Below are 72,089 nucleotides of genomic sequence, written 5' to 3'. Positions count from 1 at the left end.
TTACACGATAAATCGGCCAGATTATGAAAGAGAACCGAACAAAAGAAGACACGTGTATTGGCGTTTTGAAAGTTTACGTCGGGAAGTAACCTAAATAGGCGTGGAAAGTTCCGCCCATTTCTACAGGATTTGAATTATTCGGCATCAGATTCCTTAGAATACCCTCATGTGAGTCAATAAAGGGGTCTTTTTGGCCAAAAATCGAAAAAATATAACGAAAATCTGCATAAAAACGGTAGAATATGGTCCTAAATAATATATATAAAGCAAAAGCTTCGGGAGATGTTATAGCTACAAATTTTTTTTTGTTCACAGACTCATAATGAAATTTGATTTGGAACATTTCTTTTTTTGATACAATCCCCAAAAAGTGAAGCATTTTGGGAGATTTTGACTCAGTATGGAATAAATTTTAATTAAGAGTCTAAAAGTTTAACAAATAATTTCTACCTATAATATTTAATTTTGTAACGTCATTTTGTTAACAAAGTATTTTAGTTAGATATCTAGTTTGTTCAGGGACTTACAGTGAAATTTTGTGTAGAATATTTCTTCTTTTAACACCTTTCACCTGAAAATAAAGTTTCATGTTACATTCATGCATCGACTCGAAAAAAGAACAAAACAAATTTATTCGAAAAATATTTGGGTGTTTTGTTGATATATATTGCAAACATAAATTTCATTTATTCGGCGACTTATATTGAAATTTAATGGAGAATATTTTTGTCTTTGACGTCTTCTATCTAGAATGAAGTTTTGTGGGGCAAAACTTAATAAACTCAGGCAAAGTACAACATTAACCCTAAAACGTGATTTTACTTTCGGCATATTCCTGGCGTTTAGGTACGATCTAGAGTTTTGGCGTATTTGGGGACCTATAGTAAAATTTTATGATAAATAATTTTGTAGTATATTTTTTTCTGATACGATAACATTTTAAAGGAGCTTTTAAACGTTTTTGAAAGCATAGACCAAAAAGTCCCCTTTAGCGACTCGCATGAGGGTTAATTTTTTTCATAAAAAGATACACCGCATTGTTGTCAGTAATATTTGCCAAAGACACTTAACACCTAAAATGCAAGAATCCCAAGGAATTTGATGTCGAATATTTGAAAAACCTGTAGAAATGGGCGGAACTTGCCACGCCTATTTAGGTTACTTCCCGACGTAAACTTTCAAAATACCGATACACGTGTCTTCATTTTTTCGGTCCTCTTTCTTGGCCGAATTATCTTGTAATTATTTTTTGTGTTGTACAGTGTTATCGGCGTATGTTATCAGAAATTCTCCTTCAAGTGGCCCTGACATATCTCTGATAAACAGAGGAGTTATCGAATTATTCTTGACCGGTCGCAGTTCCGACATTGCATATTCAGCTCGTACACCGAAACTTCTATCTTTGAGTAAGCTTGCCACCGCCAGTCTTTAGGCTAATACATTTTGATACTACCAAAAATGTGCCCCATCGAAAGAGCGGGTTTAGATCCCATGTATGTTGGGACGAAATCTGTTTCAGACAATTTGGAGTCGATTTAGCCATGTCCGCCTTTGCGTCTGTCTGGCTGATTGATACGCCCGATAACTCTCAAACGAAGCAACAAATTGGGTCCAAAATTTGGCATTTGGTCCAAACTTAGTTTAAGTTCGAAGATGGCCATATCGGTCCACTCCTTCCGGTACTCCCCCCACAAAAGATCAAAATTGTTCGCAAAAATGGTGGGCACGATATCTCTCGAAGGGAATAACCGAATTAGTCATAACTTTGCATATGGTAATATTATTTCCAGGCATAAATCGGGTTCGAATACTGAGTGGAGTGGACCTTCGGGTATCTCCCACACACTTCGGAAAAAATGAAGTTAAAGAGCCTTCATCGGATCGTTTTGAAATTTATTCAGCAGATTGTCCTTGCGGCCTCCTTTACATATTTTCATTTTTTCGGGGGCAAGTCCATACTTCTGCAGATAATGGTATAAAAGCCACAAGAAACCTTGATGACATCAAATAAAATTGCAAATCCAAAGGAAGAAGATGAAAATGTTTTAAAAAATCAGAAGCAATAATGGGTTTAGTAACATCTGCTATAATAAAGGTCCAAGAAAAATTTCTGCGTAGTCCAAAATCTAAATGCATAATTTTCTGACCGAAAGTACGAATTGAAGAACCATTTGCAGCAAAAATTTTAATATCACAGTCTGACGTTTTTGAAGTCTTGAAGCTTGGAGGAATTACAGAAACATCGGCTCCGGTGTCAATTTAAAAATTTCTGTTGGAAAGCTTATCTTTAACAAAAAGGCGACACGTGATACCACTGTAATCTGGAATTGTCGCAACTTCCGAGTGGTCCTCTAGTTTTTTGAGAAAGAGCATGGGGACATGCATTTTGTTGCCTTTTCAGCAAACCGATTATGGTACCAACACCAGTCTCTGTGTCGTGACTTACTTCTTTTACGCGACTTGCTGTTATTACCTGTCTCTGAACGAGTCTGAGAGCGTTTTCTAGAAAAGTTGTTGAATTTCTTTTCTAAAGCTTCAATTTGACGGGATATTTTGGTCAGATCAATATTGCCAGCTGCAGCAGTTACTTCTTAAAGTTGTGGGGAACGTAGGCTCATGATCTTATCTGCTTGCAGAGTTAACGAAGACAAATCACTTACTTGACTTACTGTTAAAATAGACCGAACATCTTCTGCAAGTTGTTTGATCTCCTAATTGATTGATTGATTTTTCAGCAGTCTGCGGAGTTTTGATTCCTGAGATTCGGAAAATGTTTCCATAAGGCGATTTTTAACGGCAACAAATCAACCATCAGCAGGAGGGGATTCCAAAATATCACAGATGTGAGGAAGAAAATTCGAATCGATATTTGCTACAACGTATTGGAATTAGGTCTCACCGCGAGTGATACCAGAAATTGCAAAAATAGCTTCATCCTGCATAAACCATAGTTTTGGATTTTCTTTCCAGAATGGAGGCAGCTTGTGGACATTAGAAGCAGCAACATTACGGTCTTGAGAATGAAATACAAGAACTGAAAATTATAATTTCAAAAAGAAAAAAGTATTTTTCTGGCAATTTAAATTTCAAAGAAAAGGTGATGTAAGTTTACAAGTACAAACATTGTAAAGTATGACACCTTGTATTTTAACACATCGGTGTAAGGGGATCTCTTTTGAGATAAGATATGACTACCTGGATAAACTTTAGTCGTCGACAATTTTCTTAAATCAAAGCAATGCATTAGAAGTGCATTATTTAAAATAAAGAAAATAGGACCACACATGGTGCTAAGGTTGTTACCCCAGACGAGGGCCTATATGGGACAACTCAAGCCTCCCAACTTCAACCTTCACAAAAGTTAAACATTTTCGCCTAAGAGCTGTTCGAAAATAGTTTTGAAATTTTCATCGTAGGTAGTCGTGGGCAAGCAAGTCCATGCTGACGTTATGATCCAAGAGCTCTAAATTCTATGATGGTTCTAAAAAATTCTAACGATAGTTATCGAAAGGAATGACTCTCAAAATTTAATTAGATATTTAGGGTCACTTCATCATATGGTATGGAGAAAGTGAACAAAAATATTTAGAGTGTAAAAATTAAGCTAATGCGCCGATTACAGCTTTGTGATGCTGTTGTTTAAGTGTGCAGAGTGTTTTAAGAAACCACGAGCGTAACATTCTCCCCCCTTTCCCCTCTGGAGGGGGTATACGGTAAGAATTGTTTTATGCTGTTAATACAAAATGACATGAACAAAGGTCCCGATTATCTTATGATGCAAAAATAGGCTTGGGGAAACAAAACAATCTCCAAAACAAAATAAAATCCAACCAATTTAGCGGATTAAAAAAAATAACACATTTTTGTCTGAAAATTGGTAAAATCTTTAATATAGGTCTTATAGCGTTCTTCCTGGAGGCACGTACCGCCAACGTAAGACAAATTTGGAAGAAATTTTCTTCATCTTGCCACTGATGCCAATTATGTTAATGTACGTGGTCAGATAACAGAGTTAAATGCTAATGTATCCATAGGAACCCTATTCCAGGGCAGCTTTAGTCAGCTACCCACCATTTATAGTCTGGCACTAGATGGCAGCTGATTTTAATACTAAATAATCTTAAACCCATGACCTACTTTGAAAAATTATTCCCGAGGTGGGCACTGGTGGGCATCATGACTAAAACCTTAGGTCAAATTTAAGTATGTGATCGAATTGGCACTACAAAATACACTAAGAAAATATGCAGCTAACTAGAGTTCCACAACACGCTAAAACACTATTTTTTAATGAAAATTAAGCTATTACCTCCACCTTCAAAATCCACTATAATATTTTGCTATACGTGTAAGATTCGCGATATTTTGAATATATTTACTTGCACTTAAAATATAGGTTGTGCTCACAACAAAAAATAGTTCCGACTTTTGAAGATCGCATTCAAATGAAACAAAAACTAATATATCTTTTAAAAGGTCCATCTCTAGCTATCAGAGTTGCCAGATGTTGTACCAAAATTATGACACTCATTTTTTTTTTTATTTTTGGCCAATATGTGGATCCACTGTGCAACGTTTTTATTAGTCATTATTACAACTCTATAATTCCATTCTCTATTTTTTGTGTAGGCTGTGTTAATGCTGACTTCCCAAAAACAGTGGAGCTCTATGATGTATAAATAGTATTGTATGCATGTCAAAAATGTGCCATGTATCTTCCATGTCACTTCTAACTATCAAAGTAACAAATCATTCAATCCATCCTTCCTGAAGGAGGTTTTCATCACATCACCAATATATACGCATGTTTCTTTTATCACAAAGAGTTTTGATATACATATTTACGACAATATTCTGTTAAAATAGTTTCCAACAGTTGACAGACAGACAGATTGCCGGGTAGGCAGGTAGTAAGATTTCAAGTATTTGTAGTGGGAGTAAATACACCCAGAGAAAAAATGACACGATACGTGGTCAAACTGAGCACATCCGTTGTCGATACTCGTAGTGTAGCAATAACGTTTGTGCTCATTTGTGGTCAGATCGACACCACTCCGTGCTCAAATTTTCACCACTCTGGGGTCAAATTGACACTGTATTCGGTGTCATTATTTTTCTTATCCTTTCCTTTAGTAAAAACAATTAAAATCGATATTGTTTAAAGATATGTTTTATTAATTATTTAATTTATTTATGTTATATTTATTTATATAAATAAAATAATAAATTAATGTATATAAAATAAATTAAAGTAATATATACAGTGAGTGTCAAAAATATTCTGTTCTAAATTTTACCAATAATAACACCTCAGTGTTTTAGAAGTCCATACCCACTAAAGAAAAAACCAAATAAATATTTAAAAAAAAATTTTGGTGCTGTTAGAGAATAACAAATATCATCATAATGGTTTCGCTCCCGTACTTTTTAATAGTAAAACTCGTAAAAGAGAGAACTGCAAAAAATTTGTTCTCACACACAAGTTTTTTGAAATAGTTCGGGAACGGAAAAATGGAAAATACGTCAAAAAACTGGAATAAATGTCAAAGTTGGCGTATAAGCCAATCAGACGCCGGCAACCATGTTACTATTTTTTTATTTTTTCGTCCAAATTTGTCGAGTAAAAAGTTTTTAAAGAGAATGTCATTCAGCGGCATTTTTGTTTAAAGAGCAGTGAACATTTTATAACTTTTTTGTGTACGGGAACGCTTTTTCGGGTAAAATGTGTAAAAGTGGTAAAAATTGTAAAAACTTGTTAGTTCTGGAACAAAGCAAATATTACCATTGATCTCTACTAACTCAGCAATGATGTTTTGCTGCTTTTCTGTGCATTTTTCTTGTATATTTTCCATTTTTAATACATTTTATTTTGCAACGCGTCCTTTCACTTTCAGCAACACGAAAATAATAATAATAAAAGTGCATCCGCATACACTCGATTACGAATTGACCGCGAGAGCCGTGCTCGATTCGAGCTCATCAGTGCCCAAGTTGTCAATTTGTACACGTTTGTGCTCAATTTGAAACCGCCGTGGTCAAAAAAATTTACCCCGCGTGTTAAAAATTGACAACATACTTGGTCGATTTCGCAACGTGTTTTTCCCTCAGTGTACTTATTGAAGTTACTATAGTAACAACAATATGGTAACTAACTTCAATGCTGCATTTTTCAAAGATTATGTCAGCAGGTATTATTTTCCCTCTCTCTCTCTACTCCCGATAAAATGCACTTGGAATTCTATGCAATTGCTGCATAAAGATGTTTCATTGTTGTTAATGGCTGCTATGTCGCTAGTTGTTTCATAATCATAAAATTCCACAAAGGAATTCTTGTGAAATGCGATTATCGATTAGAGAGAAAAAACCATGGCACAATTACCCAGGTAGTGGCATCGTAAAATGTTGAATATGTTATGTCAAAACTTTCTTTATGTTGTTGGGGAAATTACAACAAAAATATTTTTTTTATAAAGGGATTTGACTTTTCATATTCGATCAGCTGGTGTGATACCACTACCTGGTAGTTCTGCCATGGAAAAAACATAAAAAGATGGTGATTGTGTGCATTACAGACAGACGTGGTGAAACAACGCAAAATAGGAATTTATAGGTTAATATTGATATTTAATATTACACCTGAATTAGTTGGGAATATGTCTGGTGACATAGTATGTAGGTGACAACTTCAAAATCATCACCCGTTACAATGGGCTATAATTAATGAAGTAGTCGTTTTTAGAGGCTATGATTTAAACGTTATTAATTTCCAAGGTCCAAACCCTAACACAGTCAGCCCAAGAAATGTAGATGAAATAAATTTGAAAATGTCTCTTCCAATTACAATAAGGCAAGATACAGTATCTTAGCAAAAATGACTTTTCGGAGGTCTTCAGAATTTTGGGCGTATAAACTTGCCGACAAGGATATGGATTAAGATAACATCTCGAAAGTTTTGCGGGGGATGTACCTTTGATAAAAATGCTTAAGGATTCTCGCATAGACCTTTAACAGCAGTTAAACAAAAGTGTTGATGATTTGTGTGAGTGGTACCCTAAGGAATTGACCGGGGCCCACTTTTAAACATAAACTTAGTTTGGACAAAATATTTCGAGATCCAAAGGTTGGACCAAATCGGTAGCTCCGTTTGCGCTTACAATTTTAGCGAATATTTTCGAACTTTTGTGGGTGAGGTACCGGAAGGAGTGGACCTATAAGCACTATCTTCGTATTTCATCTAATATTCGAAGAAATATTACGATATGCAAAGTGTGGACCAACGCAGTATTCGGTTCGGGAGTTGCAGTGCGCACCAGCCGTAGGGTTTTTTTTTACAGTTTTCCGGTCATTTTCTCAAGAAGTATGGACTTGCCACGGAAAAAACTTGAACCATCGTAATAGGGGCCTTGAGTGCAACCTGTTGCAAGAAAAATCTAAACGAGAGGAGGTCCTAAACTGTTTTTTTCCGAAATTTGGTGTGGTAGGTATCCGAAGGAGTTGACATATATAGTCCATATTCTAACCTGATCTATGTCTCCTAGAAATATTACAATGTCCATAGTATGGGCCAAATCGGTTGCTGCCTTCGAGTGTTATCGTGGGCACAATTTTAGCGAAAAGTTTTGAACTATTGTAGTGGAGGTATCCAAGGCAGTAACTTAACTTTGGGCAAAATATTACGATTGCGCGCTCCATCCACAATATATGGTGTCATAGCGGTTTTTTCAGCTTTCAGGCCATTTTCTTAGGAAGTATGAACATGCCCCTGAAAAAACTTGCATCGTCGTAATGGAGAAAGCGAATACAAGTTGTTACAAAAAAATCAAAAGGATTCGAGGGAAGGTCTTAAACTGCATTTTTCGGAAACTTTGTGTGGGAGGTACCCGAAGTAGTGAACCGATATAGTCCATATTCGAACTTAATCTATGCCTGGTAGAAATATTAAGATGTTAGTCCCTACGAGAGTTATCGTGCGCATAATTTTTTCTAAGTCAACATAAACATATCCGTCTGTCCGTCTGTTGAAATTAAGATACACCTGACAATTTTTAAGATAGAGCTTTGTAATTTGGGATAGAAGTTTATATTCCACCTAGGATGTTTGGTATTGAAAATGGGCTATATCGGTCCAAGTTTTGATATAACCCCCATATAACGGTACCCCCGATTTTCGATATTTTTAACGTTTTACCCTCATTGTCGCACCGAAATGGCTGAACTTTAGTTTGTAGTCTGCGTTGTGGTTATAAAACTTTTCACGTGAAATTTGTCGGTATAGGTGAACGTTTTCATATATACCCCATAGAACGGAACCCCCAATTTTTTGTATTTTGAAGGTTGTGGCCACAGTATCACTCCGAAATTTGGTATTTAGTCTTCGTTGGGATTATGAAAATTTCTACCTGAAATTTGTCGGTATAAGTCAGCGCTTTCATAAAAGCCCCATAGAACGGTACCTCCCGATTTTCGGCATTTTGAAGGTTGTGACCTCAATATTACACCGACATTTCTGAAATTTGATATTTAGTCTTCGTTGGAGGTATGCCTGAATTTTGTCGGTATAGGTCGACGCCTTCGTATAACCCCATATAACGGTACCCCCGATTTTCGTTATTTTGAAAGTTGAGGCCACAATATCACACCGAAATGGCTGAAATTTGGTATTTAGTCTTCGTTGGGTCTATAAAACTTTCCACCTGAAATTTGTCGGTATAGATCCACGCCTTCATATAACCCCCATAGAACGGTACCTCCCTTTTTTCGGAATTTTGAAGGTTGTGGCCTCAATATTACACTGACATATCTGAAATTTGATATTTAGTCTTCGTTGAAGGTATGCAACTGTACACCTGAGTTTTGATATAGCCCCCATATAACGGTACCCCCGATTTTCGATATTTTTAAGGTTTTAGCCTCATTGTCGCACCGAAATGGCTGAACTTTAGTTTGTAGTCTGAGTTGTGATTATAAAACTTTTCACGTGAAATTTGTAGGTATAGGTGAACGTTTTCATATATACCCCATAGAACGGAACCCCCAATTTTTTGTATTTTGAAGGTTGTGGCCACAGTATCACAACGAAATTTGGTATTTAGTCTTCGTTGGGGTTATGAAACTTTCTACCTGAAATTTGTCGGTATAAGTCAGCGCTTTCATATAGGTCACATAGAACGGTACCTCCCGATTTTCGGCATTTTGAAGGTTGTGGCCTCAATATTACACCGACATTTCTGAAATTTGATATTTAGTCTTCGTTGGAGGCATGGTACAATGAAGTAGAGGTAGGCCAGGTATGAAAATCACTGAGAAATGTTACCCTGCAGCCATGGCTTAAAACGTCAAATGGCATGGTAAAATAATAATGGTAGATGTACCTGCATAGCTATTCGTATTACAAAAACATATGAAACTTAGAGCTTCACTTTTTATATGTTAAAAGTGCCATATAGTGTAAAAACATTTCTTTAGCTAGGCTCCAGAATATTCTTGTTGGAAAAGTGTTCCAAAAATAGCAAAAGTTCTTCTCAAACTTATGACAATGAAAAAATGTCATTCACTTATTTTCTACTTGACAAGTTTGGCTAATCTGACATCGTGATTGCTGGCATCCGATTTGCTGATAAATGTCAGCAGAATTTTTACAAAAATTTAAATTTTTACATTCCCGTACTTTTGGAACAAATTTAAATTAATATCAATATTTGATAAATTGTTCATTCGTAAGTTTTGCTAAAAAATCAACAATTTTATTTTGCCACGCGAATACACATTATTTGTCCTTGTTGTCAATTTTAAAATATAGTGTTACAGCAGAATTTTTTTGTTGGAACAATTCAGCGATACATCTACCTTTATAATTGCATAATGTCAAAAACAGTACAAAATGACAACCCTGCTTTTGACAGATTAGGCCATAAAAAGAAAAAAATTGTAATCAGCTGTTAGCTGTGGCCTACCTTTACTTTATTCTACCATGGTTGGAGGTATGCCTGAATTTTGTCGGTATAGGTCGACGCCTTCGTATAACCCCATATAACGGTACCCCCGATTTTCGTTATTTTGAAAGTTGAGGCCACAATATCACACCGAAATGGCTGAAATTTGGTATTTAGTCTTCGTTGGGGCTATAAAACTTTCCACCTGAAATTTGTCGGTATAGATCCACGCCTTCATATAACCTCCATAGAACGGTACCTCCCTTTTTTCGGAATTTTGAAGGTTGTGGCCTCAATATTACACTGACATATCTGAAATTTGATATTTAGTCTTCGTTGAAGGTATGCAACTGTACACCTGAGTTTTGATATAGCCCCCATATAACGGTACCCCCGATTTTCGATATTTTTAAGGTTTTAGCCTCATTGTCGCACCGAAATGGCTGAACTTTAGTTTGTAGTCTGCGTTGTGATTATAAAACTTTTCACGTGAAATTTGTAGGTATAGGTGAACGTTTTCATATATACCCCATAGAACGGAACCCCCAATTTTTTGTATTTTGAAGGTTGTGGCCACAGTATCACAACGAAATTTGGTATTTAGTCTTCGTTGGGGTTATAAAACTTTCCACCTGAAATTTGTCGGTATAGTTCCACGCTTTCATATAACCCCCATAGAACGGTACCTCCCGATTTTCGGCATTTTGAAGGTTGTGGCCTCAATATTACGCCGACATTTCTGAAATTTTTTAGGGGGGTAGGGGTATAAAACTGTCCACCTGCAATTTGTCGGTATAAGTCGCCCTCTTCGTATAACCCCATAGAACGGTATCCCCGATTTTCGTTCCTTTGAAGGTTGTGGCCACAATATCACACCGAAATGGCTGAAATTTGGCATCTAGCCTTCGTTGGAGGTATGCAACTTTACACCTGAAGTTTGTCAGTATAGTTCCACGCCTTCATACAGCCCCCATAGAAGGGTGCCTCCCGATTTTCGTTATCTTGAAGGTTGTGGCCACAATGTCCCACCGAAACAGCTGACATTTTGTAGTTGGCCTTGGGTGGGGATATAAAACTGTCCACCTGCAATTTGTCGGTATAGGTCCATGTCTTCATGTAGCCCCTATAGAACAGTACCTCCCGATTTTCGGTATGTATTTTGAAGATTGTGACCTCAATATCCCACCTCTCCGAGGACCGCATTCATACGATAGTTGTTTATGGCATCTGCGACTGCATTCCGTCGGAATGTTATTTAAACCTGTTTGATAGACATGTGGATATAGAGGTTCTCTGTTGTAATGTCGAACCTCTCTTTGTAGATCATGAAGATCCCTTCTGACATGGCTGGGTAGGGGACCCCCGCAATATGGTGATTGGGATTGCTCTCATGGTAACAGCCGAGCAAGTATTGCAACGAAAGCATGTACTAAAAGAATCTGTGTCTCCTCATGTAGATGGTCCACTGAAGACATGAGGAGGCACCCTGTTGCAGTTCTCAGGGCGACATTCTGACAGGTTTGAATATATTTCCACCGCGTTTCACTTATATTCGCGGACCGTACTGGCGCCGCATAGATCGAACTATGCAACACTGAAAATGCAAACAACTTCTAGTATGGATTTTTTGAAAGTACATATTTAGACTACAAAAACCCTAGTTGGGTTTTGTCCTGTCAGATCCAGTTCGGATTTCATGGTCTCATCTAAACCGGGCTAAATCTACACTTTTTTGGATTTATCAGACCTTTATCTCTGTAACGAATAGGAATTTGGCCTTGCTGTCTTTAGCAATATTGTAGCCCTAAGCTAGTAGAACTTATCTTTTTAAGAAACCACATAAGAAAAACTCCATCTAGGGCTTCAAAATCTATAAAATATAGACAATTTTACATAATTGCTGAAATTCTGGTCAGTATCGGCTAAACTATTGGGAGTTGAACCAAGTAACCTTTTGCAAAAATCTTCCAAATAAAGTTCTCAGCAATTCTTTAGAACATTCTGAAACTCTAAAATGGTTACTTCATGTTGTTTCAGCGGTATTTTGCATCATATCTTTTACAACACGTATTTCAAACACAGTTCACACCAACAGTTTATTCTCGCATTTCGGATTTCACTACATTATTGACATTTTTATTAAATCGTCGTTGAAAAATGTACCGAAAACAACGGCATAGAGGCATTTTACAACAATGACATGTTCTGACGAGTTGTGTACTACATTCCAGGGAATATTTTTCTAAAACAAAATGTTCAGAAAAAATTAACGGTTTTGGAAATACGGTGCGAAATGTATAAAAATTGTGGAATTTTTGCATATATTCTGAAATTTGAGGCAATAAATGCAGTTTTTCGAGTTCATTATTTCTCCAAATATTTTATTCTTGTCCTTATCTACAAATTTGCTTCAGAGGTCAGAAGAAGATTCTCATTGGTTTCAGAGATATAGCCCCGAATTTCTTTAAAAACTCAATATTTTACCATGTTTAGATGGGGCCATAAAATCCAAGCTGGATCTGACACAACAAAACCCAACTAGGGTTTCTTGTCGTTTGGGTCTGTACTTTCAAAAAATCCTCAGTTCGAATTGTTTGCACAAATCACCTTAAAAATGTTGCACAGTGATATGGTCAACAAGTTTTCTTTATCTGCACCCCAAGTGCTGCCGGCTAGGTACTTTAGGACCTTGTTCCTACATCTCAGCTTGTCGCAGATAGATGTGGCATACGCGGACGACATGAATATGCTGTCGAATGTGACACCGACATAGGATAGATATAGATATTCAACTCTGTTCTCATTTCTGCCGTCAATGTGGTGAACAGAGTGGCCATAGATTCAGTGATGGGTATTTGTATATTCCTCGCGTCGGAAAAAGGTGGTAAGATCAGTAAAACAGAAGTTCAGCGTTTCACAAATGACATCGGAGAAGGTACCAGACGCCAAGATCCTGCAATCATCCGCATACGTTACGATCTCAATGCCGTCTGGAGGGGGCGGAATACAGGAGAGGGAACCAGAGGAACTCCCTGGACTTCTTGTTCCTGAGTTCCACGTACAGCTGGCGCCCACGTACATATGTGTATAATTGATTATCCAACGTTTCAAACTTGGCCGGAGAGTTGTCTGCTCGATGTCCTCAAACATCGTGGATTGTTTGACAGTATCAAAGCAAATTTTGATAAGTGAAGCGCCACCATCACTGTTCTATCATACGGCTTGCTTTGGTTGAGTCCTCGACTAAAATGTGTGGAGATAGCGGCGTGCTGTGTAGCTTACGGAACCCATGCTGATGATCGGCAACTAGATAGCTATTTCTGATGCTGGAGTGTACATAAGCCCAGGGTGTTCGCTACGGGCGACAAAAGCAAAATCGGTCTGTACGATTCACTTTTGCTGGCATCCTTGCCTAGCTTCAGTAGCGTGACCACTTTGTCCATTTTTCCTCACTTTGGGAACAATGTGGGTGGCTAGCGAAAGGTTAAGAACTTTAGTGAAATACTCGACTCCCGGCACATCCAGCTGTTTCAGCATTATCATGGATATCAGGGCCCAACGCTTTGGATGATTTGGCCTTAAACGTGGCCCACAATTCATTTATCCCGGATCCAATGTTGCAACTCCTCAAATAATTTAAGGCACTTGTTCTGCTTATGCTTACGACCAACTTGACTCTGGGTCACTGGTTTGGCAAGACGAAGCTCATCAATCTCATTTGCTAGTCCCGCCGCATCTGCTGTGAAGTTTGGTTTCACTTCGGATATTCAACCAGCAGGTATATGCCGTGCGGTCGTAGCAGTAATGATGTCTCGGTACGTCGTTTCTATCTGGCGAACTATAACACTCTCCGCATATTCTGGTAGGGGCGTCCTCATTGACCGTGTAAAATGTAGAGCTATCATTCTGCCCAGCATAATGCTGTCTGGTCGTTTCCGAGGAACGAATGTCACAACTCATGATGAACATTAAAGTCTCCCCATCCAACTCGCCTTGGCAGTTTCATATCTAACTGCTACCCCTATACAGTTCATTATAGTGCGGCTGCAGTTGGGGGGCTGTGGGGGAGTCGCATATTCTGACGACGATGACTCACCGGGGGCTGTGTTCACGCAGCATACCATAGCATAGTCCCTGTCGTAGTCCCTCGCAAGTACGAGTATAGAAAAAACCCTAAGATTCCCCCACTGCCGGCATCTTTGCAATTAACCGAGGTTTGAGTGTGGTGGATGCGGATGTCACAAACTGAGCACATATAAATTGGTCCTTGGTTTTCTCCATCCCGGCATGGACCAAAAGAATCCGGAGCAGGCATTCCATGATATGGCCGAATCCGAGGAGAACTAATTGGAAATAATTTAGAGAGAGGAATAAAGTCGTGGCTAATCTCTGGGCGAGCACTAGAAGGCCATATAACAAGGCCAAGCCTCTCCCTGGTTACGTCGGTGGTTAGAACTCATTACGAAAAAGGAGTTAAGACCTCAGGTTGTTGTATATGCGGTGGCAAGTGCTGTAACCAGGCAAAGCTGGATAGAACCTTCCTTCGATCATCATCGCCGGTGCACTACACAGGCCGTTAAAAAAAAAAAAACAATATATTTTAAAAATATCTAATTAAAAAATACTCCAACTTATCTTTACAATTTTCTATAACCAACTTTCAACTTTTGTAGTACTTTTTCAAAAGGATGTTACAATTCAAATTTTCCCATAAACCTAAGTGCATTCATCTATTCTCTGTGGTAGAAATTGTCACATCAAATATGCGTAAGCATATTACAAAAACAAAAAGTAATTGAAAATTAGAAAAAAGAGTACTTATAATGTAAACATTTTTATTAAGGATTTTACTTTAATTAGCAGCACACGAAATACTCTGTCAACTTTCACTTTGTGTCTGTCTGTGTGTGGCTGTGAAAGACAGTTAATGGAACCGCTCATATCATGACGTAGTAGGTATGCAAATTATGCCCACCTAAAATTCCACTTGAAACGATGTGTACGTTCCGGTTGCTTGGATCGACTCGTGAAGTGTTGTTCCCAACATATTTTTTATGAAGAAATTTCACACATCGTTCCTGAAGTGTTGAAAATTGACCGGGTGATACCGCTCCTGAAGCCATGCAAGGATGCCAGCCAAGGTGAATTATGAATCGTAGCAAAGGCCCTTGAGGCTGTAATGTTGATCATCAGCATGTGTGCCGTAAGCAGCACGGAAACAGTGATGCACGCCATCTCCTCACATATTAGTCGAGGACTCAACTAGAGCAAACCGTGTGATAAAACAGTGATGCTGGCGCTTGACTGGTCAAAAAACATTTGACACCGTCAAACACTCCACGCTGTTTGAGTTGAATGTCATTGTAGATGGCAGCATAATTCCGACCACCAACTACCCAAGATTCTAGGCGTCACATTTGACAGCTATCTGCGACAACCTGAGATGTGGAACAAAATCATGAAGTCCACAGCCGGGTGCAGCCGGCGAATACAAGTGCAAAGCAATGTCAGAATGCCGACTTGAGAACTGCAACAGGGTGCCTCATGTCTTCAGTGGACCTTCTACATGAGGAGACAAAGATTCCTTCAGTACAGCAACATAATCGCATGCTTTCTTTGCAGCACTTGCTCGGGTGTTACCGTGCCGATTGAGCCATCCTAATTACCATATGGTGGATAGGACCCCCATCCAGGCATGTCAGGAGAGATATCAACCTAGACCAATAAGCCTATCAAGCAGGTCTAAATAGCATTCACACTAATGCTGACAGCACCTACTGTCAAAATCCGTTTTGAAGGGTTTACCTTCTTTATGAGGATTTATTTGAAATATAAGCAAAGGAATTGACATTTGGAACCCAGTGGGTTTGTTAAATCCGGTTATATACAAACGTACTACAAGTTAAGTTAATTTATTGAGTCTTTTTTCAACAATAAGATGATATTGGTACAAGATGATAAAAAACCTTAACACTATAATGTATTATGCAAAGCGATGGAAAAATATTTAAACCCATCAGAATGCCGCCCTGAGAACTGCAACAGGGTGCCTCATGTCTTCAGTGGACCTTCTACTTAGGAGAAAAATATTCCTTCAGTACAGCAACATAATCGCATGCTTTATGTTGCTACATGAGAAGACACAAGTTCTTTTAGTACATGCTTTCGTTGCAATACTTACTCGGGGTGGTACCGTGAGAGACATCCTAATTACCATATGGTGGATAGGACCCCAACGTTACAAGAGATATCAATCTAGATCAATAAGCCTATCAAGCTGACACAAATGTCAAGCTGACACAAATGTCAATATCTAAAGGCCTGCGTACATAAGCTACTCTGCCTGATTGCCTTGCTTTCCTGCTTCATTTTTGACGTAATAAAAATAATAGAATAAAGACGAAATTTCGAACTGGGTTGCCATCAGTTGGAAATTGGGTCGGCCTTCTTTGTTCTTTTATTTTTTTATTGAAGCAGCAAAGCAAGGCAATCAGGCAAAGCAGCTTATGTACGCAGGCCTTAAGGTTTATTCCGTAAATGCCACCAAAGTAGGAGTTAGTCCCATCATTGTAGTTTTTTGGACCACACCAAATTGTGCATGTGAGAGTCCATATGACACATATATTTTCACTTGACCATAGTCGTAGACCTCTAATGTATTTTCACTTACAATATAATCAACCAATGGCTGATCCAAACTACGGAATTTAATGGGCCGATTCCGTACAGCGAGGCGAGTCTTGTCGCGTCGTCTATCGTCCCTGTGACAAAATTTAAAAAATGCACTACGTACAGCGATAGAAAATAATCGTCGAAAACAAATTATTTTTATTTTTTTTTTATTCGTTAGTAAAAATGAACGGCGACAGCTAATTTGTTGTCGCCGAAAAATGAACATTACGGCGACAAAATTTGACGTCGTCGTGCGACTTTTGCCATACGTAATGGAAAAATTACAAAAATTACATGATATATGCTATGGCTACAGATTCATTTTATTCAGAGACCCATAATGAAATTTTATTTGGAACATTTCTTTCTTTAACAATATTCCCAAAAAGTAAAGGATTTTGCTAGATTTTGATCCAGTATGGAATTATGTAAAATTAACAGTCCAAAATTAAAACATATAATGCCTGTTCCAGAACAGGCAAGAAGCTACTACTTTTTACTACGATAACAAATTGCCCTTTATGTTATCGAACAAAATAGTAAAAATTAGTAGATTCTTGCAGTTCTGGAACAGACCAATAATTTCATCCTAATATATATAAATTTGTAATCTAATTTTTTAAGGAAATAGTATACATAGATATATGGTTTATTTTGAAACTCATAGTGAAATTTTTCATCCTTTGACACTTTTCACCTATAACCAAGTTTCATATTACTTCCATGTACCAACTCGAAAAAAGAAAGAAAAATTTTTCATCAAAAAAAATTGGGAAATATTTTCCTGTTTTTTCAGCAAAACTGATGCTGATATTTTCATGCTATAAAATGTAAATAGACATTTCATTTCTTTGGTGACCCATAGTGAAATTTGACGAAGAATATTTTTGTCTCTGACATCATCTCTCTAAAATTATGTTTTGTGGGACAATTTTGAATAAACTCAGATGAAGTCCGACTTTAACCCTAAAACGTGTTTTTCATTTTTAGAGATTCCTGGCGATTAGACAAGAGTTAGAGATTTGGTGTATTCTGAGACCTATAGTAACATTTTATGGCGAACAATTTTGTAGAATATTTGGATTTGATACGATCACATTTTTAAGGACTTTTTGAAAGATTTTTGAAAAAAGGACAAAAAAGACCCCTTTGATAAACCGCATGAGGGTTAAAATTTTTAACAAAAATATTGCCAACATACTCCTCCGTAAAGTTGCCAAAGACACTATAAACCTGAAATGCAAGGATTCAAAGATATCTTTACTCGAATATTTCGAAAAAATTAAAAATATTTTGGTTACTTTCCGACGCAAACTTTTAAAACGCCGATACACGTGTCTCATATTTTTAGCTCTACTTTCATAATCTACACGATTTTCTTCGTCATTTTTTTTGTTGTTGTTGTTGTTGTAGCAGCATACAAACCTACGTAGAAGCATAGGTTTGATGCTGGGTTGGCAGCCGCTGGCCGAAACACTAGGGTTTCGGGTCAATCCGGTACGATAGAACCCGCTGCCGTGGGATTGATTTTTTTTTGTTGTCGCACAGTGTTATAATGGAATGCCAGAGCCTCTTTTCAATTGCAAATTTGTCGATACAATATAGCCCCCCATAGAACGGTACCTCGCAATTTTCGATATTTCAAATTTGTATAACCTCTTTAACGCACTGAAAGGGATAAAATTCCGTATTTAGTCTTCGTTGGAAGTACAAAACTTTCCACTAGAAATTTGTTGCTATAGATCCACGTTTTTGATATAACCCCAATGCTAGGTTCACATTTACGAAATCCACTCGATTTCAACTGTCAATTCAAATTGCTTAAACGTCAAATGAAATCCAATGGATTTCAGATGAAATTTCATTTAACGTATGTATACAACGAAATTGATAGTTGAAATCCATAATAATACAGGAAAATGTTTTGGTAGGGACATAGAGACATGTACAGTCGGACCTCGATTATCCGTGATGGTCGGGACCGGAGGCATTACGGATAATCGATTTTCCCGGATAATGGAGGCAATGCTTTTATGTAGTTTTTGAACATATTTTTAAGTAAAAATGACATAATATTGTACAATAATATGAAAATCTGCAATTTTTATTAAATTTGTTACGGTAATCAACAAAATTTTAGAAGGATACATAATATCATAATCATCAGATTCTTCTGAATTGACTTTGTCCCATGGTTTTTGTGATACGATAAATATACAAATTGTGTAATACGGAAGAATTTCCAGTTTTCGTTTGTTTACCTTTTCTTTGCTTTATCAGATTTATTGGAAAATGTGTTTTTACTCCCGGGAAATGAAGTTTATAACGAAAAATAGAAGAAATGGAAAAAGTCCAACATTTATTTTCTATCACGGATAATGGAGGTTCCCGGATAATCGATTCACGGATAATCGAGGTTCAACTGTATTTCAAAACGTCACAATTGTGCTTTTTTAACTCAGGTAAAAAGCAAACATGTGCAATTAGTTGTATTTTCGAGGAACAATGCATAAGTTTGCAACTGAAATATTTTGACTAAGTTTAAAAAACTACAAAGCATCTGACGATTCGGAAGTCAGCCAGTCTTTTTAGCTGCCCTGTAGGAAGCATGGGGACATGTGTCGAGATGTCAACACTTTGTCTACTATTATGGTGACAAAGTCAACACTTTGTCAACATGTTGTCAACTATTGATACTTTTATCCACAGTTTATACCACAGTTTATACAGTTGGCCATTCAGAGTTCTGTTAACAACATTTGACAACAAACATAATACAGTCAACCAAAAAAGTCTACATACACCCTATAAATCTCGGGTTTTAAGGGTAAGGAAGCATTTTTATGAAAATCCAAGTACATAGTTCTATCTCATATCCCTAATAAACAATATTACATACATTAAAAATATATTCCATAATACGAATAACGGTAAATTCAATAAAAATTAAAAAAATAATAGGGAAAAAGTGTACATACACCCATTGAAATATAGAGATTACCGTAAAATTTATGGAATAAGCAATACAAAATTTACATTTTATTGCTTTATCGAATGTCTATGGTTGTCTATGACATATTTAAGACAAAATAGGAACATATTTGTGGATTAATTGTCGTTATTTAAGGTCAGACTTCGCGTATAACTTGTTAAAGCGGACCCTTGCAGATTTCTTTGAGTTTTTGAGGTTGTTACTTTATAAAACCCCAGAAAATACAGTGGGACTGATAATTTTGAGATCCTAGAGCGCTTTGAAGTTGTCATTGTAAACATTATATGCTCCTGAACTTCGCTAAATATACGAATTCCTGAGTTTTCTCATAAATTTTATAGTTTTCACAACATTCCAAGGGGCAAATTACATGCAGAAGCCTTCGAATTACCTTGTAATAAGGTCCGGTACAATCCTCGAGCATCCCTTGAATCAGCAATGTAAAAGTTTCCGACATTTATAGCGCTTCAAGTGACCCTAACGATCATAATACGAAAGCATAATAGTAAACAGTGTAAATTTCATACAAATTTTATGCATTCTTTGGTGGTGCTTTTATTTTGATGCTTTGGAAACTTTAGGAGCGGGTTTGTAGAATAATGTTGTACATTACTGATTGAGTTAAGGCCCAAAAATGTATTACAAGGTAATTCTAAGGTTCTTGCGTGTAATTTGACCCTTGGAATGCTGTGAAAACTATAAAATTTATGAAAAACTCAGGAATTCGCATATTTAGCGAAGCTCAGGAGCATATATTATCCATAAGAACAGCTTCAAAGCGCTCTAGGATCTTAAAATAACTAGTCCCACTGTATTTCCTGGGGTTTCATAAACTACCAGACTGAAAAACTCAAAGAAATCTGCAAGGGTCCGCCTTAACGAGCTATACGCGAAGTCTGACCTAAAATAACGTCAATTGAAGCACAAATATGTTCCAATTTTGTTTAAAATATATCATAGACAACCAGAGACATTTGATAAAGCAATAAAATGTAAAATTTGTATTGCTTATTCCATAAATTTTACGGTAATGTTAATATTTCATTGGGTGTATGTACACTTTTTCCCTATTACTTTTTTGAATTTTTATAGAATTTACCGTTATTCGTATTATGGAATATATTTTTGTTGTATGTAATATTGTTTATTAGGGATATGAAATAGAACTATGTACTTGGATTTTCATAAAAATGCTTCCTTACCCTTAAAACTCGAGATTTATAGGGTGTATGTAGACTTTTTTGGTTGACTGTAGATTGTTCATTATTGTGATTTGATTTCCTTTGTATTTTAGGAGCAACTGGAGTTTAGCCGCTCATCCCAATTTTTTTTTTTTAATTTACAGTTTTCTTTTAATTGGCCGGCCTTCGGCCGGCGATTTAAGACTTTCTCCTATGGACAGGAGCAAATCTAGGGCAAGGGAACACAATTTTTTTCTAATTTAAAAATTTTCTCTTATTAAGTGGCTTTTTACAAGGGAATTTTTGGAACTTCAAATGCCCATATCTCGGGAAGTATATACTTCCCAAAAAAATTATGTGTACATTCGTGATCAGGGAAGTGAAATCTACTTGTAAAAAAAATTTCATCAAAATCGGAGCTGAGCGGCTAAACTCCAGATCAGACAACGAAGCCGACCGATTTTTTCGGCTCGCTCGCTTACGTCTGTGCAAGACAATCGGCGGCGGCGCGCCGACTTATTTACCGACTCGCGGCTAAATTTCAGCTTAGTTAACATGTAGTTTAAACATAGTCCCGGTACACTCTAGAATGAATTTCATTAAAAAATTTCATGAAATTAGACGTTCTTAGATCAAATTCCCCACTACAGAAATTTCATAAAATTACTCAGAAAGCAAAATTTCATGAAAATTTTCAATGAAATCAGTCTAGTGTGGACCGGGACTATGTACATCGCGAAATTTCATGGATTTTTGCTGAAAATTATCGGCGCGCGCCGTTTCTACCGATTTGACGACTGGCGATTTTTAGCCGATTTGAGCCGACAAAATCGGCGGCGGCTCGACTCGAAGAAAACGAGCGGCGGCGGCGCGCCGCCGATTTTCAGCCGACTGGCTTCCTCCTCTGCTCCAGATAAGCCGTATTTTATGTATTTGACAGCAAACTAAATAGTCAGGGCTAACTAGTTTGGGCTGAATGGCCAACTGTATAAACTGTGCTTTTATCTTAATAAGAAGAAGCATTGATTATTTTAACAGCTGATAGCCCTGCGATTGTTTGGTGTAAAATAATTTTGGCGCTTCGTGAAAAAAGTGTTTTTGTGAAAAATCAATAAAATATCGTGAATTTAACGTGTGATTCAGCTTTTAATAACAAGTATGACCAAAAGAAATTATAAAAGACAAGTGAAAAAATGGACAATTATGAAAATACAAATTCTGAGGCGGCTGACAACATGTGTGGTGAAACTTCGACAATTAGACATTTTGTGGAATCTTTAGAGGAGATTGTGGAACCTGGCGAATATTATGTCCCGTCTTGCTGGAAATGCTGAACCCAATATACATATTTGAACACGACATAATAATGAGTTATAAGGTCCACTGTTTATACAGCTGTAATAGGTAAGCAAATTTAAGGACATTTTGTTTTTTTATACATGTTTATTCTATTCAATTCCTAGATGTTATATCAACATTCAACGAATCGCATGATAAAAGGTTAAGTGCTGCAGAAGAAGAAATATTTTGAGCAGACAAGTCGCAGCAAGTCTTATGGCCAAGAAAATAAAAGGCGATGATATTTCTGACAATGAAAACGACTTTGTTATTATTTAAATATTCAAATGTTTAGCCAGCCTCAAAAACATTGGCTTTATTTTGAACTTATGTGGAATCTTGGACTTAGCCCTTATTTAAAACCCGTTATAAGCATTTTTTACTTTTTTAGCATTTCAATAATATGTATTTTTCTTTAATAAAATATACTATTTAAACAAAAGTGTAAGATCATCGTCTTATTAAACGTACCATATAGTATTTTAATCTATAAAGAGTTCATATAATCCAAAAAACTTAGTAAGGAAAGTCTGATACCAATGCCTCCATATGACCCTTTATGAACTATTGACTCACTACATCCAATGTCTCTACTGACTCACTACCTCCAATGTCATTACTGACTCACTACCTCTAATGTCAACACATGGTTCCTCAGGAACTAATGACTTACTACTGACATACTAGTTCCAATGTCAGTACTGACTTTCGAATGACACGTTCATACAAAATGTCTATAGGAAATTACATTAGTTGTCTACAGTTTGTCAGTAGTACTGTTGACAATGTCAGTAGTAAGTCAGTATAGATTCACTATTGACATTTCCTACAGGGTGTCGACAAAGCCTACTACTGATTCATTTCTACTTGTGTTCACATATCTTTGTGGATGGTAATTCAATAAACTCGTTAAATTCTTTCATTTTTGTATTTTATTCATTTCATAGAATTATTTTTTTTTTTAATATTTGTTCCATGCTCTATATCATACATATCCGTCTTAGCATATCCAATACTGGCATCCGAAAAGTGGCAACATCCTGCAAAATTGAAAAAATAAATAAATTAGTCCAGCTGCCTTTCGTTAAATGTAGCAGAACAAAATATTTGTGATTGAACACAACAACCAATCAGAGTAACTATGACAAGCAAAATTCACTTCCCATCGGCTTGTTATAAAACCTAAAACAGGCTTATAACAATAAATGAGTGATGGGATCGCTTTAAGATATTAACATCATTTTGGAATTGTTGTTCGGTTCAATCGCAAAGAATGATATTTATTAAATTTTTGTGTTTACTTACCTTTAGGGGTGGGGTGTGGTGGAAAGCTTGTTGCTTTGTCGTGGAATGGTGAGAGCTGACCAGCCGTTAGTATGTGTAGTAACCGGAGTCGTCTCATGCTTACAGTAAACTACCCAATGATGATGTGGAAACTAGGAATTTTTTGTGCATTGCTTGGTTTCCAAACTCCAACAAATGGCAAAAAGAATATGCTGAATATACATAAATAAAATTTCCTATTCTGGCAAAAAAAAATTCAAAATTTTAAACAACGATATTTACAGACAAATGAATGTTGTTAATAGATCAAGTGTGTGTAAACGTGGTCCAAAAATTTGTATGTGCGACAAAATACATGTATTTGTTGTTGTTTTCAATTTGAAATACATGTATTTTGTTTTTGTATTTTTGAACGCACACGCAACACGCAATTCGCCCTACAATTTTGAAAATTTTTATAAAGGATTTTTTTTTTAAATGGTAGATTCCTGTTTGTTCTGTAACAGACAATTTGTGTTATTTAAATATTATATAAATTGCAATAATAAAAAGCAAGTCGTGTTCTTAAAGCCGTCGATTGATAGATAAGAACTAATACTACTTTGAATCAAATGCAACAATGTTTGCTAAAGGTTATCTAATGGGTCTATCTTGTATTGCCACTAAACTTGAGTTGCGTTGTCAGTTGTCTGCGCGACTGAGACGAAATGTTGTACCATTAATGTCAACTCAACTGGGTGGTCGATAAACATGTTATCGATCAGTGTTTTTTCAAACTAGTGACCTCTGTTCGCCAAAAAAAAAAAAAAAAAAAAAAAAATTAAAAATAATTGCGCTTTGGAGAACTCTTTTGTGTATTCTGGACAATATTTTAATATTTTGGCTGAGTTTTCGAGCAAATTTGGAAAACAACCCAATATTGGAATATAACCTGCCCATTGAATCTTCGGATCGTCAAGTTTTATTTGTTGTCCCAAAAAATGATAAGTTCGGTGGAATTATTTTTTGATGATGAAGAAAATGTACAGGACATTGCATATATTAGAAGAAATTTTAGGGACAAGTAGAATCCATTGGAATTGCCATCTGCACTGTAAGCTGATGATCATGTGGAAAGATCTGTATAATCAGTAAATTATTTCAGGTTTAAGGCGTATTTTGGATTGCCAAAGGATGCCGTAGTTTACGTTGCGGAAACCTTAAAGGATGACTTCAAAGAAAGTTACAGATCAACAGGAATACCCCCACTTTTAAAAGTGTGCGCAGCGTTGCGATTCTTGGAGGACGGAGTTTCCAAAAGTCCCATGGCAATGATTTCAGCAATTGCATGGCTCAATCTACATTGTCGAAAGTATTGAAGGAAGTTGTCCACTTGATAGAGGACAAATTGTGCCAAAATTGAATCGTTTCGAAGTTGGCAGAGGAGGAAAAAAGGCAAAATAAAAACAATTTTTATTCAAAAACGAAATTCCCTGGTGTAGTTGGCTATATAGATGGAGGATGTTGGTCATTTGTACTTAAACTGAACCTACTGTATTTGTCACCAAATTCATTTGCAAAAGATTTGCTGCTGTCCGCTCCAAAGGCGATAAATTCACTTATTTTGATGGACCACTACCAGTGTCGTTGTAGTTTATTTTATTTTGAGGCATTTTCTTTTTCAACTTTGCTTTAAAGTGAATCCAGACTCTGCCACTCTTCAGGTGTTCGTGTTGGAGGTTCATGGCTGTTTAAACTGTCCGAAATGGACCTCCACGCTTCATCCGCTGTGGCTTTGGTTTCACCAAAACTCCCGAACTCCTCGGGCTAAGTTTGGATTTTCACTCAGTTTATCAATTAATATTTCGAACTGCTGCTTTGTCGTTATTTTCACCATATTGATACACAAAATTAATTAATGATGCAAAGAATCAATAATTGTTAATAAAATGTTTATTTTTCCTTCTATTTTACTTCTTGTTTCTTCGAAAATGTTCACTGCAACTGAAAATTTGTGGTTGCTGAAAAACAGCCGCTTCGTCAACTGAGATTCGCAACTTCAGTTGAGAGTTGCCATACGTGGATCAATTTTGACAACTGGCAACGCCACTCAACGATAATTGTTATCGATGATCGACCCCTAAGTATTAAAACAAATTCATATTGAAACCCTTATCTAAACCCCTTAAAAAATACGACTACGAAAACCGCCATATGGGCTAGGTTCTCATTTATAAAATACATTGAAGATAATTTAAACTATAAGAATATGTCTCTTATGGACAAATAAAAAGCCCATTGTAGTTATGTGACTACTTTTTAACTACATACAAAAATATTATCCATATTAAATAACAAAAAATTGCCTGACTTCATTTGTTGTAAATACGAATCATCAAACTTATGGGCCGATTCCGTACAGCGAGGCGAGTCATGTCGCGTCGTCTATCGTCTCCGTGACAAAATTTAAAAAATGCATTACATTACATAATGCATTACATGCATTACAGCGATAGAAAATAATCGTCGATAACAAGTTATTTTTATTTTTTTTTTATTCGTTAGTAAAAATGAACGGTGACAGATAATTTGTTGTCGCCGGAAAATGAACATTACGGCGACAAAATTTGACGTAGTCGTCGACTTTTGCCATACGTAATGGAAAAATTGCAACTGGCAACGCGACACGACTCGCCTCGCTGTAAGGAATCGGCCCATTAGTGTTGTATTCCATAAGGTCATTATAAAAATGATTAAATTCCAAAGGTTGGATGTTTAAAGCAGCATACCACCCAAGAAACATTAGGTTGATTCATGACGACCTGGTCTTTGGTATGAATTTTATATACTCATGGAACACTTTAACAACAATGTATGCCGATTTTATTCCTTTTAAAAAATTGTTTTGCCTCTTTGTTTGTGATTCTTCCCTCAGTATGTATATTCCCTAAAATTAATAATGAAAAAAATATTAAATATTTTTCTTTTGTTACTAAAAAACGTAACCCATGTTGTTTTGTGTGTGTGTTTTATTCCTTTGTCAAATGCTCTTTTATAACACCAGCAGCACTCCTCTCATTTAGAGTAGCCTTCTCTCTCTTCTAATACAATGGTTGTTTAAAAATAAAAGGGGAGAGTACAATTAAAAAAATTGTATTTTTAAAAAAATATTGTTTTAATAATAAAACAAATAAATTGTTTATTTCTTGGACTTGATTTTCTTAAGATAGAATTCCAATTCTTTGCCTTCCAAAATGTAACCATCGGCACGACCGCATTGGCCGGGACGAGATGAGACGCAGGCTGTAAAGAAAGGTGGAAATAGAAACAATTAGTAAATTAGATTTTAAAATTGTTTAGATGATGATGAAGATGGATGTAAATAAATATTTCAAATAACCAATCAGAGTAACTATGACAAGCAAAATCACACCCCATCGGCTTGTTACAAAACCTAAAACAGGCTTGTAACAATATAAAGTGATGGGATCGCTTTGAGATGTTAACATCATTTTGGAAATTTGATAATAAGATGACATATGGAATCAAATCAAGGGGTTTTGTATTAAATCTGAATTATAAAACAAGTGAAATATTTTTTACTTCTAAAGGGATACTATTGTTATCTTTATCTGCTTGTTAGAATTTAAAAGGTTTTTTAAGTATGGAAGTTAAGTATTTTCTACACCAAATTATGACCTTAAATGTTCACTTCTAGCACAATTTTTACACCTCATCGTAAACAAGACAACAATATCTACCTTCGATAAATATTTCGAAAGAATTGAGGTTCACCAGATTTATAAATTTACTTGGTCTCTACTTTCTCAAAATTTTTTGAAATGATGTATAGCGTCATACTCAGGACAACAATACCCAACCAACTAAGGTAAAGATATAACAATCTTAGTATATAATTTGAACTATGATGATGCCTCTCATCCTGAATGCTATTTTTGTATAAGGCTATATTTTGGAATGTATTGAATTACCCTACAAAATATGCATATCACTGTAATCAGGATGACAAGACCTAGCTGTGGATTCAAAGTTTATATCAATTCAAGAGGTTCTACTAAAGTAAAATTAATGGGACAATTTTTTTTCCCACGAACCAATACAACAAAAATTATTTCGGGTAAAAAAATTTCAAACCCAGATGGTGCACCTAAAACAAATTCAACTATTGTTCTTTCATGTGAACTAAACTCAAGTCTCGATAAGGCAAACTTCTCCTTCCCCACAAAAGTGTTCGTCAGCGTCAGGTCCAAAGGTAAAATTCCATTGAAACCCGTTTTATGTTCCTAAACTCAACTTATGACAATACATTTCTAATATTTTTTTAATTTTTCTGATCCTATGAACGGTGTAATTTCAATGTAATCAAGAAGACGAGAACTGTCAAATATTTAATCCAATTGCTGTGGTGTTCTTAAACATACCTAAACCGACAAAGGTTCATTAAAACACCTCCTTATCTAACAGTTGAATAAACTACTCAGTTCCAAACAATGAAAATCAACGTTTAAAACTGTTCCAAATAAAAGCGACATCTTATCAGACATGAATCAGTTCGATTCCTATTCAAATTAAGAACAGCCTTCAATGGTAAAGAACTCGACTCAATAATTTCCCCAGACAGCTTGTTTCAAATAATTGCTCAATGAATGCAACCTTCAAATATAAGGGAATTGTGTTTTTGGATCAAATTTCAAACTAAAACAAAATGGCGTTTTCAGATCCCAACAAAATGTTCCTAATTACTAATAACAAAAGCCCTGATTTGATTCCAAACGAAGCTTAGATTCAGTTTAGGAGCTCCACTATGATAATTATGAAAGACCATCTTTAGTACTTTTTTATTTAATTCCAATCCAAAAATTTCCCCAAACTGAATCACTTCCCTAAAATGTAAAGATATTCCCCAAACACAAAATTCGTTTTACTTACCTAAGAGACGACCAGAAACGAATTGATCTTCCAAAGCTTGTTCAACCTTGGCGTACTTTTGACGTTCCAAGTATTTCTTCATGGTCTTTTCGCTGCGCTTCTTGGTGAGGACATCGTTGTCATCTTCCTTTTGTTGTTGTTTGGGGTTACGTTTACGGCCCAAAGGCAAAACGTAATGGGATTCATACCATTGACGGAAGGGAGTAGCATCAATGACAACAATGGTGTTCTTTACCAAAGTCTTGGTACGGACCAATTCGTTGTTGGAGGCATTGTAGACAACATCAGCGATACGGGTCTTGCGGGCAATACCCTCAGAGGCCCAGGCAAAGTTACCGTTTTCAAGACGGAGGGCACGGAGTTTGGTGTTACCACCGCGGGTGCGTACGGGATGGACGCGGCATCCGCCCAACTAAAACAACAACAAAAAGAATGCCATTAATTTCCATAATTGCATCAAACTACAAACATTGCTTGAGTACATTCAAAGGCTTCCATCAACATAATCAGTAGTCCGAACATAATAACGCTATTCATCAATGGCTAAGTAACAATTCCGAGGAATTGAAACTTTGATTGCAGTTGACACGCGTTATCATCACAGAAGATAGAAACCAATAATGCATCCACAGCATATCTTGGAAAGCAACAAAACATACCTTGGTGTTGGCAGCGGGACGGCCCAACTCGAACTTGCGCTTCTTGCGGAGGGATTTGCGTTTGCCACCGGTGGCGCGGCGCTTATGAGCACTATCGCGGCTGATACCTAGTCAAAGAAATAATAATTCATTAGATATCCACTTTTGTTACCAAAAACAACAACATCAATTTCAAGTTCATATCCATTCAAGAAAATCTTTCATCTGTAATATTTTTGCACTAACCGCTTGCGGTTTTTCACTTGTAGTTTTTCATATTTCCATTTTAATTTTTCAAGTTTCCATTAATTCAATTTATCACTTTATCAGCTTCATCTTTAGAACACAATTTTTTGGTTTTATTTGCATTTATTAATGGATGTTTTAAGATTTTCTTGAATTAATTTCACTTTGTCGAAAAAACCGCACTCACCCATCTTGAGTAAAAACAGAGAAGGAAAGGAAGCAAAAAAGAAACGCGATAGCTCGTGTCACACAAACGTCACATGGTGAATGTAATAGAATACACAGTGTTGCATTTGTGTGTCATTTTGCCAACGAGCTGTGTTCAGTTGGTATTGACATAGGCCGTGCGTCGGCAATTAAGTAAGACTAGAAAAAATAAGTTTTCTTTTAAAAAAAAATACAAAAAATAAAAACAATATTTTTTAGAGGCTGAAACATACAAGATAATTATAGTCTGATTGAGAGTGGACGAATGAAGGTATGTAAAATCTTCTCGTAATCGTGTAAAATAGAAAAATCAAAGCAACCCAGCAAAAAGTTTGCAGCCTTTGACATCTTTTTGTTTGAATTCACTAAAGTTGTAAAGTTGGGCGTCATTTCCGATAATAGAATATTTGCGGCTGAATTTGAAACCGAAAACACATCCAACGGTTCAGTGAAGTTGCGCGTCGATAAAAGAATAAGGAAAATTCAATCTATGTTGCCCTTGCTCTTTTATTCTTCTATCAGAAATGACGTCCAACTTTGCAGAAACGTTGGATGTATTTAGGGATTTAATGTTGCTAGGTTAACTCCGTCTAGGTTAACTCCGTGATTCATACCAGCATTTCAATCACGTTGTTCGCACTCATAATTACGTACACGAATAAACCCGTTCATACGACATGGTACACAATTCATAGCAACATGATTCATATTTTCACACTTTTTATTCACTGATTTTAAAGAAAGTTTCAGCCAAAAGACGAGTAAAATTAATTGTTATGAACTGAAAAAATATTTGTCCTTCTTTTAGATATCTATTTAATATTAAATTATATTATTTTCATTCATGTTTTCTATTTTTTCTCACAATTTTGGTGTTTTCAGAACATTTTTTATTTTTCTATTTTCAAAAATAACGAGAGAGAGAGAAGCCTGCCAAAACAACTTTTTGGTATACAGACTTTCTAGCAGGCATTTGATTTTTGTTTTTAAATTTGTATGTGAATTTGAAACGATGGACAAGATATGCAACTGCAATGAAAGATAACACAACATTTGCTATGATTTGAATGTATACTAGTCGTTATACCGTTTACTTTTCATTAATGATTTGCAGTTTTTCTAAAAAATTTTTGGGTTTTAAATAAATTTTTAAATCTTGTATTTTTCCTGTCATAATTAATTTATTTCGATAAACTCTTTCATTTGTTAAGGCAGAACAGAATCAATCGTCGCTTGCTTTGCTTGCTTCCCAAATGTCAAATTATAAAGGAATGCCAGGGCCTCCTAAAGGATAACGCAGGCGGATTTGCAAAGAGGCTTTGGTATTCCTTTATAATTTGACATTTTTTGAAGCAAGCTACTATCGATTGTGTTCTCACCTTTAGAGATGGGACATATTTTATCTTCGTTCGGAGAGTAATTTAAATTAAACAATGCACAAAAATCGTTGTTCGTTCTCAAAATTTTGTATGGGAAATGAAGTAATTATATATGCTCTGTTCCAGATCCTGCAAGAATCTACTATTTTTTACTACTATAACACTTTTTCCTTTATGTTATCGAAAAAAAAAAAAATAGTAAAAATTAGTAGATTCTTGCAGTTCTGAAACTGAAACTGAAACTTTTAATGAAATTCACACTATTGTGGACCGGGACATAGTATTACTCTACTATGGAACTCGATCTAGGTACGCATAATTTCATGAAATTTATTATTGAAATTCACACTAGTATGGACCGGAACTTAAGGGGTGAGTACATAATTGCATACATTGCTTCTGATAAAAAAAATAAAAAAGAAAAGGGCCTTAAAGGCCTGGGTACATAAGCCGCTCGGCTTTCTTGCTTAATTCATTTCTGATAAAAGACCAAAGACCAAGTTCGACCTAATTGAAATGTGGTTCTGACATTTCTTTATTCCTTTACCAGAAATGAATTAAGTAAGAAATCCGAGCGGCTTATGTGTCGAGGCCTTAAAGGCCTACGTACATCAGCTGCCTCGCCTGGTTGCCTTGCTTGCTTCTGATAAAAGAATAAAAAAGAAAAGGGCAACCCAGTTCGAAATTTGCTCGGCCTCCTTTATTCTTTTATTTTTATTTTTATATGTCAAAAAATGAAGCAGGAAAGCAAGGCAACCCGGCGAAGCAGCTTATGTACCCAGGCCTTAAAGGTGTGAACAGAATGAAATACGCCGCTTGTTTCACGCTCAGTTTCATGTAAAAGATTAAAGGTCAAGTACTACCTAATTCAAATGCTGCCAAATTCATTTGAATTAGGTAGTACTTGGCCTTTAGTCTTTTACATGAAACTGAGCGTGAAACAAGCGGCGTATTTTATTGTGTTTCTACGTCCCGGTATACGCTAGCGAGAATTTCATTAAAAAATTTCATGAAATTAGGTGTTCTTAAATCGAACTCCCCACTACAGCAATTTTATAATTTTACTCTACTATGGAAGTCGATCTAGAGACGCATAATTTCATGCAATTGTTTCAATGAAATCGTTCAAGTGTGGACCATGACTACCTTAACATATTTGAATTTCATGAAATTAGGCGTTCTTAGATCGAGTTCCCCACTAGTCCCGGTCCACACTAGAGCGATTTCATTGAAAAAATTTCATGAAATTAGGTGTTCTTAAATCGAATTCCCCACTAGAGCTATTTTATGATTTTACTCTACTATGGACGTCGATCTAGAGACGCATAATTTCATGCATTTTTTTTCAATGAAATCACTCTAGTGTGGACCGGGACCTACAGCAATTTAATTTTTTTTTTTGAAATTTCTTCAGTGAAATCGCTCTAGTGTGGACCGGGACTAATCGAGTTGTGGATATCATTAAATGTCTATTCCAATGCAAAGCTCAAGAATATCTTCCACACAAAGGTTCTAAAAACAATTTTAAAAATCATTGAATCCGTTTATTTTTAAAATTGTTTGGAATCCCGGTAGAAAGTGTCTCTACCAATTCGTTGAGTACTCTTTGCAGACAGCCCTTTGGGATCGTTGACGACTTTTTCACACAAGTGTCCCAGTATTGTGGTCTATAATCCAATCTTTATGAGGGTCGTTGGTGACAAATTACAAGACACTGTCTGCAAAAGTGCCGATTCCAAAAAGTAGGGGTTTTTGTCTTCGAAGCCGTCGTCGACGACAGCTTCGCTTACCTTGTCGACCATGTTGTCGTGCATAAATACTGGGACACTTGTGTGAAAAAGTCGTCAATACTCCCAAAAGGGCTGTCTGCAAAGAGTAGTAAACGAATTGGAATTGTCGTGAACGAGTCATCAATGTGTGGTGTGTTCGTTTACTCAACAATTCGTACTAATTACATTTTTGCGATAAATACTAAAGGCCTGCGTACACAAGCTGCCTTGCCTGATTGCCTTGCTTTCCTGCTTCATTTCTGACATAATAAAAATAAAAGAATAAAGAGGGCCGAGCAAATTTCGAACTGGGTTGCCCTTTTCTTTTTTATTCTTTTATCAGAAGCAAGCAAGGTAAGCAGGCAAGGCAGCTTATGTACTCACCCCTTAACAAAAAATATACTGTTTGAGGAAAAATTAATAAAATGCAAAATACTTTTTGTCTACCCAAAACAAAAAAAAAAAAACATGTTCGCCGGCGCCAAAAATGTCATGCTTCGATGTGCGATAACAAAAAAGCGGCGTCGTGAAGAAATAATTTTGACATTTGGAAAGCAAGCAACGCGCTGATTGAGTTTATACCGTCACTTTGTGTATGTATCTAAAGGTTAAAATACATTGAACTTTGTTGCTTGCTTCACGCTCAATTTCATGTAGAAGAATAAAGGCCAAGTACTACATCAGATCTTCAATGAGCCACAGGCAAAAGCGAGCCACTTAGTCGATGGTCAGACTAGCAAGGTTTCTTGAAACCAATTTCGGTAAAGTTTCTTTTCAAGTTTCGTTAGTGTCCACACTCGTTAACGTGAAATTTAAGATTTTTGCGTGTCCTCTTTATTTTACCATTCGCGTTTGTTGTGTTTCTCATACCAATAAAAGCAAAAAAAGACATAAATAAACCAAAAAACAACATAAAATAATTAACATTAATAATTAAATTAATATTAATAGTTAAATTTTCACTATTTCATTAATTAAATGTTTTTATTAAATCTTTTTATGTTTGTTTTGTTGTTAACGTTTGCTTGAGAAAATAAAAATGAAAGAAAATGGAAGAAATAATCTTGCAAGGAAAAACAAGAAGAGGCAACATAACAAACACAGAAAACCATGTACATGGGTTTCACTACTTCATACCCCTCGCCTATAAACTTGACGTCGCCATGTTGAAATCGTGCTAGTCTGACCATCGACTTAGATACACACATGTGGTTTTAAGTCTCGAGCGCTTTAACAGCGAGTGTGTTTTCCACTCGTGTATTTTTACCACACAACAAAAACCAATTGGTGATTTTACGACCGATGCTTGAGCATTAGAGGGTGGAATGAGTGTAAATCCAATTTTGACTTGTGTGTAAAACTCACAAGTGCTCTCTTGATCGTTGGTGAGTGGCACAACGTACTCACGAAGAATATGGGTGATAAGTATGATGATTGTCTTTTGGGTGACTTTGTATGTTGTGTGTTCTTGTGTGTGCTTTTGTTTTGTTTGTAAAATTGTGTGTGCTTTTGTTAATACCTTACATCAGGGCATTTTGTTAGAAAATGAAAATGCAATGTTTTTATTTTTTATAGTTCAAAATTAGTTTTATTTAATTTTGCAGTTACAACAAAAACAAAAAAGGTCATAAAAATAAACATTTTTAATTCAATTTAATTGAATTTTTAATTCCATTTAAAAATTATGTTTCTTACTTTTAATTAAAAAAAATGCCACAAGTCATAAAAAATAAACATTTTTAATTCAATTTAATTGAATTTGAATTTTTAATTCCATTTAAAAATTATGTTTCTTACTTTTAATTAAAAAAAAAAATATCACAAGTCATAAAAAATAAACATTTTTAATTCAATTTAATTGAAATTGAATTTTTAATTCCATTTAAAAATTATGTTTCTTACTTTTAATTAAAAAATATGCAAATAGGACTGAAGTTAAGAGAAATTTTTATAAAAAGAATTTAGAAATAATAAATTGTCTACAGTTTGTGGTCCAATTCGACTTCTCTTTTCTGAAATTATATTTCCTGCTAAAGAAAAAGTCCTTTCCGATGCAGCGCTACTTGCAGGTATTGCTAGAATCGATAGAGCAAGTTTAGAAAGACGAGGATACTTCTTTGAATTAGCTTTCCACCATTCCGTGACGTTAAAATCTTCGCTTAAAATAACTCTTTCCCTGCGGTAATTTTCGAATTCATCAATTGAATTTGCTGGCGTTTCAGAACTGTAATTCGGGGTTAATTGTGGAAAAAAGAAGTTTGTTGTTGATATGCTTTTTTGTTGAGATATTGTGTTTATACTAGTATTACTATTCGAACTAATTCTGTTAGTCAATTCCATACCATCCATTATATGCAAACAAAATTCTTTTATTTCTTCTAGTTTCTCTGGTTGCATATGTGAGGCGGGTGGATACAAAAAAATGCTGCATAGTGCCATATGCTCAAATTGTTTTCCCAAATTTCGTTTATATTTTTAATTATATTCACTTTTAGTTTTTCTATATCTGCAACATCATCGACGTGAGGTGAACATACTTCTTTAGCTTTTAAAATAGACGGCACAACAAAACATAGGGAGGGTGTACTACATATTTGCAATTCTTTAAAAATTCTTTCGAAACACTCGAGAATGTTAACCATTGTACGAATTAGGGATATATTGACATTCAAAATTCTTCGGGTTTCTCCCATCTCACTCAGTACTTGACTAACGGTTACCCAGTTATCAACAATAGATTTTAGCGTTGTATATATAGAAGTCCACCGAGTTGGGCAATCACTTTTTAGCGAAGTTGGGAGTCTGTGCTGCAGATTGGCTTTTTTGAAATACCTCACAATATTTTTGCAAGAACGAACAGGTTCATTTAATTCAGGTGTCTCGTGAAATGACTTCTCCAACACATTTGATAGTAAATGGCTGCTGCAGTTAATTCTAGTATAATTCTTCAATGCTTTTATCACATTAGTTCCTCTATCCGTTACAAATATAATTTCATTGAATTCTTCAATATGGAATTGAAGAAGAATGTCCTTTAACTTTGTATAAACATTCTCTGCTGTGGACCGTTCAAAGTCTAAGGACTTCAATCCCAAAATAATATTTCGAAGTTCATTATTTTGATGATAATGAAGCGTCACTCCGAGGAAATTCCTTTTAATATAATTGTCGATTGGGCTTGGTAACAATTCCTCGACGTTAACATTTTCGCCTTATTCAGCTCCAACCGCAATAAAAAATTGGGCCATCTCGATAAAACCTGTTCCAGAGACAGATGAAAATGGACGACATTCCGCTGATACCGGTTTTAAGTCTTGGGTTTGTTTTAGGGATACGCAACATTTATGGCGGACTAGATTGGATGTCTGCTTATTAGTGTATTTTAACACTTTTTCGCATTTTCGGCAGAAAACCCATCCATCAAGCAATGTATCGTCTTCCTTCAGAATATCTGCTAAAATTTTCCAAATAAAACTGGTGCCTTTACGGCGCCGAGTTACTTTATATAACCCTTGGTTAATTTTTGTCTTCACGTCCAAACAATTTTCCATTTTATTACTTTTTATTTTTCAATGCTCTACACTGATTCTAATGCACGACTGAAGATGATCAATGATTCAAATTAGCTACCCAAAAAAAAAAAAAAAACACAAAATAACGGTAAAACTTCGTAGTGAAGAACAAAAAAGTGTAAAACAAACTTGCTATCACAAGAGATCGAGCCACATGAGCCAATTATGCCTCTCACTCTCTCTCTCTCACACACAGAGCACAAGACAATCGACTGAGTGACAAGTGTTACTAAAAAAACGCTTGATGTGCAATGAGTAAGAAGGTAAGGGATGAAATGTTACCGAGTGGGCAAAACGACATATCAAAGTATAACCGAATGTCTATGAGTATGTATTTTAAAAGAACTTTTTTTGAGTGAAAATCAATACGTAGGCATATTTTTTAGCAAGTGGCTCGTGAGTGGCAAATTGCATTTCTCTGTAATACATAATTAAAATGCGATCTTGCATTTCTTTATTCTTGTACATAAATTGAGGCTTGGATAAGCGTGAATTTCTCGTTCTGTTCGCACCTTTACAACTAACAAGAACGTTATTCCGAAATCGTTCTGAAATCTGTAAGAAGGTTAAGGGGAGGCCCCTTATGTACCTAGGCCTTAAAGGCCTCGACTCATAAGAAAGCATGGCATTCTTGCTTAAGTCATATCTGGTAAATGACTAAAGACCAAGTTCGACCTAATCCAAATGTGATTCTGATTCTGATGCTTCTTATGTGTCGAGGCCTTTAAGGCCTAGGTACATAAGGGGCCTCCCCTGCTTGCCTTGCTTGCTTCTGATAAAATAATAAAAAAGAAAAGGACAACCCAGTTCGAAATTTGCTCGGCCTTTTAATTCTTTTATTTTTGTCAGCTATGAAGCAGGAGAGCAAGACAAAGAGGCGAGGCAGCTTATGTACCAAGGCCTTTATGTTATGTTTACACGAGCTTTTCAATTACGTTGTTCGCCTGTCGAACGACGTACACGAATTAACCCGTTTCCACGACACCAATCGTAATATAATAATTGTTCCACAACATCCCATAGGGACAAGGGAGACTTCTCTCATATCAATGAGTGCACCCCGATTCATATTAGCTCAATAATATGGGACCTACAGTTTATCGCCGAGTCCGAACGGCGTGTCTAAGACACCACTTTTGTAGAAAAGTTTTACATGGCTGAAATACCCAGGAAATGTCGCCAACAGTACTGAGGGGTATTTTGCCACCGTTGAAAAGTGTTTTGATGTTGCCTAGCCGGGGAATCGAACCCACGACCTTATGTGTGCAAGGCGAGTGTGCATACCATTGCACCACGGTGACATTAATTAATCGTAATTAACAGAAACATAAACAAAATTTCCTTCATTTCTGTTTCCTTGTTTTCACGAAAATTTGAACCGAAAACACATAAAATATACCTTAAATGAATAGGAAAAACAATAGACTTTCCTTCAAATGTATCTTCTATATTTAGCTGCACACATTTCATTCATTTTTTTCATAAATTCTGAATAATTTTGTATCTTCAATATATTTTTATATGTTTCTATTTTCAAAATTAAAGAGAGAGAGACATGTCAAAACAACATTTGTGAATACAGACTTTCAGATATTTGTTTCCTTTTTGTTTCTGATTTTTTACGCGATTTTGAACTGATGGACAAGAAATGTGTGTGGAATTAAGAAGGAAACACAACCATCTTCCTTCTGCATCTGTATAAAATGTTTAGTTCATTAATTTTCATTCATCTTTTTCCTTTTTTCTAATAATTTTTGTGTTTTCAACAAATTTTTCAATTTTGAATTTAGACATGTCATAATTATTTTTTTTTCGATAAATTCTCTCATTTGTTAGGGATGGGACTTTTTTATTTGTCGTTCAGAGAGTATTTCTACTCGAACAACGTAGACAAATCGTCGTTCGTTCATAGAATTTTGTTCTGGAACAGAGTAATGATTGGTTTACATTTACGAAATCCACTCAATTTCAACTGTCAATTCCATAGCTCAAACGTCAAATGAAATCCAATTGATTTCAGATGAGTTTTCATTTGACGTTTGAGCTATGGAATTGACAGTTGAAATCGAGTGGATTTCGTAAATGTAAACCAAGCAATACCCTCCATATGGTGGAGGGTATAAAAATAAATATAAGCCCTGTTCCAGAACTAAAAAGTTTTTACAATTTTACCACTTTTACACATTTTGAGTTCCCGTACACAAAATTTATATGAAAATCGTTTACGACTTTTACAACTTTTGCGACTTTTACCACTTTATAACGTACGGGAACAGGCCAATAGTTTGCACTTAAGGTAGAAACACAATTAAATACTACCGAATTCAAAAGAATTAGGCAGCATTTGGATTAGGTAGTACTTGGCCTTTAATCTTTTACATGAAACTGAGCGTAAAACAAGCGGAGTATTTCATTCTGTTCACACCTTTAACAGATCAACAGATGTTTTAAACAAATTCATTATTTATTCACTCGCCATACGTTTTTATTCTAGACCATGGTAAGATTACTTAGGTAGATGCCTCAGCCCAGCTGATCGAATCTAAAACGTCAAAAAACTAGGAATTCGCTATGAAAAATCAAAACAAAAAACCATTCGGTAAGTAAGAAATAGCATGTGTTCACTTCACTGTACAAACACAAGCGATAAAAAGAGACAACAAGAAACCAATTGGGCGAAAATTTTGACAGTTTACATTACAAAAAAAGTTGCTTTGTTGTAGCAATTCGCCGATATTTCTACCAAAGTAATTGTACCATGTTCTAGACGAAGCAACCAGCAAACATATTTGGTCTGTTCCTTTACTTTTGAAAATAGTAAAACCGGCAAAAGTAGTAAAAGTTGGAAACTGCTGCCATATGAATTGCATTGTGTCTGAAGTAAAGGAACGCTTTTCGAGTAAAAAGTGGTAAAACTTGAAGATTCTTGCACGTAAAGGAACAGAGCTATTGGAATAGATTTCACTTCCGCTATAACTCAAAATCGTAAATTTTACATTCAAAAAGACGGCGTATGACGTAAAGAAGTAATATGTTTTTTAATTGAAAAGCTAATATATCACATAAATATTTGAAAATATGACAATATTGAAATTAATCAAAATCAAAGTAGTATTTGTCTATTGCTTAAATTATAAACAATAAAAAGAAGAAAATGAGTATTTGAATTGACGTATCTTTTACGCTACAAAATGCTTTACGCCACAACATAAAGTACTTGTTTGAATGGGTGCTATGAATACAGCAACGCTGTCAGTACGTGTTTAAGCAACGCTGCGCAGCTTGCCAATCACAAAAAAAACTTGAAAAATAGCAGACGCAATAAAGAAAAAAACGCAGCCTGGTTTTTTCCATTGAAAAATTCCTTTAAAATATTTTTAAAAACGAAAGATAATAACGCAACGGTCAACAAATTATAACAGTGAAAGACAGCAATAAAAATTAAAGGTGTGTAGTGACGAAAAAACCGTGAAAAATATATCTGCATAAAATGTTGGTAGGAGAAGCAAGAGGGGACAACATCTTTTGTGAAATTACCAAAAAAGACGTGTTAAAATGTCTTCGTTATTGCAAAATATATAGATATATATGAGTAATATATAGATAGATTAAAACAGTTAAATGCTACTAACTATTGAATACAACAAAAACAATGTGAATGCTTTATTGATTATTCAACTCGAAACTACAACAAACAAATCTGACGATGATTGTCTTAATTTACGCTGTTGTGGCAAAAGATCTCAAGAAAAGATGTAAATTAGTATTTTTACTCTACTATTTTTTGATAATGCTTAACCATTCCAGCAACTTTTTAGGTAGACTTGTTTGTTAAAACCATAGCTTTTCATCATAAGCAGCGATTTATCTCGAAGAATGCAACCCTGTCTTGATGTCAGTAAATATGGGACAGTGTAATCAGCTGAACTGTTTGTTTTGTTTGTTTGCTTCCAATTCCATAACCGGGCAGCCATCCGAAGAATAATTATTTCACATATGCACAGATGCATTACAATTATTCAACAACAATATGTCCCACTTTTCCCAATCATTGTTATTACAAAAGAGGTTATATCTGATTATCCGCTTTTTGGACTAGAATACACCAACATTTTCTGGAATATTGTCATTATCGTTGCTTTATGGGTATAATTTATTGAATTTATTCCGCAGTTCTTTTTTCTTCGAATCTTTGAAATTTTTTGCCATCTATACCTATCTCCATCCATCTGTGCATACCGATGCTTGATGCTTCCTTCCCTTTGCGCGCGTTATCATTCCTTCTCTCTTACACAGCGTTTATTTGTTTACAAATAAAAACAACTAAACAATTGTCAATTGTGTGTTTTAAATATTTTTAAAAGATAATTCAACGTTTTTTTATTTACATGAATCATAACATCCAAAAATAGTCTCTATACAAGAAGAATATAATTTGTAATTATAATAAATTTGTAACGAACAGATCATGCATTGTCATGTTCATCAGTGCCAAAGTTAAATGGGTTAAAATTTAAATGTTGATTCACCATACATTTTTAGCATCATTAACAACTTTTTTACACTGACTTCATTTTCACATTAGAATATGGAAACATTAAGTTGAAATTTCTTAGCCTTCCCATTCCGGCTTCCAATACTGCGTAAATCGCCGTTTAGTTTAATCTTTAGGGCTGAAAAGAGTTTTTGGAGCTAGAGATGAGTATGTTTGGATGGGTATTTAATAAATGTCAGTAGTATGTCGTGAGGATCTGGACCACATGCTGGGGAGATGTTTTACACGCTGACATTGATCCTTCCCCAAGGGAATTGGTCGACTGTACAATGCAAAAAAGTAGTCGAGCCAAACCTACTGCACCCGGAGTTTGGAGAGGAATAATGCTTCAATTGCCTTTGCATGGATTAGATCAACCCATAACCATTTAAGACACTTAGGCCGTTTAATAAATGCTATAGTGGAACAAATTGAATACTCTATCAGCTGGCGGAAAAAGTCTGAAAATTTGTTTTAAATTGTAAGTTTTTTCTAAGTAGCGGGCCTTCGGCCGGGGATTTGGGACTTTCTACTATGGACAGGAGCCAATCTAGGGCACGGGAACAATTTTTTTTAATTTAATTTTTTTTTTGCTTTAACATGGGAATTTTCGGAAATTCAGAGGCCCATATCTCGGGAAGTATGGACTTCCCCCCAACAAACTTTATATTTTTGTAATCAGGACGTAAAGATCTACCTGTGTAAACATTTCAGATTTATCCGCCAGCTGGTAGAGTATTCAATTTATGCCGCTATAGTTTCAATGGAGAAGGACAGGATATTTGCTGTGTCCTGCAGCAGTGAAATCGGCTTATACGCTTCAGCTTTGCTTTCTCTCTTTCCTGCATAAATAATTAAATAAGGTACCCGATTGTTAGATCATTCAGGTGATTAAACAATGTAAACCCCTGTTGTGCCTCCTAGGCCGGATGGGGTGGTATGCGACACAACGTTCATCACTTCGTACTGCCACTATTGGCGAACTCCCCAAATTGTCGGTTAAAACAATTTGCACACTCTTTTGAATTGACTACACTCCACTCAGATGATATAGCCAAAGGTTTAGTTTATTTTCAACTTTCAGCCGGTTGAGCCCCGTTGACTCACATTAGGTCTTACCCCCAGTTTTTGTAACTTATTTTTGTTCGTTCGTCTATATTCGTAATAATTTAGGCATTTATATCTCAGCCCCCAGATGACATACACATCTAATGTTTCGTATACCCGTTCCATATATCGTTAAGGATTCCTCATTTAAAAATCAGCGCTCTACATTTGCGCTAAAGCGAGTAAATTGATCTACAAAATTTAACAATTCGTGTAAGAAGAATAAAAATTTTTACAAAAACTGGGGGTTACTTTCTGTATGTGATCAGTGATTAACTGGAGACGTGTTGATGTTTCGGGAATCCAAATTTCAGAAGCTGTTCCATTCTCTGATATTGGTCAGTTGGCTGATTAAAGACAGGGAGGTAAATATGTCTGGGTCCTTTTTGTAGTTGTTGTAGCCCTGGTAAGGTTTTCACGTTGGAGAGAATAGAATTTCCCTTGTGGAAAATTTGGTTGTTGTTGTAGTGGCATAGAAAGCTCCGAAGAAGCATAGGTATGATGCTGGGTTGGCAGCCGCTGGACGAAACACTATAGTTTCGGGTCAGTCCGGTTGCTGGGTGCTGACTGTGTTTATTGGGTCCATTATTGGAATAGGACCTTCGAGAATCCTATTAATTTAAAATGTTTGGGCTTTGAGTATTTATTTAACTGTCGACAAAACCGGCCGATTAGTTTTAAAATCTCAGCAAAATGTTTTTAGCCAAAGAAGTAGATGAATCATGAGTGCAAGTGATTTCGGACTACATCTTTCTAAGTGAAAGAAGTCATACTTTTTACGAGGACATGTTGCAGCGAGGATGCAGTCCATTTTGCTTCCACGGCATACGTCTAGGATGCACTTCATTTTCGATCCACGGTACGTCTTTTGATTGAGTGCTTTGGATTGAAAGTAGTTGCATTCTTCGGAATGTGTTTTAGTCAGTTTAAATGTGCAAAAAAAAAATGCAAGCCATGAATATAGTTGCAGAGTATTAAGAACTATATTAACACAAATTATAAAAAGTATCCATTAAATTCAATCGATATAGTGTTCCGCTCATCCAAAATATTTTTTATACTGTCTTCTCATCACCAGGTCAGCTTTCGGCAAAAAGTTCGCAACTTTTAATTAACTTTTTTTAATTTATAACAAAATTTTAGAAATGTAGACACTCTTGACAAACAGGTCTTACAATTCCATAGTCTTACAACCCTTCTTGAACTTTTAGGTATTGGTTTCAGGAATTCGATTTTAGGCTAATCTCACTCTACTCATTTTTATACCCTCCACCATTTGTCATTCCGTTTGTCACACATATTCTTGATAAGGGTAAAATTCTAAGTCGATGTAACCATTTCCGTCTGTCCGTCCGTCTGTTGAAATTAAGATACAGCTCGCAATTTTATAGATAGAGCTTTGTAATTTGGTATAGAAATTTCTATTGCTCCTAGGATGTTTGGTATTGCAAATGGGCTATATCGGTCCACGTTTTGATATAGCCCCCATAGAACGGAACGGTATATGTCAACGCCTCCATAGTCTCCATAGAACGGTAACACCCGATTCTCTGTATTTTGAAGGTTTAGCCTCATTATCACACCAAAATGGCTGAAATTTCTATATTTAGTTTTCTTTCCAACTGAATCTTCAGGTTCACCCCTTCATATAGCGGTATTGTGAGGGTTCTGGCTCCAATATACGCCGAAATGGCTGAAATTTGGTACTTGGTCTTCGATGGGGGTATAAACTTTCTCCCTGAAATTTGTCGGTGTAGGTCCACGCCTTTATATAGCGCCCATAGAACGGTACCTCTCGATTTTCGTTTCGTTTTTGGCCACAGCAATCCACCGAAATGGGTGAAATTTGGTATTTAGTCTTCGTCGTGTAGGTTCACATTCCGATATAGAACTGTACCTCCCGATTGTTTGCAATTCTGTTGGTTGTGACGTCAATATCCCACCGAAAGACTGAAATTTGTTATTTAGTCTTCTATGGGGTTATAAAACCTTCCGGAGGAGAATTATGAGTATAGGTCCGCGGGTTCCTGTATCCCCCATAGAAGCGTACCTCTTGATTTTCGGTATTTTGAAGATTTTACCGAAATATCGGATATTTGGTATTTAGTCTTCTTTGAGATCGACGTTTTGATATAGCCCCCATCACACCTCTCGAATTTCGGTATTATGATGGTTATCAACATTGTTTTACTGAACTTGCTGAAATTTTGTATTTAGCCTTCTTCATTCACGAAAGCAAACTAATTGTTCCATTTAACCTCAATACCACTCGTTGTGGAGGGTTCGGCCAGGCCGAACTTAACGCCGTTCTTACTTGTTTATAATATTTTATTCTAATTTATTTGCAGATATAAATATTTAACATACCTTTGGAAAATGGACTCAGTTTTGAGTTCCGGAGGTTCTAATTCCTCCGGAGATAGTATTGGAGGCATTAGTAATGGAGGCCGTAATAATGGTAGAAATAACAATAAATTGCAGCGTGTTGGCGATACGACACATGGATCGCATACTGAAGTTAATGCCGAAGTTAAAAAGCTATATCAGTAAGTAAATACCTTTAGCAGCTTCATATTTGACCTTATGAAGTTTTCATGAGATATTTTTGATTTTTTGTTATTGTTAAAATACATTTCTTTTCAAATCCCTTTTCTTTTTTAGACAACTTTATGTTGTGGTAAAACAACTGGACGAGGAAAAGAAACAGATTTCTGGTATATCTCAACTTTTCCAAAATGATTTGGAACAAAAAAGGGCGCAAATTGTACAACTGTGCATACAGATTATTTTCAAGGATTATCAGTCGGTGGGTAAACGGGCTCGAGAAATTATGTGGCGCAAAGGTTATTATGAATTTATAGCCTATGTTAAAAAGAATTGGGCCAAAGAGTTGAAAGATCAAACACAACCAGGAGCCCAAGAAAATATACAAAAAATTGAGAGATTTCTTTGTGCTGGTATATTAAATTATAAGCGCATCGCAGCCAAAATGGAAGAAATCTATGATTTGGATTTAAAATATTTAATTGATTTTACCATCATAAGTGATGCCTACTTGAAGGAGATAAAGGATAAAGAAGCAAGACAACATGGAGGAGGTGGTGGTAAAGGTGATGGCTGTTGTTTGGATGTTGATGATATCAATAATTATGCCGTGGATAAGAGTTTGGATGCAATATCATTTGCTCTGGACAGTATTCACTCATCTTTGCTAAGTTTGGGTGACTTGCATCGCTACTTCTTGGATTTTCGTATTGATACGAAACTGAAGATTACTAAACAATTGGCAGCCAAGTACTACTTTGAAGCCTTTAAATTAAATCCAGCTATTGGTATGGCTCAAAATCAATTGGGCACATTGTATTATGGCCAGAATTATGATTTGGATTCAATTTACCATTATTTGTACTCGCTTGTCAGCTTGATACCCTTTGAACTGAGTGAAAATAACGTGTGCAAACTGTTTGCCGCCCATGCTGATTATTTGACAAAAATGGATCCGGATAAAATTGAATTTAGTTTACAAGATTTCTATGCCCGTTTCTATTTAATTGTGGATATATTCTTTTTCGACAAAGAAGTACCGGATTTTAATTCTTTGTGTCATTGTGTGCTGGTGGATTTGCGTAAAATTCTCTGTTCAAAAACTTTCAATGTCAATGATTCGAGTATATTTAAAATAGTTTCAATACTATTCTTCTGTTTGTCCAAATTGAAAATGATCAATTCGCAAAAAGTCTATTCACTGAACGCTTTCTTGGTGGCAGTTTGTTCGGATCTTATGGATGCTTGTATTGTTAGCTTGGAACAAACCATACTGGCTAAAACGGCAGAAAATGAACAATTCCATGTCATGTATGCCAAGAAATTTGAAGAATTCGACATGATGGTACGTAAATCACGTAATGAGTATAAAAATTGGTTATCCACCATTGGTGAGGCTGAGCGCAAAGAAAAGAAACAAAATCAACAATTGTCGCAAAAAGATTTCTCATCGGATTCAAGAGAATCACAACGTTCACATGATGATTATATTTGCAAGACCCAAGATAGCAATAAGACCTCTAAGGATGATAACAAAAATGATGGTGAACCAAACTCCACCCGTTCCTCCGATGAGGCTAAGGAAAGTGATTTGAAAACTCCACTCTCCTGTAAAAGTAAGAAACGTGGAATGAAATTAAGACGACGTAGGCGTAAAATTGCCCAATCGGATGATAGTTCCTGTTACGATACCGAGTCGGATATGGATACTGATTTCTCCACGGATGAAGAAGATTACACTGATTTGAGCTCTAATTTTGATACTGATTTCAGCGATATCGAAGCAGCCGAACCAGAACCAGAAGCGGAGCAAGAACAGGAAGTTCAAGGTAAGCTATGAATATTTAAATATGTTTTATAATACGCATTAGTTAGAGGTTATGTCATGTTAGAGCTTTGGGTTTGGCAAAGATATTTGTATTGTATATATTTTCTCTGACATTGGAAACCGACGATATCGGCTTACGTGTCATTACAAACCCCAAATGCTGTCATATATTACGTATGATTACGTATACATACATATTTAATTTTTTTCCCATTCTTCCTCTTTGTTATTTCCAGAAGAAACGAACACCAAACATAAGCACAATAATCTGTGCAACAATTCACGTCATGGCTCCAAGGAAAGTGTCTACACAAACGGCAGTGCTGGTCCCAACTTTTCCGATAATGAAGATATTGTCATTGAGGAGGAAAATATTATTTATCCCGATCAAGAGCAAGACAAATTGACACATTTAACTGCAGCTTCCGCAGCACGCACCAGCTCTCAAGATATTGACTCTGAGGAATTATTAAAGAGTTTTGAAATACTCCAATTGAATACAAACAACTCGGTTTTGAATTTCACCAATTGTGATCATCATGATGATACTCCGAAAAATATCTCAGGCAATCAAAAACCCATTGAAGATGTCAAACTCGGTGATGAGCCTCCCAAGAAAATGGTTTATCGTAATAAATACACCAAAATTAATCCTAATATTGTGGTAGATTTTGCCCGCAATGAACCAACCATTAGAGCATTGAAAATCCTCTTCGATTGGTTGCGTATAAATCATGAAATTTTATTCGGTTGTTATCACTCGAATCCAGAGTTTATACATAAAATTATGAAATTGTTAAATTATTGTAATATTGATATATTCACACGTAAAGTGTTCTTTGAAAGAGAGTTCCTTACCACGCCTAATGTGCGTCAAACGCTATGTGATCTATTTGATGTTAGAGCCAACGTTCCCCTTTCAGAAGATTTTGTTTTCAAGAGTTTCGACATCTTCCAATCTACTCAAATTACCCTAGATTGGGAAACAACCATACGTGAAAAGGTCACCGCGGAGGAGGAGTGTATATTACGCATTTTCAAAATGGTTGATTTTGGTTTCTTTATATGCAAACAAAAGAAATTCAATTATCGTTTTTGCGTCAAGGCTAGACGTTTTACCGAGAACACCAAAAAGAAGCGTGAAGAAAAGAAATCCTCTTCGAGACGTCGTGAAAGGCGTACAGCTAAAAATGCTGCTCGCAAACGTACCGAAGGTCGTACTCGTCGTTATTCGGATCGTAAAAATGGTATTGTTCGCAAAAGTTATACCAGCAACGAGGAGAAAGATACAGTTGAGGAATGCAAACGTATGCCACGCAAGGGTTATCTACGTAATCGTAATACTGACAAATCGAATAGTAATAATGCCACTGCTGGTGGTGGTGGTACATCGGCTTCTACCACTACAAATAGTGCAATTTGTGAAAAGATTCAATCGAGCAGTGGTGCTGATGAGGAACGTTCCGAAGCCATGTCAAAGAAATGTGAAATTATGGGCAAGCTGTGGTTGAAAAATGAAGTGGAAACTTTGGAAGAAGAGGTGTGTATAAACGATGTTTAGATGTTGTTTATTTCTTAAATAATTATATTTATGTTTTTCTTGTAGCTTCGTAAAAATCCCATGAACATGATTATGACTCCCTTCTTGGTAGTGGATGCTAAGGCTTTAACTGAATACAATGGCATTGTAAAGAATCTGGTCAAAAGCAAGAAATTTATTGTTCTTATTCCCAATGCTGGTAAGTGTGTTGATTTGAATATTATTGTAGTATTATTAGTTGTCTTAAAAAAATAATAATAAAATGGAATTATGTTGCCTTTAGCATTCTGTCAGTATGTGGCTTTTCTACATTTTTTAATATTTTTCTTTTTCCCTTTTTCAGTTTTCAATGAATTGGATGACTTGAAGAAACGCAGTGAAAATGCCCGTAATGTTATTCGTTGGTTGGAACAAGAATTCAAACATGGTAATCGTCATATGCGTGCCCAAAGAGATAATGAAAACTTGACACTGTCTTTGATTAAAATTCCAAGAAAATTGGGTAAGTAGTATTGCTTCATAAAAATTTCAGCTAGAAACAAATTACAAAAAAAAATACAAATTTATACATATTTATTAATTAAAATTTAATAATGTTTGATGCAATTTTTGTTGACCTTTGGACTAACTTTTTTTGTTGATTTATTAGTTCAGCTTTTAGGTCAGAAAAGTAAAAAAACGTTTCTGTTTTTTTAATTATATTTTTATTATTCCAATATTTTGAACGTCATCGACGATTTTCAACAAAATTGATTGTGAATAAGTGAAGATGGACATCGATGGACGATAGAGAGAAAAGAGAATAAAATCCCCGATGATGATCATCGATGACGTTCGAAATATTGGAATAATAAAAATATAATAAAAAAACAGAAACGTATTTTTTACTTTTCTGACCTAAAAGCGGAACTTGTCGAGTAAGTAAATCAACAAAAAATTTAATAATGTTATTAAAATTTATTGATGAAATTAAAATTTAATAATGTAATAATAATTTTTCTTTTCATCTTCTTTTAGATCGCGATGGTTCGGTATTTTTACAAATTGCCCAATTCTGTAATCATTTGGTTGCCAATCACTCCGATCCCAATGCCACTGAATTCCAATCGAATGTGGTTACATATCTATCGGGCGATTACTTGCATGAGAAGCAACGTAATCAAAATAATTTCAGTTTTACTGGAATTTTGGATTCGATACCAGTGCGTCATGATCAAATTGCAAATTTCTATGCGAAATTTAAGGCCAACAAAAAATGAATTCAATTAACGACGCAGGATTAACACCTGCATGGAAGAAATGCGCCGTTGTCGTCTTCGTCGTCGCCCTATAGCTGTCGTATCGAGTATAACATACAACACAACAAAAAAAGCAAACAAATGTCAAAATGAACGTTTATGAATTGTGGGAATAACGTCGTCTATCCCCAAATCAACAACAACAACAAAATTATCAATCAAACAAAAACCAAATCTTAAAAACCAACAAACATCAACAACAACACCATGCAAAACATAAATAGGATCGGTAATGGGCATTAAGGAAAAAAATCCAACCAACAACAACAGCCTCATATAACCCTTGTCGATTTTATCAACAAAAAACAATTATGTAACATGTAAGCTGCTGCTGCTGCTATAGCTTAGCTTGATTTCAAACAACCAAGAAAAATTCTTAAAGATTTCACATCTGTTGGGAATTTTTATGTTTGTACAGCCGAGAGAAGAGAATGTAGCAAGCAGATGCCTATAAACAAAACAAAGAACAACTTGAATTTTGCGTCGTTCCAACAAAATATGCAAAAACTTCCAAACATTTTTGCCAGCAAACAACAACATTCATCAAAAAAAATGTTTTAAAATTTCCAAATTTTTCTAAGCCAAGTTAAGGGTATGTTATTTGAGAAGAAAAATTTCATTATAAACAGCAGACTTTTACGCCTAACAATAGAAATGGATGGAAACTTTTGATTTGTTTGACATCTAACAAATTAAATTTATCCTTTTGTATGTCTTTTACCACCGTTAAGTTCCATGAAATAATTGAAATTCTACTCCTGGCATATTCCATAACTTGCAATTAGTTAAAAAAGGGTAAATTTGAAAAGAAAAAAGAAGTGTGAGTTTCTTTAGCCACCCGAGCTTTGGAAGTTTTGCTAAAAAACATAAAACATGCCGCCTGCTATAACAAATAACTGGATGGCGAAAGCTTACAACGTTTTAGAGTAAAAATATTTACACAGAAAAAATCAAATCAATAATTTAGAGGGATTCCTTTGAATTTGAGAGAGAGAGAGAAACTGTTTTAGGCTTTCAAATCCAGTCGTCAGGTTTTAGGCTGAACCGATCATTGTCTAGTGGCAATATTTTGGGGTTTCATTGTTTATATATTTTTTGTATATCAAATTTAAAAGAAACGTAACGATATTTCTAACGCAAAGCAAGTAGTAGTAAACAAACTATAAAAGGGAAAATAGAAGATATAACATATACAATAGTTAAGCAGAAGAAAAAGGCTAGACTTTACTTCTCAACAGAAATTCAATTTTTTTGTAATATGAAAAACTTTCATTCAACTTTTCTTCATAATAGTAGTAGTAGTACTAGTAGTATGTTTAGCTTCAATAGTTGTTTTTTGGCACTTTACAATGCTATAATTTCAATATTTCAAAACAGTTTTTATAATCCTTTGCACCATTTTCAAATGTAATTCGAGGTATTTAAAATTAACAAAAAAAAAAAATATGTCAACTATAATCTTAATATTTGAATTTCAAATCTTTGTTTCTTACGAAAATATAGATACTTTTTTAAAGTTACAGTCAGTGACTTCAAATCCAACTCAAGGTACTTTAAACAACTTTAATACTCTAAAAGTTCAGAAATTTAATTTCATAATTTGAATTGAATAATTAACTATTTCTTCTATAGAAAAGCTAATTTTGTATTTTTACATGTACTTCAACTTAAATTAAAAAATAAGATATTTTTAAATTTAAAAATTCCAAAAAAGTATGCAAATAAAACTGATAGCTCCAATCCACAATTTTTTTAAAAATGTTCTAAAATAATTGCAAAATAAAAAGTAGACTTTCATTGCAAAAAAAAAAAAAAAAAATCACAAATTTTTAAATTCTTAAACATGTCGGTTTTCTTTTATAAATTACTTTGAATTACATTGGAATATGGTGCAAAATTTGTTCAATTTGTAAAATCAGTTTCCAATAGTTTTCCCCCCGAAAATCCTGCTTTCACATTCACCCAATAGGGTTTCTATTTTCCCTTTTTATTTTATTTTAAATTAATAAAAAAAAACACATTATTATTTTTTCTCCTTTCAACTTGTAATCATTTTTAATAAATACATATATTTTCATTTTAATTATAATTAATATTCTTATATATTACTAACAAACCAATATTATTTTAAACCCACCCAATCAGCAATATACAACAACAAAATATGTATTGACACAAAGGAAAATATTATAATTTAAACAACGTCAGCAAATAAGTTACAACAACTCCAACAACATTATGAAATATTTACTTCATATACACAATCAACTATACGTAAAGGACTTTGGGCAGAATTCATACTTAAAAGCTAGAAAATTATTAGAGAATTTAAAGCTTTTTAAATTTCATCGGTTTAGTTGCAAATATTATAACCAATTCTATAAACGGCTGTATTTTTAGTTAGAAATACAGAACAGTAATAAATGTTAATATGTAGGAGATTTCTTACGTTCACTATCTCGCCCTATATAAATGAACAGGGAGGGGCAAGAAACTGATGTTCATCTCAATTATAAATTTTTACTTGTGGGAGATTTCTTATTTCCACTATCTCGCCATGTTACAAATGAACTGTATGGAGCCAAAATAACAGAAAGTAAAATTGATTTTCGAAATCAAAATATGTGCGTACTAATATTCCATATTTTAATTTCAAAAATTTAAAGTTTTTGTACTTATTTTGGCTTTTCCCTTTTTATTTTAATAGGACGAGATATTGAAAGTGAAAAATCCCTCGGAAGTGAACATTCATAATTGGGCAGATTATGTTTGATTTTCGAAACTAAAATATTAATTAATCAGAGCAATCATGAATATTTCCCTCGGAATTTTCCGCACGGAAAATAATTCTAAAAAGTGAAATTCTTTTAAAACGTTGAAAACTACTAGGATCATTTAATTATGGAATATTTTTACCGAATCGACAAAAATATTCCCTTTTTGAACATAAATATGGAATTAAAAAAGATGTGAATTTGGGGAAAGGGAACAAATTCCGCACGGAATTTTTATTCATGATTGCCCTGAATGTTCATGTATTTAATTAACATTTTAAATCCAAAAATTAAAGTTTTTATTCTTAGTTTGGCTTTTCCTTGTTCATTTATAATAGGGCGAAATAATACAAGTGAGGAATCCTCCCGAAAGTGAAGTATCATACGGGTATGTTCTGAGATACACTTCACCTCTCACTTCACGCCTCAATATTTTGTTTACCCAATTTACACTTATTTCTTGAGTATTTTATGGACGCACCTAGGGTGTACACTTCTTTTTAAATACCCTAATAAATCTTAGCCCCAAGAAATTCGCAACAAATAGGAGTAAATGGGGTGAACAAAGGCGTTAAGTGAGAGATGAAGTGTGTCTCAGAACATATCCGATAATTAAGCTTATAGATCCTTTCCCAATGCCAAGCGAAATATATTTCGAACGTTTTCGTAAGCACTAAACCTTCTGGTGAAAATGTTCCTAGATTTTCTCTTTCCCTTCTCACTGAGTAAACTACATTACACTTGCCATGGTCGCCGTTTCCAAGTTCGAATGAATTTGGTTTCGAATCGTCTAAGAAAACCTGACCAGTAATTAAGAATACCAATTCAATGAAAATGGATATGACTTGACTCTTTGCCCAAGAATTTTTCGTCATAAAGTATGCGACAGAGTATTGAAGCAAACACCTGCCCATAAACAACAGTAACTTGCTTTACAGCGTACCCAGGTACAAAATCAACACGACTTCTGTATGGTGAATGTTGGAAGCATATCCTTCGAGTTGAAGGAGGACACAATTCAAGCTGCATTCTCCTACTATTGGCCATATTCAATCTATAAACATGTCAAGGTAACCAATTAAAAGAGCTCTCCAAAATTTGTGGACGAAATTCAAGAAGCGGCGAACATTTTTATACGATTTTACGTGCTTCCATTCATCCGGAATTATCAGAAGAAGTTATAGGAGGTTATCATGAATGAAATTTCCCTGTGAGTTTTGTCTTTCCGACGTAGCAACTTAAGGGAGAAAGTGAAAAAAACCATAAAAACAGTTTTGAAGCTTTCGTTTCCATAATGTACTGCAAACTTGCTCTAAACAACACAACAAATAGGAGTAAATGGGGTGAACAAAGGCGTTAAGTGAGAGATGAAGTGTGTCTCAGAACATATCCGATAATTAAGCTTATAGATCCTTTCCCAATGCCAAGCGAAATATATTTCGAACGTTTTCGTAAGCACTAAACCTTCTGGTGAAAATGTTCCTAGATTTTCTCTTTCCCTTCTCACTGAGTAAACTACATTACACTTGCCATGGTCGCCGTTTCCAAGTTCGAATGAATTTGGTTTCGAATCGTCTAAGAAAACCTGACCAGTAATTAAGAATACCAATTCAATGAAAATGGATATGACTTGACTCTTTGCCCAAGAATTTTTCGTCATAAAGTATGCGACAGAGTATTGAAGCAAACACCTGCCCATAAACAACAGTAACTTGCTTTACAGCGTACCCAGGTACAAAATCAACACGACTTCTGTATGGTGAATGTTGGAAGCATATCCTTCGAGTTGAAGGAGGACACAATTCAAGCTGCATTCTCCTACTATTGGCCATATTCAATCTATAAACATGTCAAGGTAACCAATTAAAAGAGCTCTCCAAAATTTGTGGACGAAATTCAAGAAGCGGCGAACATTTTTATACGATTTTACGTGCTTCCATTCATCCGGAATTATCAGAAGAAGTTATAGGAGGTTATCATGAATGAAATTTCCCTGTGAGTTTTGTCTTTCCGACGTAGCAACTTAAGGGAGAAAGTGAAAAAAACCATAAAAACAGTTTTGAAGCTTTCGTTTCCATAATGTACTGCAAACTTGCTCTAAACACATCTCTACATATGGCCATTCGCTTGTTTGTTTGGCCTAAATTCAACTCTAAATCCTAGTCTGTTAAATATTACAGATTCTACCTTACTAGCCGTTACCACTCAAGCTATCAATTGCCTAACAAAACAATTATTGTCAAATGCACTAACGCCTATAAAGCACAGGAAAAGCACCAAGAGCTGCACAAAAAGTTCATAAAAGATGGGAAAACACAGACACAGAAATGTCAGGCAATTCGTAATGCAATGCTTATTGAAATATCAAGAATTGAACGGAAGTCATCGATGAAACCCTGCAAGATGACAGTAGTAAATTTGGAAAAATTATAATAGGCCGAATTCCGTATTGTCAGTTGCTTTGTATTTGTGCATGAAACTAGGGGTGGTTCTTAAAACGATTTCCCCACTACTGCAATTTCATAAAATTACTCTAGTATGGAACTCAATTTAAGGACCCCTAGTTTCATGCACGAATACAAAGCAACTGACAATACGGAAGTCAGCCATACTCAGTCAGTCTAGAGCTGAAATAATTTTGAACATTTTTTCTAATTTTTCATTTCCGGCAGAAATAGATCGCGGCGAAGATGTATTACTTGGCAGAATTTTGGTGACATTTGAGTTATTGCCGAACTGTATGATCAATCACTTTTTTGACCACTGAAACCCTTCTGTTGGAATGAATGAGAAATGTCTAGAATCCTTTCCTCAACCTTTGGGCTAAAGAGGGTATGAAGACTTTAATGCTATGGAAATATGTCTAATCGAAATAGTGGTTTCAGACCCCATGTATGTTTGGACGAAATATGTTTCAGACAATTTGGAGTCGATTTAGTCATATCCGTTCGTATATCTATCTGTCTGTCCGATTGGCTTCGATAACTCTTGAACGGATAAACCGATTTGGTCCAAAATAATTCTAACATGGATGAATTACGGTACAAAAATGTGTCAATGTCAGTTTCCATATTTCAATTATTTTATTACTGTTTTTGTTGTGGAAATGGAGTAGATATTGCCCGGAATACAATAAATTGAACTTCGTAATACCACTTAAATTCTAATTAAAGTCTAATACAAATTTACTTATTTTCCACAATATTGAAGTGCCAACACCACCACACTGGGTCAATAATGTCAGTGTCTTCCACATTGAGCAATCATAAGAAACAGATGAAAAATAGTTTTTCGAAAAAAAAACATGATGAAAATTAAGCAAATTGCAATATTTTTTTGTAAAGATTTTTGACAACTTGTTTCTTTGTATTCTTAATCCTTAAAGCAGGAAAGCAAGGCAACCAAGCGAGGCAGCTTATGTACCCAGGCCTTTATTGTCGTGTTTTATAACCGTATCCAAATTTAACTCGTCGCCAAAGTTGGATATATCTCATATTACCCTCTTAGTTTATAGCTTTTAAGTATGAAATCTGCCCAAAAAATTATTGCTAATTTTAATATTCTTTAATTTTCCTTATTAAAAAACAAAAACTTAGTTTTTACAAATACTCAATATGGTTTTTGAACAATAGGCAAGAAATGAAGAAGAATTTGGTTTCAAATAACTTTCAAAATATCAACATAAAACACTCATTCATAATTGGAGAGGAACAGTGAATAAATCCGTTAATTGTTATTACATTGTTAAATCGACCAGTAGTGGAATTCTGTAACTCATTTCTTGGTTACGGACAAAAATCAGTAAAATTAATATGCCAAATTATAAATTTAAAGTACCAATAAAAGTTGGTAACATTGCTGCTATCGTTAGGACCATGGCACAATTACCAAGGTAGTGGTATCACACCTGCTGTTCGAACATGAAAAGTCAAATAAATCCCTTTATAAAAAAATTATTTTTGTTGTAATTTCCCCAACCACATAAAGACAATTTTGACATAACATATTCAAAATTTTACGATACCACTACCTTGGTAATTGTGCCATGGTCCTAACGATAGCAGCAATGTTACCACTACCTTGGTAATTGTGCTATGGGTAACACATAGCGACAAGCATTTTAATTTTACCGATTTTTGTTGGCAAGCAAAAACTGTGTTAAGGAATCCCTCTACAGATTAAAAATGTCCAAATTTGGATATAACATTAACAGCATGATTATGTATATCGTTTCTTATCAATGCCAACGAAAACCACCAAACTGCTCGTTTTTTTTTTCAATTTTTTGTTTGAAAATTGAACTTTGGCTATTTAACGCGTAAATTTTCGTTTCGACATACATGAACTAACTGTTAAAAAATTAATTAAATTAATTTGAAAAAATGTTCCCGGTTCTTCTTCAAAAAAAATTATAACCTTCATTAATGAGCTAATATGCTGTTTATATTAGAGCTTTTTGCAGGGTTAACCTTCTTTGAGAGGATTTGTTTGAAATATAAGCAATGGAATTGACATTTAAAACCCAGTCGGTTTGTTAAATCCGGTTATATATAAACGGGGTATAACATTGTTTTGAACAATTATACAAAAGTCAAAATTTAATTCCAAAACATTTTTTATATCATCAAGAGCAAACCATTTTTACTAAGCATTTTTGAAAGTACATATCGCAATTATGTAATTCATATTTGGCTTTCGAAGATGGCATTTTTATTTTATGAATTTGAGGTTATAATTGTTTGTGCGTTTCGACCAACATTTTTCTGAGATATAACCCAAATTTATTAGAAAAAAATCATAAAATGCAATCGCAATCAGCCAAAGTAAACGCCAAGACGAGGATTTTGTAGTTCGAAATGTACTTGAAAAATAATTGATTTTCACATTTTTTTGGTTAATTGTAAATAATTTGTTGCAGAAATTTTGCAAGGTGAAGGAAGGTTATGACAATACAGTGGAAAACGGGTCAATTATTACGATATCGCGATATTAGTAGAATCATCAATAAAGCGAATATGTACTGTACCTAAAAGACTATGGTTATAAAAATGCTTACTTCCATCGTTATAAAAACAATAAGACATAATTTTATGTGAAGCAGGGCACTCACTACCAAATTGGCTTGTCAAAATATGAGTATGTGTGTATGTATTTTTATGATTGAGAACAGTTTTGATTTTCTAATAAAACCCAGTCAATCCTACGAATTGGGTTTATTTTCAAAATTCAAAAGCATTTTTAAAAAATACAAAAAATAAATAATTTTTTTAGGAAAATATGAAAATTTCGATTTCGGATTGAAGGTTAATTAAATACTTTGCTACACACACATACGTACAGAAGGAGTTCATCGTATTGACATGCAAGTTTGATAGCGAGTGTCCAGCTTTAAATTTGAATTATCCCATATTAAATCGAAACATTTTATTTGTAATTCGAAAAAACAATACAAACAAATTTTGTATTTTTCGAATTTAAAATGGAATTCGTAAAATTTAAATTATAACTGAAACGTTTCGAATTGCAAATGTAATTCGGGTGCAGTTGACATGACATCCTTAATCGATCTACATATGTACTTCCTCAGCAGGTAAATTTGCTTCAAGGTCAATATTTATATACGAAAAATAGTAAAGTGAGGGTTTCTAACCTCACTTTTTGTAGGGTCATTGAAAGCGATATGATATTGAATTTTGAACCAAATACCGTGGTTTATACTGAACTTTGTTTTCAAGACCTGTAGTCCGATTCCCTAATTATTTGTTTCTTAACCGACAAAAATCGGTAGAAATTAAAAGGCAAAATGTTAAATGAAAAGTTTACTTATAAGTTAGCAACATTGTTGATATCGCTACGACTTAACGAAATCGATATTTTGATCGCTAAATGACTTAAACTATTCAGTAACTACTGAAGTGCGATTCTGTAACTAGATAACGACAGAATTACCGACAATCGCATGTAAGTGGAAGTATCAACTTTTATAAGTTATGGACGAACATCAACTTGTCGTTAGGACTTACCGGTAGGAACAGTCTTGCAAACAACATGTGTATTTAAAGTTTTAATTTAAATTGTGCGCTTTAATTTCTACTGATTTTTATTGGTAACGAAAAAATTAAATATTGTAAAAAATTAAAAAATCATAGAGGTTCAAAAAATGCACCCATTTATTTTTGGCTTTGAAATTTGAATGTTTTAGCATTCACGTCTGTGAACGTGTTAATTATACATGTTTTTATTACAAATATTTTCAAAATTTTCTTTCTATAACGTCGTCTGATACAGTTAAAGTAACCTTAAGTTAAGTTTAAGTGGTATCAAGTGACCTACATATGTATGTATTGTCATGCAAGTGACCTAATTGAAAATTCCACGAACCTTTGCTGTAACCTCCTATCACTGTAATATCTTATTTCGCTTTACTTTCTGTAACCACAATAATCAAATTAGAATTCCATCCAGCTAATCAAAAATAAAATACATATAAAAAGAAGAAATGTCTATTGAAAGAACACAACAACACTCTATACTAGATCAACCAACATTCACACATACTAACCACAATATATACATACAAAGACACATAATACTAACAAAAACAAATAATTGGGTTTTAATGAAAAAGAAAAAAATTACAAAAAGAAATGTCTATCGAGTACAAATTTGTTGCCGGAACCTATGGAAAACTCGTAAGCCTGAGGTTGATTTATGCGGATATAAGAACTTAAACAAAACTGGGAATCACCGAATTCACCTGTTCTGTAGTGCGATTCTCTAACACATTTTTTGAGTTACCGACAAAAATCGGTAAAATTAAAACGTAAAATTATAATTGAAAAGTTAAAATAAAAGTTGACAACACTCTTGCTGACGGTAGAACTTTACGATTGCTATTTATTCGTCGCTAACTTTCCGAAAAACATCGGTAATTACCGAAATTATAAGCATTTTAATTTTACCGACAATTGTCGGTAAAATTATAAGCATTTTAATTTTACCGACAATTGTCGGTATCTCAAAAAATGAGTTAGACAATCGCACTACTGAAAACATTTTTGCTAAACTTTTTTTGTGATTTAAATTTTAATCATGAAGATTAACAGCCTGAAATACTACCAAACTCGTGTGTGTTTTCAAATTTGTTTATGTTTTGAAGCATAAGCAAAGGTAATAATATTTCGAAAACTAATGTTTGGGTTTGTTTCATTCGCACAGAATTTCGTTTCGACATACAGAAACAGGCTGTAAGAAATAATAATTTATGTTTTTAAATTGTTTCGTGTTTTTCCAAAGATGTTTTCAGAACTAGCTGGAATATTGAATAAGTAGAAGTATGCAAATAACCAATAAATCGGAAATAAATGTTTAACCTAGCATTATTATTATATAAATATCGAAATTAGAGATGTGTCACGTGTCACGATCGTGATACTAAACAACAACTATAGTTGTTAGTACATAGTCGTTAAAGTGCTAAGTTGTTGTTGTTTAGTCTTACGATCCTAACATGAGTCCGTCTCTAATCGAAATGTGCATTAGATTCGGCGAACATAAAATTTAAAAATTGTTTCTGTATAGATTTTTAAGCTTTTCATAAGCGATGTTAGTCTTTTTGAGTCATTCATGCAAAACTATGTTCAATAAAATCGATTGCCTATCAGATTGGAACTTGAATGTCATGTGTTTCCTAAGAGATCCGTAATTTACCGAAGGTTTAATAATCTTTCAGTTATAGACTGTTTCAATTATTTGTGTATTGTATTTGAAACACGTATAATGTAATATTTGTAAATTTTTATTTTAATAAATAAAGCTCGATAGCACCAAATTGTTGAAGTGTATTATTTATTGATTGGTTGTTTTGGGTAAGTATAATTCTTGTTCTTGTATAACCTTATGTTGTATAACTCATACCATCACATCACTCATACCATCAAATCCATAACTTCGGGAGTAAGTCCATACTTTTTCGGAAATGTTTTACTTATAGGTCGATTATGCTTTACAACCCAATTTGAGATGCGTTGCCGACAGCAATTTTCGTTTCTGCATTGAAATCCATCCTTTTTATACCCTCAGCCTTTAGACTAAAGAGAGAGAAGGTATAGTATATAAACACTTTAGTACGACCAAGTATGTTTGGACGAAATCGGTTTCAGACCATTTGGACTTTATTAAGCGTCCATTTGTTTGCTTGCCTGTCTGGAGCGCACGATAACTTTAGAACGGATCAATCTATTCACTCTAAAACAAGCCTGGAAATCTGAAATGTCAAAGATGAAAATTTGGGATTTGTACAGCCTTATCATGGATTTTCACTAGTGAAAAATTTCGCAAGTGAAACAATTTTCCCTTTCACCTTTTCGCCTTATCGTGATCCATGGGGGAGATGGAAAAAAGGCGAAAAAGAGATAAACAATAAAGATAAAACCTTAGATAACTTTTAGTGTTGCCATGCTGTAGTTTTCTGTGGGCTGTTTGGGGATGTTCGTGGGACATACACATTTTTTTGCTTTCCCATAAAAAAATTAAGCGATAACAACAAATTTGGCAACTCTAGACAGTAAATCTGTGTGGTGCTTTCATGTGCGTGTGCGCGCATTTTTTGTTTACTTTGCATTCGAGCCTATTCATGTGGAAATAAAAATTGAGTTTCATAGAAAAATACCTATTTTATCAATAATTAAATGCATTAAAATTGTAGCATTGTATTTAAGAAGCGTGTTTAAAGTCATTCTTGTTTTAAATATTGCAAAATATGATGTTTTTATTAATATTTTTGCCCAATTCCCCATCAATTTATTTGCGAATTTTTTCACAAACATTTTTCGCTCTCCCTTTCGATTGTGATAGCTATTTTTCACACTTGGCGGATTTTTTCCCTTCCGACCTTCTCCATGATAAGCCGAAGGGGGAAAGGGAAAAAATTCACGGGGAATTGCCGTTCATGATAAGGCTGGTAGTATTTTATTCAAATTTACATCAAGTTCTAAGGCGGTCTATATCGGTCCACTACCTCGGTATCTACCCGCAAAAGTGGAAAATTTACAAGTTTAACACTAGCTCCCTAAAGATCTAAAGCAGAAGGCTTTACAACTTACCTAATAAAACAAAATTGTCCACAGACTGAGAGAACTTCAAAGTTTCTTTTAATAAGTATGTATAACAGTGAAATAAAGAAAGCTAAGCGCAGATCTTTAATCTGCTTTACGAAGTCTACAGAGGGAATAAAGGACTTAACCTGATTTCGTAGGTTACTTAGGAAGGATCCCAAATACATCGGCAGTATCAAACAGGAAGGTAGAACATGGTCTAACTCCGGTCTAGAAACTCTGGATTAACCCCTCCTCTAGTGCATGGATGCACAAGCGCTCCAACCTTATGCAATCAGGCCACTGAATAGGTGAGATTCATCGACGAGATCATCAGGCCGATCATGAATGCAAACTCCACGGGCAAACTGATCGGGCGGCATAAGTCGTCCAAAGATAAATACCTTCAAGCCCATTTAATCACCTGGTCCAGACGATATCTTTCATGCAATGCTACAAAATGCTTTGGAGGTATTGTTCCCACATCTGGATCACATTTTCAGACCTTGTATGTGTCTATCGCTCACTCCGGTTCTATGGAGAGAGGTAACTGTGTCATACATACCCAAAGCGGAGAAGTCAAGCCACACGCTTCCCGAAGACAATAGACCGATTATTTGAAAACCTAAGAACGGTTGCTATACCATGGAATCCGGGCTAGTCTTTAAAATAGTGATATTAGTCCTGACCAACATGCCCTTATCAAAGGCAAATCGGAGGAGACCGCACTAAATGAAGTCGTGGGTTTTATCAGCCTTTCTTGACTAGAATGTGCCTTTAATAACGTTAAGCTTGAATCAGTCCATAATGCACTCTCTAACTTAGGTGTTCTCAGCAGCAGCACTATAATCAACTCAAATATCGGTGAGAATTTCATTCGGAAGTCCGTCACCAAGCCAAAGAGATCATTTTTCACTGGGATCGGAGGCAAGCAGTATACAAGTTAATGTACAAATACCCCACAGAGACACAACTTCCCACCTCTACCCGGAATATTATATACCGATGGCTCCAAGGTGGATATGGGAAAAGGAGCAAGTGTGTACACCGATACCCCAAATTTGAACGAAATAGAAGTTGAATGAAAATTGTAGAATCTGTCAAGCTGAGATCTTTGTAATAAAAAAAAAACAAATAAATAATTATCAGTCGGCTTTGCCGACAGAGATATACCCTCAGCCTATGTCTGGACATTTGGACTTGCCGACAAAAATGTTGATTAGGATTAAAGTTAAAAAATGTTGCGGAGGAGGTAATTGAAGGAATGGACCGACATAGTCCATTATGGAAGTGGGTCTTATTTAGGGAGTCATATTTTATCGATAGATATCGCGCCCACTAGTCATTTCAGTGGGTCATCGGAAAACATAATATCGTTCTAAAAAGGACCACAACGAACACCATCAGTATACATTTACAAACAATCTTCGAATAGAGCCTTAACTGGACTTAGGCATAATCGTTTAACTTTAGTGGGAGAGGTACGCTAAGAAGAGGACCTATATGGGCCATTTTAGAAATTAAACTAAATTTGGACGAAATGTTAGGAGATCCAAAGTTTGGACCAAATTGGTTGATCGGTTCGGGAGTTATCGTGCTTCCCATTCACTGCATATGGTGCAAGAGGAGTTTTTTACCCCTTTCGGGCTGTTTTTTAACCCAGATAAAGCCACTGGTCGTTTAAACGCCACGAAAAATGGTTGCAAAAATTGACGTAAATCTCTGGCTTTTTCGAATATTTTTGTGGGTTTTTTTGCATTTTGTTATAGTATTGTCTGTTATCTGTCATTTCATGCTTATAACGCTTCATTTGACCTACGCATTTCCACGCAATTGGCCTAAAACCCAAGCTATTCTAAAAAATCGACTTTTTTGTAATTTTCGACTTTTGATGAAAAATTTAAATATGCGATAAAAATTTAATCATAAATGTTAGAATCATATAAAGTCAGGGATTTGTTAGGAATATAGTAAGAGTATTTTCTCAATCAAAAACCAAGTGATTGGCATGTAAGGATACACCAATATTGCCCTCCAAAGTTTTTGGCACTTTTAAAAGAAGGCCTGATTGCAGGAAAGCTATACGTTTTAGAGAAAAAAGTTATTTTTTTAAAAAATGCTTAAAAAGTCTCAAAAATATAATTTTCATAAACAATTTTAAGTTTTCTCGCAAAAAAATTCTCGGCGCTAAGTGGGTTAAAGAAGTTGGGCTTGTCTCTGAAAAAAACTTTTACCGTCGTAATTGAGGTAGCAAATTCATGTTGCTTCAGGCTATTTGAAATTTGTGCCGTCGTATGGGGGGCAGTGAATACAAATTGTTGCAACAAAAATCAAAACCATTCCAGAACAGGTCCTAATCTGAACTTATCCGAAATTTTGTATGGGAGGTACCCGAAGGAGTTTACCGATTGAGTCCATATTGGAACCTCATCTAAGTCTGGTGAAATTTCACAATTTGCAAAGTTTGGATCAAATCGGTTCCTTCCTTGAAAAGTTATGGTGCGCACAAATTTTCCGAACATTTTCGAACTTTTGTAGGGGAGGTACAGGAAGGAGTGGACCGATATAGCCCAACTTCGAACTAAGTTTGGACAAAATATTACGAAAGCCAATTTTGGACCAAACCGGTTAATCCGTTCGAGAGTTATCGTGCGCACCAGCCTGCCAGACGGACGAACATTGCTAAATCGACTCCAAATTGTCTGAAACTGATTTCTTCCAAACATACTTGGGGTCTAAAACCATTATTTCGATGAGGCACTTTTTGCCCGTATGAAAGTGCATATACCCTCGTTAGCATAAATGCTGAGGGTATAAAAAAACAGTTGATGAGTAATATGTAAAGGGACATATGTATGTGGACCCGTGACTATCAATGTGGATAGTCAAGCGGTCCATAAATCACTTAAATCCCACTCTATCAAGTCTGCAGCGGTTTTGATTGTAATAACACTTTGGAAGCGCTAAAATCAATTGGTATCTTCCGTTTGGTCTCGGGTCAAAGATGTGGAGACAATGTTAGCCAAATTTAGCACAACAAACCTAGCTGTAAGGCATCCAAGGCAATCTGGCCCATCCTATCCAAGCGAAGTTCTACATCCCAATTCTCCATGAAAAATCCGAACTGAAATTAACGGTATGGAGAGCCTTTTAAAGACTCTTCAAATAGTGAGAAGTAAGAACTTGTAACGAATCTTAAAAGAATCTTGATCATACGAGGGCTGCACTATAACTATCTGGCCTAAAAATTAATAAATGTAAAAGTTTTATTGTTTTATTAAGTAGTCTCCATCATGATTTATACACTTTTAATGCGCTCAAACCAATTATTGAATCACTTTTCCCGCATCCATTTCGACACCTCCAAAACATGGTTTTTGAACGCTTTTAGAGCATCTTCTGACGACGAAACTCGTTGACCACGCCTTTTTTTCTTGATATGCTAGAAGCAAATGAAGTTATTGGATCCCCAGTCATGGCTTTACGGCGGATGACACATCAATTCTACGTTTTGTCTGGTCAAACAGGCGCTGCTTTGATTCGATGTGTGAGAGCTCGCATTGCCATGATGCACAATGATTCGTCATCCCCTGTTCATTTTTCGAATTTCTCAGGAAACTTCCGGCAAACAAATTGTACTGGACACTCAGAATTAACCGTCCTACATTTTTGAATCCGTATAGTCGCCACAGGGTGAGTTTTGCCTAAGAAACAGGCGGTCGCTTTGCTTCGAAGTGCTTCTTACATGAACAACTTTCGTTGGATTTGGCTCGCTTTCGAAGACCTAAACTGTCGATTCCTGTTTTCTTTCGGGCTCCTAAGTCTAGGTCCAAGATTCGCAGTCTGTGACGCTCTTATCAACGTCATTTGAAGTACCGCGATCGTTTTTATTCACAATTTCTTTGCACAAATCCACAAGGTCTTTTTTAAGCGATTTTACAATTTTACCGGATCTAACGAGAAAATTCCATTTTTGAGGCCATGTGTTCATGCAATATCAAATGTTTGTTGGTGGAAGAAATGCCCAAGGATGCCTCTATCTCACGGTATATAACATGGCGATCTTGCATTATCCGTTTACACACGGCTTAATTTTTTCTGGCACAACCAGTGTCGGCCCCGATTGAATTCATTGAACCAGTTTTTCATAATGCTATAGGATGGCCCTTTATCGACATACAAAGATTTAATTTGATCGATGCACTCTTGCTGTGATTATAAATGTCGAAAATTGTAAAATGATCGGACGAAAATGTTCACAAGTAATTTTTTTGCAAAGTGATTTTTTCAAGTCGCTGTAAACGCAGCCCTTGTATTCATTAGCGTCGACTTAACGGCAGATAGACAAGAGATGAGATGCCGTAAGGTCTGGATTTCGTCTACATATGTACATGCCAAGGCGTATAGAATCTCACGGATGAGCTTTCAAGCAGCTGAAACATTATTGTCGACTACATATGCAACGCTCTCAGCGATTTTCAGGTGTTGGAGGAATGCTTCTTTTTTTGGACCATAAAACAATCAGGACAATCAAGAATAAAAATTCCGTGCGGAATTTGTTCCCTTTCCCAATTTTTTATTTCCATATTTTTGTCCAAAAAGGAAAAATGTTCGTCTATTCGGCGAGAATATTCCATAATTAAGTGATTCTAGTAGTTTGCAAAGTTTTAAAATATTGATTTTAAAAGAATTTAACTTTTTAAAATTATTTTCGGTGCGGAAAATTCCGAGGGAAATATTCATGATTGCCCTGAATATTTTCCATGTCACGGTAGAAGGATAAATAAAATACTAATAGGAATCCAGGGAAGATACATTGAGGGTGTTTTAAATTTCACCCCTTGGGAGTCCACAAACTCTCAAATGTACAGTGCCATGAACCAACTTACCGAGGATCTGCTAGATTGCTATGATTATTATTGTCCTTTAAAGAAAACAAAAGGTTTTTTTTTTCGTTTTATTGTAATTTTATTTTTTGTATTATTTTAATGTTTTTTATTTTCAATTAAATTGTGTTAATTCTTTTTTGTTTGTAGATTGATTTTATCTCATATTTTTTTTGTTCCTTACTAATAAATTATGCTGCAAATACATTTATACAATTTATACGAAACTAATATTGCAATAAAAGAAATTCTTCAATATATTTTTACCAAATTATACTATAAAATTCATAATTTCTTTTAGGGAATCACGATTGTGATTCAGTTGTAAGACTTTTGCAATGTAGATTCTCTAGCATCATCGTGTTATTTGTTATTCCCTTTTTTATATATTCCAATATATTTTATGCATTTATAAATATAATATTTTATTTCCTACAATATTAATTTGTTGTTGTTTTGTATTTATTGGTTTTTGGTATTTTGCTTGTGTAAATTTAATATTTTTTCTTCTTCTTTAATAATTTATTTTATTTTTTTTTGTTCTAAGCGCGCTTCAAGGTTTAAATAGAATAATTAATGTTTTTTTTATGATTGTATTTCTTTTTCATTTCTATATTTATTTTCTTTTGAGGAAAAGCTAATGTTTTTTTTGTAGAATATAATATTTTAAAATTGATTAATTGTAAATAATATATTAAAAAAAAAAAAATTTAATAAAGAATATATTCTCACATAGAACTAATCCTAATATAAGTTCCAAGAACCATATATGGACAATCGAGCAAATACTCCGTTATATATCTAAACTGGACAATGTGATGAAAGGAAAAGATGGAAAATTTACAATGCCACCGTTAAGGTGAGAACACAATGAGGAATTCATGCTTATCCAAGCCTGAGTCTTCGTAAAGGAATAAAGAAATCCAAAATCGCATTTGAATTAGGTAGTACCTGGTCTTTATGCATTTACTTGGAATTGAGCATGAAGCAAGCAACAAATGTCATTGTGTTTCTGCCTTAAATGCCTATTGCATCGGAATTAAGACCAGAACAGAATCAATCGTCGCTTGCTTCCCCAAATGTCAAATTATAAAGGAATGCCTGAGCCTCTTTGCAAATCCGCCTGCGTTCACCTTTAGTGGCATTCCTTTATAATTTGACATTTGGGAAGCAAGCGACGATTGATTCTGTTCTGGCCTTTACGGTTATGTACCCAGAAGGTGTGGAAAACAGCCTGGAGTGATACATACTCTTCGCAAGTGTGCAGTAAGACAATGAGAACACATAGAATAGAGAGATCGAGGATATCTTCAACCGACCAACATAGGGTATACATGGAAAATCGTTGCGACCACTGATAAGAGAAGAGCAATGAGTATAAATATTGGTTGAGATTCATCTGTTTTCTTGATTCTGAGAGTGGTCATTGACTAATGATAAAACAAGTAAAATAGAATCAATCGGCTTTGCTTACAGTTAAATAACTTCAGCCTATGACTTAAAAATAATAAAAAAAACAACGAATTGGTGAACCCACATGCCCTATGAACAGATATATTAGGCTTTCCCTACCAAAAAGGTATACAGCCTTATACTGAACGCAAAATTCCCGTGAGCGTTGTCTATGTGAATAAGGTCGCTAATAGGCCTGTTCAATAACTTCGCAAGTAAAAAGTATTTGCAAGTTCTTGCAACTACTTGCAAGTAGTTCTCAGTTCTCTTTTACTAAACAGGTTTGTTATCGAACAGCATTTTGTAAAAGTTTGTACAAATTTTAGGGTTATCGTACAAACCTAATGTTGTAGTCATGATAACGATTACTTTTCAGTATTAAAATTTTAAAGCCATCCGGAAAGTGGTCTTAAACTGGATTAAAACACAAAAGTGTTGAAATTACTTCCCAATATTAAAATTTCACCGCCATCCGGGAAGTGGTCTTAAACTGGATTAAAGCACAAAAGTGTTGAACTTTTTGGGAGGGAATACCTGAGGCAATGGAATGATATAATCTATCTTGAAACTATATCTAATTTGGGAATCATTCCTCTCAAGAGTTATCTTGCCAACCATCCATTTAACAGGTTATCGCAAATTTGTTAGTGCTTTTGGGTCATTATCGTTATAATCGGAATTTGAAGAACTACCTGGGAGAAAGTTTTCAAAATAATTCTCGAACAGTCCTTAAACTGCACTTTAGCGATATTTTTTAACATTTGTGAGGGAACCACCTGCGATGAAAATGTCAAAACAATCCCAAGTTGAGTTTACGCACTACGCGAACAAAATGTAAATGTAAAAATGTAAAAATGTAAATTTTTCTTAAAGGGACGGCCTTCGTCTGAGGATTTGAGACTTTCTCCTATGGACAGGTGCCAATTTCGGGCACGGGAGCAAACTATTTTTTTTTAAATTGTAAATATTTCACTAAGTTGCCGGCCTTTAATAAGGGAATTTTCGCAACTTCAGAGACCCATATCCGGGAAGTATGGACTTCCGCAACAAATATAGGCTGACTTCATAAATGCAGTATTTACATTGCAAAAAATGACAATATCATAAAAAGATAAAGTAAATATGTGTGGCAACACTGACATTGTCAAAAAAGAGACGTGTCATTTTGCTGCATTCATGAACGCACACATTGCGTTTTTTGAAAATAAATTTATTATATTGAATAATTACCACAAATCCGCCATTTCTAATAGTTTCTTATGTATTATTCCTGTTTTCTTTGCAAATGTCAGTTGGCATAACAGTACTAAAGAAATGTCAATTGGTGTGCAGTCCACTTGGAAACACTGCACAAATTCGGCAATTGCTGCGCAGTGTGATGTGTCGCGTGACATTTATGAAGTCGCGACGATGCCAATAAAAAGACATGCTGCATTTATGAAGTCGCGACGATGTCATTTGACGCATCATACTGCATTTATGAAGTCAGCCATATATTTGTAATCAGGGCGACGAGATCTATCTGTGAAAAAAAATTTCATCCAAATCCGAGCTTAGTGCGTAAACTCATCTTATGCTCAATCCCCAAACAGTCCTCAAACTGCACTTTAGCAAAATTTTTTAACATAAGGTGTTGTCCCATATAGTAGTCCATATTGAATTATTTGAATTAAGTTTGAGAAAAATACTACGATGTACAATAATTGGACCAATGTCACCCATTTTAATGGGTCACCGTAGAATTTTTTTAGAGCTTTTCGACCATTATGTCAGGGAACATGTACTTTCCCACGAAAAACATTTTAGTGCTGTAAACAGGACCGCAAGGATTCTCGAATATCCATTAAATTGCACTTTATTAATTTTCATCTTTAGTGAGGGAGGTACCCACTTTATGTACGTTTAGAAGAAATTTTATGATGTGGAAAGGTTCGGCCAAATCGGATACTCAATCAGTAAGTTATTGTCATCATCTCGTCGTAATAGGTGTCGCTAGTACAACCATTTAGAAACAATTCCACAGCAACGGGTTCTTACATACCGGATTAACCCAAAACCATAGTGTTATGGCCAAACAATTCCACAGCAACGGGTTCTTACCAGAGTTCGAAAATAAACAGTACACTAACATAGTGTACCGCTCCGAGAACAGTATCACTAAAATATTTTTAGCGTTAGTGTTCCGGAACACAAACACTAAAAAATATTTTAGTGATACTGTTCCGGAGCACAACGAAAAACGTAGTGTACCACATTTTGGTACACTAAAAACGTTGGGTACCGCAGTCGGAACACTAAAAATTGTAGTGCTCCGCAGTCGGAACACTAAAAATCGTAGTGCTCCGCAGTCGGAACACTAAAAATCGTAGTGCTCCGCAGTCGGAACACTAAAAATCGTAGTGTTCCGCAGTCGGAGCACTAAAAAATCGTAGAGTACCACATGTCGGAACACTAAAAAATAACGTAATGATAATGTACCACACACGAGTTTATTATGATTTGGGAGGAAAATTAAATATTTATAATTTTTGAATTAAGTACAAATTAAGATATAAAAACACAGATACACCTGTTATATCCATGTATGTATACATATTAATTAATAACGTTGGGAACTTAAGTAGAAAATATGACAAACTTTAATTCGGTTCTTGTACAATGGCGCACTAAAAATTGTAGTGTTCTGACTGTGGATACATAGAAAATACCACAAAGGAGTTTATTATGATTGGTGAGGAAAATTAAATATTTTATAATTTTTTCTAATAAATACAAATTAAGAAATAAACTATAATAGAACACGTGAAAAACGTCTGATTTGATTTTTGGAGAATGGATCAATAAAAACCGTAGTGTTCGGCTGCGGAGCACTAAAAATCGTAGTGTTCCGACTGCCAGATCACTAAAAATCCTAGTGTTCCGACTGCCGGATCTCTAAAAATCGAAACAATGGATCAATAAAAATCGTAGTGTTCGACTGCGGAGCACTAAAAATCGAAACAATGGATCAATAAAAATCGTAGTGTTCGACTGCGGAGCACTAAAAATCGTAGTGTTCCGACTGCCGGATGTCTAAAAATCGAATCAATGGATCAATAAAAATCGTAGTGTTCGGCTGCGGAGCACTAAAAATCGTAGTGTTCCGACTGCCGGATCACTAAAAATTTTAGTGTTCCGACTGCCGGATCTCTAAAAATCGAAACAAAGGATCAATAAAAATCGTAGTGTTCGGCTGCGGAGCACTAAAAATCGTAGTGTTCCGACTGCCGGATCACTAAAAATGTTAGTGTTCCGACTGCCGGATCACTAAAAATTTTAGTGTTCCGACTGCCGGATCTCTAAAAATCGAAACAAAGGATCAATAAAAATCGTAGTGTTCGACTGCGGAGCAGTAAAAATCGTAGTGTTCCGACTGCCGGATCTCTAAAAATCGAAGCAATGGATCAATAAAAATCGTAGTGTTCGGCTGCGGAGCACTAAAAATCGTAGTGTTCCGACTGCCGGATCACTAAAAATTTTAGTGTTCCGACTGCCGGATCTCTAAAAATCGGAACAAAAGATCAATAAAAATCGTAGTGTTCGGCTGCGGAGCATTAAAAATTGTAGTGTTCCGACTGCCGGATCACTAAAAATTGTAGTGTTCCGACTGCCGGATCTCTAAAAATCGAAACAAAGGATCAATAAAAATAGTAGTGTTCGGCTGCGGAGCACTAAAAATCGTAGTGCTCCGACATATGGTTCTTATGATCTGTGTGGAAATGTTAGATTTTTTGATAGGCATTTTACATGTAAATGTGTCCAAAATTTAGTGGCATAATAATGTTCATTTTTGTTTTCATAATAACACTATCTTGTTACGAATACAAAAATAAACATAATTATGTCGGGTTTTTATATAAGACATAGTAAAGTTGCCTGCTACTTTGTGGTACCAATAAAAATATCTAAAATATATAAATATTTCATCTAAAAATTTAAATAAAAATCCTCTGGGGCACATAATATCTTCAAGTTAAATATTTTTGATTTTGGTTTAGAAAAATTGGAAGTGCGTTTTGATTTTTGGTACATTATACTCATGTTCCTATAATTGTGTCCCAAATGTACAACAGATTTTAATAAATTTTATTTATTTATATTTAATTCAAATTAATAAATACATAAATACATATAAAGATTAAAAGTTTAACATAAAAATTATATTATAAATAAACATAATACTACCTCAACAGATAACTTAGTCGTTACTGAACTGGTAATTAAAAATACCGTTAACTTTTACCATTAGTATATGCTCAAGATTTAACGCTGATAATCGATTACGCTGATCGGACAGAATGTATTTCATAACTGAAAACAACCGTTCCACACTTACTTGGGTTGATGGTATTGCCAGTACAATTTTAGCAATACCACTAATATTGTTTTTCTGAGAATCCCAATATTCTATAACATTTCCGTTCAGTGGTAAACTAGACTGTTGCTCGTAAATGGAGAATTCGGGTTCAAGATTTGCGAGATTTGAAGAATGCGGCGTATATGTAGTAGGATCTAAAATCTGCAGATATTCGGAAAAAAGATTTCGCTGTACTGGCCCTGCTTGTTGACGGCATATCATTTAGTATTGTGTAGGCTGTGTTATATGCGGGGGATTCTGAAATATAAAATGTGATTACAGTAAAATTTTATTGTTTGGCATTCATTTAGCAAACTTACCTTCTATTGAGTTCATGCGTTTATATAACGACACTATGAACTTTTTCGCTCTTTGCTTCTGTTCACTTGTTATGCAGACTTTAACACGTGGATCCAAAAACACGGCTGCATTGAAGAGCTCGTTATCAAATAGCTTATCGGTTCGTGTTTTCAAGGACCCTTTTAGTAGAGTTTTC

General features: G+C 35.1%; 2 protein-coding genes, 2 long non-coding RNA genes and 1 other non-coding gene across 5 annotated transcripts; 2 read left to right on the top strand and 3 right to left on the bottom strand.

The window, feature by feature from the left end:
* Positions 1 to 23,029: 23,029 nt before the first annotated feature.
* On the bottom strand, positions 23,030 to 24,089 carry LOC141393985 (uncharacterized). Its single transcript, XR_012410225.1, has 3 exons — positions 24,001 to 24,089; positions 23,421 to 23,640; positions 23,030 to 23,155 (listed from the first exon to the last, which is right to left on the bottom strand). It is a non-coding gene; the product is annotated as an uncharacterized lncRNA (long non-coding RNA).
* Positions 24,090 to 24,188: 99 nt separating this feature from the next.
* Positions 24,189 to 25,346, top strand: LOC141393986 (uncharacterized). The gene is made up of 2 exons (XR_012410226.1): positions 24,189 to 24,492; positions 24,544 to 25,346. It is a non-coding gene; the product is annotated as an uncharacterized lncRNA (long non-coding RNA).
* Positions 25,347 to 26,515: 1,169 nt separating this feature from the next.
* Positions 26,516 to 29,483, bottom strand: RpS8 (ribosomal protein S8). The gene is made up of 4 exons (XM_073967667.1): positions 29,400 to 29,483; positions 28,988 to 29,094; positions 28,329 to 28,740; positions 26,516 to 26,681 (listed from the first exon to the last, which is right to left on the bottom strand). The coding sequence occupies exons 1-4, from the start codon at positions 29,401 to 29,403 to the stop codon at positions 26,578 to 26,580; spliced, it is 627 nt and encodes a 208-aa protein (XP_073823768.1). The 5' UTR covers positions 29,404 to 29,483; the 3' UTR covers positions 26,516 to 26,577.
* On the bottom strand, positions 26,780 to 26,848 carry LOC141395531 (small nucleolar RNA R442). Its single transcript, XR_012410662.1, has one exon. It is a non-coding gene; the product is annotated as a small nucleolar RNA R442 (small nucleolar RNA).
* A 9,882-nt stretch (positions 29,484 to 39,365) lies between the features above and the next one.
* On the top strand, positions 39,366 to 49,159 carry Smg5 (Smg5 nonsense mediated mRNA decay factor). The gene is made up of 7 exons (XM_073967666.1): positions 39,366 to 39,586; positions 44,129 to 44,326; positions 44,442 to 46,153; positions 46,389 to 47,692; positions 47,759 to 47,891; positions 48,036 to 48,194; positions 48,710 to 49,159. Exons 2-7 carry the CDS (start codon positions 44,157 to 44,159, stop codon positions 48,949 to 48,951), a joined length of 3,720 nt encoding a protein of 1,239 aa, XP_073823767.1. The 5' UTR covers positions 39,366 to 39,586; positions 44,129 to 44,156; the 3' UTR covers positions 48,952 to 49,159.
* The last annotated feature ends 22,930 nt before the right edge of the window (positions 49,160 to 72,089 follow it).

Source organism: Musca autumnalis, unplaced genomic scaffold (assembly GCF_047663935.1).
Source record: "Musca autumnalis isolate F117 unplaced genomic scaffold, ASM4766393v1 scaffold_2, whole genome shotgun sequence".
Lineage (NCBI taxonomy): Eukaryota > Metazoa > Arthropoda > Insecta > Diptera > Muscidae > Musca > Musca autumnalis.
This window is presented reverse-complemented; position numbering and strand designations above follow the sequence as displayed.

Excerpts from the sequence above, each read along its gene's own strand:
- RpS8 (XM_073967667.1), bottom strand. Across the intron at positions 28,741-28,987 it reads GTCCCGCTGCCAACACCAAG|TTGGGCGGATGCCGCGTCCA; the intron begins GTATGTTTTGTT and ends TTGTTGTTTTAG. Across the intron at positions 26,682-28,328 it reads CGTTTCTGGTCGTCTCTTAG|CCTGCGTCTCATCTCGTCCC; the intron begins GTAAGTAAAACG and ends CTTTCTTTACAG.
- Smg5 (XM_073967666.1), top strand. The coding sequence starts at position 44,157 with ATGGACTCAGTTTTGAGTTCCGGAGGTTCTAATTCCTCCGGAGATAGT. Across the intron at positions 46,154-46,388 it reads GCAAGAACAGGAAGTTCAAG|AAGAAACGAACACCAAACAT; the intron begins GTAAGCTATGAA and ends TGTTATTTCCAG. Across the intron at positions 48,195-48,709 it reads TAAAATTCCAAGAAAATTGG|ATCGCGATGGTTCGGTATTT; the intron begins GTAAGTAGTATT and ends ATCTTCTTTTAG.